Source organism: Balaenoptera physalus (assembly GCF_965194825.1).
Source record: "Balaenoptera physalus genome assembly, chromosome: 15".
In the NCBI taxonomy this organism is placed as follows: Eukaryota; Metazoa; Chordata; class Mammalia; order Artiodactyla; family Balaenopteridae; genus Balaenoptera; species Balaenoptera physalus.
This window is the reverse complement of record NC_138894.1, coordinates 83,421,833-83,491,456: the sequence shown is the minus strand read 5'-3', so window position 1 is coordinate 83,491,456 and position 69,624 is coordinate 83,421,833. Positions and strand designations below refer to the sequence as shown.

Genomic DNA, 69,624 nt, shown 5'->3' with positions numbered 1-69,624 from the left:
AAAAATCAGAAATTAACATAGATATACTATCAATATTATCTAATCTACAGGTTGTATTCACATTTGGCTAATTATCTCAGTAGTATCCTTTACAGCAACAGTTTTTCGGTGGTTTGTTTTGTTTTTTTCCCCCGGATGCCATCCAGGATCACATGTGCCATGACCTTAACACTTCCGAAGACAAACTGAGTTTGGCCTTTTCTGACATTTTCACCTCATGAGATTCAGGTTACGCACTTTTGGACAGCACACCACAGAAGTGATGATGTGTCCTTCTCAGTCCATCGTATCAGGAAGCGTATGATATCTATTTATGCTGGTGATGTAAATAAAAACACACATATATTTAAACCATGCTGCTTGTTGACCATGTAACACGCCTCCCCAGCTGCCTGGGGGCAGCTCCCGAAGGGTGGGGCGGGGCCCAATTGGTGCCTACAGCCTCCACCATGGCTGGCAAGGGCTGGGCACTCAGTCTGTGCTCTCTGGCCGTTCTTTGCTCTGTTTTCTCCTTCTTGACCCCGTCTCTCCTGGTAATCCTTCCACGGTCACTCCCTATAATGACAGCATCAAGGACAAACCCTCCTGTTTCCTCCTTCATTCATTCTATAGGAAGAAAACCTACTCGGTTTTTGGAGCACCTTTTCCACATCAGCCCCTGAACCGGACGCTGGGGAACGTGGAGGTAAACAAAATACAGCCCGACTGTCCTCAGGGAGGCGGCACTGCCCAGGTCAACCCACACAGCAGACAGGCAACGAAACATTCACCCCTCCTCTACTGTCAACCCATTTCCTCTCTCCCACCTTGTTTCTCAGCAACCAGGATCCTGTTCTCTGTGTCACAAACCACCCAGTGTCGTGTCAGAGGCTTCTAGTAAGTTCATGTGTTTCCTTCTTGATTGCACGATTTTGTTATTATTAGCAGTTTCCTAGAAGCAGGACCTCCGCCAAAGGAGTGAGTGTCGTGGGAGGAAGTCCAGGAAGGAGGAAGGTTTCTGGGCAGCAGTGTCATTCAGGAGCCCCCACACCACACCCCACTGGGGGTGTCCCCTGCCCTACCGTATTGTGAAGGGGACCGCTACAAAGAGCTCGGCTCACCACTCACCCCACAGGAGGCAGAAGTCCCAAAGCAGACATCATCCCTGCACTCTCCAAAGAGCAGTTTAACAAGGCAGAGAAAGAGGAAGTGTGACTGACACCATCTTGAGGCCACCAAAAAAGTCTTTGGTTTGTCCCTTTGACCTAATTAGAAAATGCAAAATCAAATCACATTTTCAATTACGGAAAGCCTGGCTCTGTGAGGTGCCCAGCTCAAGGAGATCCAGAAAAAACACAAGGAAAACGTGCCCTTGCCCTCCTGGAGTTTATGTTCCCTACCCCACCCTCCCCAGACAGCAAAGGCCATGGGCATTCGGCGAACTTGTCAGCATGTCATCACCGGCTGATAGGTCCTAATAGCCTTTGACAAGTGCACGTGTTACCGTCCACTCAGCGCCGATGATTAAAGAGAAGCAGCAACACAAACTGCTGCTTTCAAAGAAAGTGGTCTCACTCTTTGGGGACGGGGCCTATGCTGGGCCCCCGGTGGCAGCGCAAACAGACAGGAGGCCGGCCGAGCAGGATGAGGAACATGGGACCTGGAGGTCAAGGGCCTGGACTGCAGTGGCAGCTCTCACACATGCAAGCTGGGGGCCTCAGATTAAATTACTTAACTGAGCTAGCCAACCCGCCTTACCTGTGAAACTGGATTATTAAGAGAACCTACCTCATGATGCTATGAGGACTAAAGGAGATAATTCCCTGAATGTTGTCTAGCTCCGCTGCCAGGCAAATAATAAGTCCTCAAGAACTTGTTAAGATTGCCTAGTCTTTTGGGGGCTGGGGGCTAAGTACAACATGTCTACCCCTACCTCCAGGGTCGGGGGGCAGTTTCTATACAGAAGGGCTTCATGGGGCAATCTTCTGTGAAACTCATACTACTGCCGTGTTCTTACTAAAGCCTAAGAAAATTTGAAATTTTTGTAGCAAAATTGGGGTCAAACCTCTCTGATTCCAAAGATCCCAAAGGAATCATATATATAAACCCCCTTTACAAGGTGCTACAAATTTCCATCAGATAACTACCCAGGACTCTGCTGGAATTTGTGGGCCCGTCGCCATTAAAAATGAATCCTTTTGTTTGCCTCTGTATTTGAATTTAAGAAATTTAGGTGAGTTTGTCATTTTTTTTCCCATTTGAAGCATTTAGCACTTTTTTAAGTTAATATTTTGCCTCCTTTTCACTTGTTTCTAGGTAACTTTACTTTCAATCATTAGAGTACTGTCTGGTTTTTGAGTGTTCTTTATGTTTTAACTTCTATCTATCTAAACTTTTACTTTGATTTTCCATATTCTTTTTTTTTTTTTTTTTGCCCCTCAGCTCTTTAGTTTTACATTGTTGTTTCTCTAAATCTCTTAATATTTGTTTACTTCTCTTTTTGTTTTGTTTTGCCAAAATTTCTTTTTAACTTCTAAATTATTATCTTTAACTTTTTAAACCTCTTTTATCTCTTGTCTTTGTATAATAATGCTATTTCAAAGTATTCCAACATTTCGTTTCTTATCGTTCTATATTTAAAGCCTTTCCTCCCTCTATTCACTCAATTCTTTAAGCCTTTCATTTCTAAGATTCCTGTTTTTTATCATTTGTCTTGTGGTTTTATCTGCTTGAAACATTTTTATGTGAGCACTGGCCTAGAATGTCAGGCAGAAATCTTCACCTTGTTGGAGGGGTCACGGTCATGGAATGACATATTCAGGGAGCCATTCAATACCTTTGCTCTGCCTGCCCCTCCACAGCTGTCCCTCCGGAGCCCCTTAATTGGACTCCCATTAATTTCTAAGTCAGTCCCCAAAAGTCATAACCTAAGTAATGTGTGAAACCCTCAAGTTTAAATTCCTTTCTCAAGACAATAGTGATTCTACCCATGCATGCATCACATACAATTCATTCCTCTTAAGTTAGAGAAGGTCATGGCCTAGCCTGGGGTCACCCCTAGCCAACCCTGGGAAATCGCGCAAGCCAGGTGTGCAGTGAGCTACCCGCCGGGCAGGAGGGGTGAGAGGCAAGTAGTTTCAAAATCGTTTTGCCCCTGTCACCAGACCAAGCGCCCCAGTCAGAGGACTCTGGCAGCTCTGCAGAGTCTCTGGCACAGCCTTAATCCCAGAGGAGAATTCACTGGCCTGGAGCAAGGCCATGCTGGCTGAGTTTATAAGTTTGTCTCTGTCTCAAAATAAAAGCACCAATTCCAGTATGGAGTGAAACTAGTCAGGACAGGATAAGCCTTGTTCTAAGTCACTGCTTGGAGCATCCAAATGATTGATCTTAGTAGCCAACGCAACTGAAATAATTATTTTAATCTAAACAATACTTTAACCCTTTCAATGCCCTTTCACAGTCCCTATTTCATGTGATACCCATCTGTAAGCAATGAGGAATGGACTCAAACGATCTATTAATAGACCCAGGGACTCACAGTAAGTGGCAGACCCAGAACTGGAGCCCGGGTCCCCTGCCCTTTCCCAGCATCCTTCCTTCCTGTATCAGGGGACCTCTTCACGTTAATCCACAGCAAGAACCCCACGCCAACAGGAAGAATGTGCCTGCGGGCACAGTGTTACCTCAGGGGCCACAGCCCACCTGCTGACTGGGTCCTGAAATTGTTTTCTATCTTACGGAGAGATTGGGGCGGGGGGGTGTGGACACAGTCACTTAAATCCATTCTCAAGGGCAAATGACTAATGGAAGATTCCTTCTGGAGAGCAAAACTGACAAGGGCAAGGGAGAATAAGGGGACTGGACACCAGGGTGATGCGGAGCTATCTTGAGAAGAAGCAGCGAGCTGGGAATATGGAAGCCAAACAATGGCCCTCCCCTCTCCCCAAAACCCCGCCAAGTTCTGCCCCATCAGATTCTGCCTCCAGTTAATCATGCTGAGCCACAGCTTTTATATGTTGGTGTTAAAAAGTTGCCACGGAGGTCCTAATTTTCCAAACTGGGCCTTTAAACAATATATCTGTGTCCAGTATCTGGGACAAAAATTAGCCTCAGGGCTCCAGGTCACTGAACATGTATAACACTGATTGAAACATTTTGTGGAACAAACAAATTAACTTCCTGAATGAAAAATAGGACCTTGCCTATTATAGAAGAGTAAATCCCAAATGTGAAATTTATCTCTAATAGCCTATCAGGAAAAATATCTGAACCCAATACCCCTTTGCCTATTGAATAACACTAATCCCAGGCAATCACTCTTCAGGAACCCTGCCTGTCTCTAGTTTGACTCAAGCTTGTTAAAATGAACCCATTTTTCTTCTACAAGAGATGTAATCAGTAGTAAGGAAACTAGAACTTTGGTGATCCTGCTAATCAATCTATGTTCCACAAATGAAAACACTCCCCAATTGGTAATTAGTTTTCGATGATGAAGTAATTAAATATTTCACTCTGAATTCCCTCTGCCCTGCATCTGGGGCTTTGTAAATGTTGCATTTTCCAAGTCCCTGTGTGTGCAATCTTGTTTTATTTATGGCTGGGCCTTTACAAGCTTTCTGAAACTGTCTAAACCACACAAAGGTGAGAGGAAACCTGACAGTTAAGTGTTGAACTTGATTATTACAGTCAGCCAGGCCAGGTAAAGCAGGGACACCTGGACCACACTTCGCCCAGACTTATCAAGAAAACATGATTACATAGTTCAGGAGAGTTTTAGGAGTTCAAGATAGAAAAGTGGAAACTGGGACTTCCTGGTGGCACAGTGGTTAAGAATCCGCCTGCCAATTCAGGGGACACGGGTTCGATCCCTGGTCTAGGAAGATCCCACATGCCGAGGAACAACTAAGCCCGTGTGCCACAACGACTGAGCCTGCGCTCTAGAGCCCGTGAAACACAACTACTGAGCCCATGTGCCACAGCTACTGAAGCCCACATGCCTAGAGCCCGTGCTCCGCAACAAGAGAAGCCACCACAATGAGAAGCCCACGCACGACATCCAAGAGTAGCCCCCGCTCGCCTCAACTAGAGAAAGCCTGCACGCAGCAACGAAGACCCAACGCAGCCAAAAATAAGTAAATAAATAAATAAAATTTAAAAGAATAAAGTGGAAGCCAAATGTTTTCTTGTCTAATCTTGGTGAGGCGCTCTGGGGAAATGAGAGATGACCTGACTCTTCTAAACAGATGTCTGTCTTGGTTTGATCCCATCATAATGGCTCTTCTCCTGGTGTTCTATCACTGAAATGCAGCATCCATATCTAATGGAGGAATGGAAAACGCCAATGCTGTATTGATTCAAAAATGCACTTTTAGTTGCCTGACCAAGGTGGAGTAAGACTTGTTACCAAAATCCATTTCTTAAAATTGAACACTGTAAATATACATGTCAGAAGTTTTTGTTAAGAAATCTTTCATCCTTCTCTTCACATGCATGGTCAACCAGTTATTATAAGGAGGTGTGAAAGACTCCAGAATGAGCAGCGCTCCCCTCACCATCCTCAAGGCCAGAGGCACTGGTTATGTGAAATTCCTGGTCCTGTCTCAAATTCACTCCCCTCCCATTTACCTCTGGAAAATTGCTGTTAGCAAAAGGTAATCATGTGCATTTTTAAGATCCCCCTCATGGTTCAAACTCTTCAAGTTTTATCATTTTAAAATAGCGGCCACAATTTCCTGCCGCTAAAGAATTCTTAGCTCAGCAGGGTGGGAAGAAGGATGGACAGCCCAAATGGATGTGCTCTTTCAGAAGTTCAGGGAGACTTTAAGTCATGTGCTTTGTCCCAGGGGAAATTCTAACTAATCAGGCATAGAATAGAACAAAATGAGAATGAGCAATGAGCAGCACATCTCCATAAAGAACAAGTCAGTAGCAAGATTTAGTGGACAGAATCCTAGACTAGATATCAGAAGGCCTGGATTTTAATCCTGGATCTAGCACCCAATTGCCATATACCCTGACATCTCCAAGGGGACTGGGCTGATGTTTCCCAGGTCCTTCCCACACTGAGAAGCTGTATTTTCAGGAAAGCTTAGCTATTCCTGCTCTTACAAGGAATCACTAGCAGTATTCACCACCCAAGTCCCCTGTCAGCCTACAGTTTAACAAGTCCATTGAAATTCTTCCCCTCAATAAAAGGGTGACCTAGTATGGGTCCCTTGACCCATCAGAACCAGTTTCTTCATCTGCAAGTAAGATGGGAGAGCTTCATGACATTTTCTTAGGATCAGTGAGATAAAGGATGTGCAACCACTCTACACACAGTAAAGGCCAATATAAATACTTGTCTATTTTTTTTCTATCTTATCAAATGTAATTGTCAGGAAACCCACTGTCTACCAGGCTAATCACCTCTCCAGCCAGTGAGCCTGTGTCAATGCGAGGAGACTGGATGAACCCCAAGACCTGATTTGGGGTGACCTTGTGTGCCATGTGAAGTTAAGTATGGTTTCTAAATGATGTGAGAAAACACAGACCATGATGTCTCTCATTTGTGGGTATTCATTTAACTTCTGAAAATGAGACCAGCACCTCTGGAATGCAGGTTCAGAAAACTGCACTTAACCCATGCTTCCATCTGCAAAGGAAAGTGGAGATCTGCAGGATTTAAAAATTTTTTAAACAATTCACGATGAAGTTCTACTGCATGATTTTCAAATTCTCTGAAAATTTTCTTCAAAGTCTTGGATTACATCAAACATCCTTGAAATCTTTGCTTTGTTTTGCATACATTTACAAAAGCAGCGGTAGAAATCCTGCTGCTGTCACCAGATGTAATCACTATCCCTAACAGATTTTAGGCACATAAAATGCTCGCATACTCCCAAAAAGAAAAGAGAGAGCAGCACTATCCACAAAGCAGAAAGGCATCTTAAGCTCACAGGTGAAAAGTGCACGAGTGACAGTAGCAGTATTAGTAGCGGCAGCAGGAGAAATAACAGCTGCCATTTATTGAATGAACGCCTACTTGTTACCAGGTGCTGGACCAAGCATAAACATATATAAATTATCTTATTCAATCCTCACAGCTCTATGAAGTTGGCACTATTATTCACCTTTCACAGATGAGGCACCAAAACCTAAGCAGTCAAGTAGTTTGCCTAAAGTGACAGGGCTAACGAGTGGCAACACCTGGATTTGAACTCGCACCAGTCTGACTCCAAAGCCAATCCTCTGAATTGTGATACTCATCTACCTTCATACAAACCCATAAAAGCCTGTGCTCCAAAATCTGCAGCTTGGTTATTAGCAGGCTTTGTAATCATGCCTTTGCACCATAAAAATCATCCACCTTCAGGGGAACGTTTCTTCTTGTTCGCCTTGGTTACACAGAAGCAAAGAGGATGTCCAAGCTCCAAGAACACAGTTGGCTTCACACACATTCTGTTATGTTTGTCACCTCCCCAATCCTGCTGATGCTTGGAGCTGAGGTCTGCTACTTGGTAAGAGTCCTGGCAATTGGGCTTCCCCTCCTGGGTGGTGTCTTAGTTCAGGCTGCTATAACAAAATTACCATAGCCTGGGCGGCTTAAACACTAGATATTTATTTCTCACAGTTCTGCAAGACTGGGAAGTCCAAGATCAGTGTGCTGGCAGATCCACTATCTGGTGAAGTTCCACCTCCTAGTTCGCAGATGGCCATCTCCTCCTTGTATCCCCACACGGTGGAGAGCAGAGAGACAGAAAGCAAGTTCTCTGTGTCTTTTTATATGGGCACTAATCCCATTCATGAGGGCTCCATCCTCATTACCTAATTACCTCCCAAAGGCCCCACCTCCTAATACCACCACAGTAGAGGTTAGGATATCAAACTATGAAGGGGATAGGGCACAAACATTCAGTCCATAGCAGGTGGCACTGGTGCACTTCACCTGGAGTGGTGTATTTTTGATGGGAATAAAAATCATGGCCAGTGGATGGGTGGGCATGGGTTTCCCACACCTGCAGGAGGTGCTAGTAACCACCTCTGCTACATAGAGAGGATCTCCATCATCAGCACAGCCACTCTCTCCTATTCATCACCCACTGAATACGCAGTCAGCTCCCAGTCTCTTAGCTTCCGACAACATAGGGATAAGTTGGGTATTACATAATGACAAACATTATGTAATAGCCATTCCAAATGTAAAGTACATACTGTGTTCCCTACTGTGGTGGCTGCTATACTGGGAGGACTGTAGTAGCACCTGCCTCTGATCTTCCTACTGAATCATCTCAATTAACCTAAACAGTGCCTCTCAGTTACAATCTATCAGCAGTGAAATTCTTTGTTTTATGTACACGTGTAAAAAAATTAGTTTCCTGTCAATTTAGTTTTCTCTAACATATCACAACTTTGTCTACTAACCTAAGACACTGATGAATGATGATAATGATCTGATACTAAGAATCCCTAAATAGAAAATGATAGATAGATAGATAAATAAATAGATAGATAGATAGATGGATAGACAGATAAATAGATGGATAGATAGAAATTACCACAGTCTGATTCCTGGTGGAATTTCATAATAAACTATTGTGTGCTTTTGGATTTAAAAAAATAATATTTATTTCTAAAATCAAATAATATTGAATATAATATCATTAAACCAATTCATTAATATTATTCAATTTATTAATTTGTTATATATATTTATACCTTCTGGATATGAGTTTTTCAAGACTTTTCTCATATATGAGTACTATGTATATTTTGAAATCATTTTGGAATTTTAGTTGTTAAATCAAATAAAATTAATATTAAAACATTTCTACTTAGCTATCATATGCTTAATTTTCAGTGTTTTTGTTCAACTTAATTTAATAAGGCAGATGGTTTTCTGAAACTATAAAATCCTACAGTTGGGCTTCCCTGGTGGCACAGTGGTTGGGAGTCCGCCTGCCAATGCAGGGGACACGGGTTCAAGCCCTACTCCAGGAGGATCCCACATGCCGCGGAGCAACAGGCCCTGTGCACCACAACTGTTGAGCCTGTGCTCTGGAGCCCATGAGCCACAACTACTGAGACTGTGTGCCGCAACTGCTGAGGCCCGCATGCCTAGAGCCCGTGCTCCACAATGGGAGAGGCCACTGCAATGAGAAGCCTGCGCTCGCCACAACTGGAGAAAAGCCTGCGCAGAGCAACAGAGACCCAATGCAGCCAAAAAAAAAATCCTACAGTCCCCTTAAATACTTCATCTATAAATAGATATTCATATGCTTACCATAAAGGGCCACTCTTTGATTTAAGCTAGGAAATTAGAAGATTTATACATGATAAGCAGAGTAGTCTAAATATGTCACCAATTTGGCAATATACTGAAGAATATCTTAAATTAGATTTGTCTATCCCCCAAATTCTTCTTTTCCTCAGCCTAAATGTCTTTGCTCGGAAACTATACTAAATGGAGCAATGATGTCAACAAAAGAAGATGACCGACATTACTCCAAAACACCTCTCTTATGAAGAAAAAGATTTGAACATGCTCATGCAACCATAAGTTCAAAATAAAGAATCAAAATTCTTGCATAAACCTGGTCATAGCAGCATCAGTTCAGCTTAAGAATTTAGTTACAAGGTCAGTAGGTCGGGGCAAAATGCCTCACTCAATTGTAGAATTGGCCATCCTGCCAGTCGAAGAGAAGATTATCAGCGCTGTGTTCGGGGCAATAAAGCCAAGAAACAGGACAGGTTCTGCTTTACAACAATACTATTAATAGATATTCAACAGCATGTCAAGTAACCCAGACACTATCTAGATCATTAAATTTTTAAATGTTTTCACTTTAGGTTCATGAATCTACAGATGTTAGTAACTACACTCAGTTAATGACACTAGTTAGTATCACTGAGGAAGAAATAGTTGGGAAAATTACCATTTGTTCTGCAAAAAAGTACCAAAATAAATTATCCGAGGTAAAATAACATAATTCAAGTGATAAAGTCTATACTTTGTAAGTTTGTAACAAGTATGAAGTTAAAGAAATACACTGTTAGTTTGTGATCTGCAGTGGTGTTGCCACAAGGATAGGACAATAGAACAACAGGCTTTACAACTTCCTCAACATCATGGGATTCAGATAACGGTTTACTCCCACAGAGGTTTCCTTTACAAACATCTGAATTTCACATTAAATCATGTTATCAGGATGGTGATACTAATAAAACCCACACACTGCAGTTTCTATGAAGAAACTAGATGAGAATACAACTCTATGTTATTTTAAAGAAAATTATCTTGGCTCTCTAAAGGAAGAATTTTAAAGAGGTTATGATCTAATCAAAAAAGACCTGAAAAATTTGGGGTAAGGGGGAGAGGAATAAGTTCCATTTTGCAGATCTGCATTAAGATAATTATTAGCTTCAGAAAGTTACTCAATTAACTTGAATTAACAATCTAAAATTGCAAGGTCCCCATGAAAATACACTAATGTGCACTTGAAATGTTTATGGATTCAAAGCAAAAATTCAACTTTGGAAAACTGAAGTTAAAAATGGTTCAGTGATAATATTTAATTAATATTTTAGTTTGAATATGAAAGACTAAAAATAACTATGACTAGGGTAACATTTGTGAAAATCATCATTTTGATATAATGTATATGAAATGTTCAACTGGATTTGAAATCCAACTACATTACCATAAGAAATTTCAACATTTCATCTATCAGTGAAAAAAGCAAAGGGAAATCTGTTAGATTTAAAAATTGGATCATACCCTTGATGTGTAATTTAACTTTTTCTTTTTTTGAATTTTTGAATTTTCTTTTATTTATTTTTATACAGCAGGTTCTTATTAGGATGAATTGGCAGATTGGGATTGACATACATACACTAATATGTATAAAATAGATAACTAATAATTTAACTTTTAAAGAGACTGAATCATCTGTATTACAGTTAAGGGAAAGAAAGGGTTTCTATCCACTGGAGGACAGTAAATTGAGATGTAAGGTCTTTTGCCATTTGCTATAACACCACGCAAGTGTTATTTCTTTAAGAATTTGTGTGAACATCATTTATATTAAAGAGTGACTATTAAGAATTTGAAGGGATCACAATAAAAAGCATTGTTGACGCCATTTCAAGCATAAAAACTTGTGTGCAGCCATTTCAAGCATAAAATATTTTTTAAAAATTATATTCAAAGAAGTGAACTAAAAAATAATAAAAATATATTTGTTATCTTTTCCTAATGACTCTGTCGACTGAAAAAATGCACAACATGAGAGTTGTGAGTTAAGTTTTATTTGGGGCAAAATGACGACTACAGCCTGGGAGACAGCATTTCAGATAGCTATGAGAAATTATTCCAAAGAGGCAAGAGTATACATGTGATTTTGGTGAAGGGGGACTACATACAATCAGGCACATATTTTTTGCAGAAGGTTGCTGCTAGTCACGAGGGGCAGACGTCACCATGAAGGTGCTTTTTCTAGATACGAGGAGATGCAAAAATTGGGCTCATAAAATCTTCTGAAAATACCTAACTATCTGAAGACCTGTTCTGCCAGTTTTTCCCAGAGCGCCTCATTCCTGATCTCCACCCTGAACTCCTTTTAGCGAGTGTTGAAGGTCAGCAGCGGCAGCAGCTTGTGATTTAATCCTTGTAGAGGTAAACTGTAAGTACCAATGGCAAGTGCCAATTTGTAGGTGACAATTTACATATTAATTTTTTTGCCATAGTTATATAATGCAATAAATGTTTTCGCCAAGCCCTTTATAGATGCTTCCAAATTCTGAGTTATTCTGTACACACATTTTCATTTCCTAAGTGTTCCATACTGTGATGGTCAATTTTATGTGTCAGCTTGACTATGCCTGGGATGCCATCCATTATTTCTGGCAGTGTCTGTAAAAATGTTTCTGGATGAGATTAGCATTTGAATCAGTGGGTGCAGTAAAGTAGACTGTTCTCCTCGGTGTTGGTGGTCACCACTCAATCCATTAAGGACCTGAATAGAACAAGAACCAAAAGAAGAGGAAGGGAGGATCTGTTTCCTTACTGCCTGAGTGCTGAGCTAGGACATCAGTTTCTCCTGCCCTTAAACTGGTTAAAGCTCCTCTGGTTTTCAAGCCATCGATCTGGGACTGGAATTACAGCACCGGCTTTCCTGGGTCTCCAGCTTGCAGATGACAGATCATGGGACTTCTCAGCCTCCATTATCACACGAGCCAATTCCTCATAATAAATCTTTTGTAAATATTATTGGTTATGTGTATTAGAACCCTGATACACACGCCTTAAAAATATATGCGAAGCACTGATTTCATCCAAAATTCTTGTTTTATAGGTGGGAAAAAAGAACATCCAAAGAGGTTTTGTTTCACCAACTAATTACTGTTAAAACTAAAATCCGAATACAGAACTCTCTACTCTCCATCCAGCCAGCATTGCTCTGATGGGTGCATCAGGCAGTAAAGCAGCGTTTGTGTTCAACAAACATGAATGCTTTTCTTCATCCTCCCAAGTCAGTCGTACATCCTCTTCCTCCAAGTCTCTGGTCGTGCTACACACCCAAACACCCTCCGGTTCCCGTGTCCATTTACTGGAGTCTTTCTCATCCTTCAAAGAACCACTTAGAACACCACTTCCCAAACCATGCTGAGCCCCACGGGTCTCTCCATATGAGTTTTTTGGGTGCCTACTGTCTCAGTCACTCACACCCATATCGTGTTCTTTTCCTCATAACACAATGATTAAATCAGTCCACCCATCTACTCCAATCCTATAACTAGGCTGAGTCAAGGACCGCTTCTAAACTTTCTGCGAATCCTTAGTGTCTCTAAAAAATGCCTTATAAGTGCTCAGCAAATGATGAGCTAGTTAATTGACTACAGACTTCGAATACTTTCCATGAAGACCTAGTGTGCTAGATCAGCAGCCAGAGGGAGCTGCAACACCCAAGCAGGATCATCTATCCAACATCTCATTCTAGAGCTGAGAACCTGGGGGGTCATGTGACCAGAGGTGGGTCACATGACCAGAGGTGGGCCATGTGAACAGAAAGTGGTAGCCCTGAGACCAAGCTAGGTGTGACTGACCGCACACAAAGCCCATACTGCTCTGTCTTAATTTTTTAAAGTTCATTGCAAACATGCTTACTTCACAACCAAAAGAAAAGTAATATTATGAAGGCTCCACAATTCCAACCTTTTTCTTTAATGATCTCAGTAACAACTCTAAAATAATTCTTAAAAATTGCATCACCCAGCTTTGAATGGAGATGGCCTCATATTTAATAAGCTGTTATACATGTGTCTAAAAAGGATCTTAAATTTGACATCTCTTTTCAGGCTTCATTCAATTCAGCAAGTCTTTTCTAAATCCCTACTGTGTGACACTGTGTGAGGTGCTGGTATCTGTGCTAAACGCTAATAAAGCCCAAACTTGAATGAATGTTCACTATATTTAGAAAGATAGAAGGTGTGGGTTCAAACACTGACTTCACCACATATTAGCTATGTGATCTTGAATAAGGTGCTGTGCCTATCTGTGCCTCAGTTTCCACATTTGTAAAACACAGATAAAAATGATCCCTACCTTGTGTGGTTGTTAGCAGAGTTAAATAAGACAATGCTTGTTATACAGAAGTACTTGTAAATGCTCAAAAAATATTGTTACTCCCTCTTTCTCCTGGGCTAACAGTTTAACTTTTGGTTATTGGGTCATGAATGAACAAAAGGCAAAGATCCCAAGCACCTGCTGCAGGAACTGATCTCCTAAAAACCATATCCCGAGGCTTCTTTGTCTTCTTTGTAAAACTGCAAGCCTGGAAGGACTGAGGACTTTAGCCAGAAAAGCCATAAGGCTAGAGGCACTGAGAAACACCAGAGTCTCACAGCTGGTTATGACTGTATGGCACCCTGTGATTTAAAATCTTAGGAAAGGGGTGATCTGGGATCCAGTGGTGCCCCCCAGAGCACTCCACAGGATGGACACAGCAGAGAAGAAAGCAATGCCACACAGGATCCAGCCTGGAGTGGAACACTCCCTTTACTCTCCAGCACAATGACTTTCTAATATGACAGACAGATTAATATTATTAACTTTGGCAAATCCACAGCCCTCCAACCTCTCAAGGGTAGAGAAGGGACGTGTTGATTTGGAGCATCTCCAAAAATAATTTCACACGAGAAATATTTCTCTTGGATGGTCCCTGCAGAGGAAGTATGTTAAATTAGACACCGTGGCGTGGAGGGATCGTGTAATGGCACTGATGCTTTTGTTGGTTGAAAGGTTAGCAGGCCATGTCCTGAGACGTGGACTTGTTCAGGATACCAGAGTGAGAGGTCATGAAATTTCATCGTGGAGAGACTATGCCTTGAGTAGGAAGATCAAAAGCAGTGACAGACCACACCAACCTGGATGGGAAGCAAGACTTCAGTGGCAAAAAACTTCACCCACACGCCTTATGGAGGGGGGGTACAGAGACAGCTTCTGTGTGTCTTTAAAAAGAGAAGCTTCAAGGGGGGCGGAGTCAAGATGGCGTACTAAGAGGATGTGGAATTCGTATCTCCTCACAACTAGGGCACCTGCCAGGCACTGGTGGGGGACCACGGACATCTAAGGGGATGGGAGGAACCCAGAGCGACCAGTGATCTCTCCCTTTGGCTTGTTCCCCACCTTCTTTTTTTTTTTTTTCTTTTTTCTGTTGGGGTTTTATTTTACCTTGTTGCAGTTGTTTCAATTATAGTCTTATTTTTCCTAATATATTTTTTATCTTTCTAATTTTATTTTGTCTTTGATATTGTACTGCTCCTTTTTTTCTTTCTTCCTTTTCTTTTTTTTTTTTTTTTTTTTTTTTACCACACCGCAAAGCTTGCAGGATCTTGGCTCCCAGGCCGGAAGTTGGGCCCGAGCTCCTATCGTGGGAGCTCCAAGTCCAAACCGCTGGATTGACAGAGAACCTCAGACTCCAGGGAATATCAATCCGAGTGAGGCCTCCAGGAGGTCCTCATCTCAGCACCAAGACCCAGCTCTATCCAACTGCCTGCAAACTCCAGTGCTGGACATCTCAGGCCAAACAAGCAGTAACACAAGAATACAGCACCACCCATCAAAATAAAACAAATGAAACGACAAAAAATTATGTTACAGACGAAGGAGCAAGGTAAAAACCTACAAGACCAAATAAATGAAGACGAAATAGGCAACCTACCTGAAAAAGAATTCAGAGTAATGATAGTAAACATGATCCAAAATCTTGGAAACAGAATGGAGAAAATACAAGAAACATTTAACAAGGATCTAGAAGAACTAAAGAGCAAACAAACAGTGATGAACAACACAATTACTGAAATTAAAAATATTCTAGAAGGAATCAGTAACAGAATAACTGAGGCAGAAGAACGGATAAGTGAGCTGGAAGATAAAATGGTAGAAATAACTACCAGGGAGCAGAATAAAGAAAAAAGAATGAAAAGAGTAGAGGACAGTCTCGGAGACCTCTGGGATAACATTAAACACACCAACATTCGAATTACAGGGGTCCCAGAAGAAGAAGAGAAAAAGAAAGGGTCTGAGAAAATAGTTGAAGAGATTATAGTTGAAAACTTCCCTAACATGGGAAAGAAAACAGTCAATCAAGTCCAGGAAACACAGAGAGTACCATACAGGATAAACCCAAAGAGAAACAAACTGAGACACATATTAATCAAACTATCAAAAATTAAATACAAAGAAAAAATATTAAAAGCAGCAAGGGAAAAGCAACAAATAACATACAAGGGAATCCCCATAAGGTTAACAGCTGATTTTTCAGCAGAAACTCTGCAAGCCAGAAGGGAGTGGCAGGACATATTTAAAGGGATGAAAGGGAAAAACCTACAACCAAGATTACTCTACCCAGCAAGGATCTCATTCAGATTCAATGGAAATTAAAACCTTTACAGATAAGCAAAAGTTAAGAGAATTCAGCACCACCAAACCAGCTTTACAACAAATGCTAAAGGAACTTCTTTAGGCAGGAAACACAAGAGAAGAAAAGGACCTACAAAAACAAACCCAAAACAATTAAGAAAATGGTCATAGGAACATACATATCGATAATTACATTGAATGTAAATGGATTAAATGCTCCAACCAAAAGACATAGACTGGCTGAATGGATACAAAAACAAGACCCGTACATATGCTGTCTACAAGAGACCAACTTCAGACCTAGGGACACATACAGACTGAAAGTGAGGGGATGGAAAAAGATATTCCATGCAAATGGAAATCAAAAGAAAGCTGGAGTAGCAATTTTCATATCAGACAAAATAGACTAAAGACTATTACAAGAGACAAAGAAGGACACTACATAATGATCAAGAGATCAATCCAAGAAGAAGATATAACAATTGTAAACATTTATGCACCCAACACAGGAGCACCTCAATACATAAGACAAATGCTAACAGCCATAAAACGGGAAATTGACAGTAACACAATAATAGTAGGGGAGTTTAACACCCCACTTTCACCAATGGACGAATCATCCCAAATGAAAATAAATAAGGAAACACAAGCTTTAAATGACACATTAAACAAGATGAACTTCATTGATATTTCTAGGACATTCCATCCAAAAGCAACAGAATACACTATCTTCTCAAGTGCTCATGGAACATTCTCCAGGATAGACCATATCTTGGGTCACAAATCAAGCCTTGGTAAATTTAAGAAAATTGAAATCATATCAAGTATCTTTTCTGACCACAAGACTTTGAGACTAGATATCAATTACAGGAAAAAAACTATAAAAAATACTATAAAAAATTGATACAGCCACTATGGAAAACAGTATGGAGGTTCCTTAAAAAACTAAAAATAGAACTACCATACGACCCAGCAATCCCACTACTGGGCATATCCCTGAGAAAACCATAATTCAAAAAGAGTCATGTACCAAAATGTTCATTGCAGCTCTATTTACAGTAGCCAGGACATGGAAGCAACCTAAGTGTCCACTGACAGATGAATGGATAAAGAAGATGTGGCACATATATACAATGGAATATTACTCAGCCATAAAAAGAAAGGAAACTGACTTATTTGTAGTGAGATGGATGGACCCAGAGTCTGTTATACAGAGTGAAGTAAGTCTGAAAGAGAAAAACAAATACCATATGCTAACAGGTATATATGGAATCTAAAAAAAAAAAAGGTTCTCATGAACCTAGGGGCAGGACAGGAATAAAGACACAGATGTAGAGAATGGACTTGAGGACACGGGGAGGGGGAAGGGTGAGCTGGGACGAAGTGAGAGAGTAGCATTGACGTATATACACTACCAAATGTCAAATAGATAGCTAGTGGGAAGCAGCTGCATGGCACAGGGAGATCAGCTCGGTGCTTTGCGACCACCCAGAGGGGTGGGATAGGGAGGGTGGGAGGGAGACGCAAGAGGGAGAGGATATGGGGATATACGTATGCATATAGCTGATTCACTTTGTTATACAGCAGAAACTAACGCAACATTGTAAAGCAATTATACTCCAATAAAGATGTTTTTTAAAAAAAAAAAAAAGGAGAAGCTTCGAGAGAAGTGCGGAGGAGTTCTGAAGTCTGTGGGTAAGATGTCAGAGTTTTCTCGTAAACCGCACATGGAGACCAGAGGACAGACCCCAGCCCGCCGCCTAAGAAAATGCAGGCCTTCAGCACAGCCAACCGAGGTTGGAATAAGCTCTCTATCCTCCTCGGAAGCAGCTGCTCATGTTTGACAAACTCTGAAAGGCCAGAGAGGTCAAGGAATCTTCGACATCAGAGATGGAAAGCATCCAAGAGATCACCTGAGTTATCCTCCTGACAGTTGGATTGTTCTGTCCAATCCTCCTCGTTGTGTTTGATCTACCTGCCGGCTAGGAGTCCTCGGGAAGAGCCACGCTCCCCCTGAAGACTCATGCCGTCAGGAGGCATTTCATGATTTCTGGCCTATTTTCTTCTCCCCTGACTTTCAACGCTACAGGCCTAGTCTGGTGAGGCCAGATGTTTGGTCGAAGACTTGGGGTTGAACCGAGGAAGAGAAGGTCAGGAAGAGCCACGGAGCTGTGCACATTTCAGCAGCTGCCAACAACCAAGAGGGCTGGAGAGAGGCAAAATCCAGGCAGGGAAGGGCATGGGGAAGGCCCTGAGAAGCAGGGCTTGTGTCACCTGCTGGAGGAGCTGGCTCCCAGGAGCTCCGTGAAATTTTAGGTCTTTGGAAGATGCTTTCTGCCTGTCAGCTCCCTCATCCTCTCTCTTAGTCCCTCTCTTCCTGTTACAATCCTACCACCAGGAACTAAAGTCCTTTATCTCATAGTGAAAGCTAAACCTTAAAAAGGGAGCTGCGGAGGCCGATACTGTCACCCAGGGAGAAACAGCTGATACCAGCTTCCTTCCAAACCCAATTCTTGACAGAAGTACATGCTGTAAACTCTGAGATGAAGAGATTATGCCTGTCTTGTTTATCATTGATATAGTACACAGCAGAGCACCGAGCACCTAGTAGATCTCCAGTAAATACGTATCTGGTCGGATGGAAGTGAAGCAGGGGCACAGGACATCAAAGAGCGAAGGAGACACTTCATAAATCAGGTTGTAGAAAGCCAATAGCCAAAATGTGTGGCTGAGGTCTTTGAAGAGCCTCTTCATCAGCTTCACCTTTTACTTGCAACAAATGGTCCGACTGAAAAGCGTCTTTATCATTTTAAGGACGACACCAACATGTAATTGCCTACTGGACACTTGGTTGATGCACAGACCAAAATGAACCCATCACCTCTAAGGAGGGAGAGTATCAGCCCAGGAGACAAACTACTCTGCCACTTACTATGTAACCTTGGTAAAGTTACTTAACTTCTCTGAGCCTCAGTTTCTCCATCTGTAAAATGGGGATAACTGTACTTACTTTATGGAGTCATAAGATTCAGTGTTAGGCCTGTGGTTCCGTAAGTGCTAAAGAAATGTTAGCTCTGTTATTTCCCCCGTTCTCCTATCCCCAAATCTGCATCTCTTCTGGTGCTCCCTATTCCTGTTCTGGGAAATACCATCACCATCCACGCAGGCACCGAGCCAGAAAATCCAGTGTCATCCGTCTCCTCCTGTTCACTCTCTATCACCCACCTCCAGCCCCTAGTCTTCAATCTTCCAAAGTCTACCTTATTCCTATCTCTTGACATTTTTCATCACTGGCTCTTAGTTCAGACCCCGCACTTCTCTTGCTAGATTATATGACATCCTCTAGGCTCCTGGCCTGTCCCCCTTCAACCCATCTTCCACGGTGGTTCGAGCAGAACCTTTCATGAAGATCTGATCATGTGATTCTCCTCTTAAATCCATCAGCAGTTTCCAATCACTGTAACTTTCCTATTTGCCTGCAAAACTCAGTTAAATCTCTTCTCACTGCCCCCAGGCTAATTTACACACTTCTCTGCCTGCTAATACAGTGCTTTACAGCACTTAGGACACTGTTCTCTGCCTCCCCGCTAGGCTGTCGGCTCAAGGGCAGCACCATGTCTTTCACTTCGATTCTCTAAAACTGAGAACAGGACCTGGCACATCATAGGTGCTCAAAGATGTTTGTCAGATGGTCGGAATGATGAATGGAGGGCAGAGCGGGAGAAGAGACGCCTCCAAAACACTCATCAGACAACAGGGAGAGAGGCAAAGCCAAGATTTCTGCAGCCAAAAGAAGAAAGACCATGGATCCGACAGGAAAAAATGACTTTGTCAGCATCATCTCATTGGGCAGGTGAATACTGAGGAAAAGCTTTCAGACTTGGTTTCAAATTGGAGACGCTGGCCAAAAAAATCCCAACAACTAATACAAACAGAAGTGAAACCAGCAAAGAGACCCAAATGATCATTATTAATTACCCTGTCACTTTAATTCATTGTATCCTAGCATAAGCCAAACTAATGAGGTCTTATTTTGCAAACAAAATTTTCATGGCCTGCTACATGAAATTCTTCTTTAATAGGTAGCATCTGCTGTATGTATTTCATCCATTAATTCTGTAACCTCCAAAACAAACATTAGGCTCATGTGATGTAGAGATGAGCTTGCAGCCTGGGGTGCATGTGCAGCTTTAGTCCCCAAGTCAGCCACTCTTCCCAGACGTGCCTTCCCACAGAGTCTAGACGAATGACGGCCAGTGAGTGCAGTCCCTGGTAAGCTGTGCTTACACAGAAGAGAAGCCCAATCACCCGCTCAGCAACTGTGCATTTAGAACTCACCCACCTACTGTTAGGTATGAGGATCTGGCTTTAAACACAGTAAGAGCCGAGAGAAAGGAGTGGTACCTATGGTACCTGTTCTAGTCAGAGGCAACTTCCTAGATAAGAGGGACTGGAACAGGGCCTTGAAAAATGGTAGTACAAGAACAGCAAGGAGCCTTTTTTGAGGGAAGACCTATAATAAAATCAAAGGGCAACATGGAGAGTGGGAGCCATGACTCTTTCTACATTCCCAGTTCTGGTCTCTCCAAGACAGAAGGCCTTAGCCCCTACGCCATGAGCAAATCTGAGGAGCAACAACGGTCACCACTGCCACCAAGTGCCCTGTGCCCCTCACCCTCACCATATGACAAGGGAGCAGGCAACAAGGCTGCCAGAGCGCTACTGTGGCAGATCTCCCTGAGGGCACTTGGCATGCCCAGCCCTGTGCTGATCAAGCCGCAGGGATACAGACAGGCAGACGGCCTGGTCCTTGGCCTTGGCAAACAGACGAGTCTCAGATACAAAGTAAAAGGTCAAAAGGAATGGACTCCACCGGCTGTAATGTGGGTCTCACCAGCGTTGTGTGTCCTTCTGGGTTACCAGGAGACGCTGCCGTAGAGCACAGAAGCTTTGCCTTTGCTCCAGGTGCCTCCAGCCTTGGTCTTTCTCCTGAATGTGGGAAGGTGATGCCCTCTGGGGGACCTGCCAGCCCTCGTTTCTTCTCCCAGTTGGCAGCGTTTTCCTTGGTGAAAGATGTGAGAAGGCTCCCTCCCAGTGCCTTCACTCGGCACAGCAGGAGTCCTGCTTCCTAGGAGGTGGTGCCCTTTGCCCTTGGGGCTCCTGGCTCACATCTTTTGGGCTATTGCAGACTGCTCCGTGCCTGCTCACTCACCTCATGCTGACCGCTGCTGCCTCCAGCTCCTACCACAGTTCGTTTACTTTCTGCCCTGGCACTTCTTTGCCGTGCATCCCTCAGGAGCCCAGGAGACAAGCACGTCTGTGCAGGCAAAATTCGGCAAGTTCCTGACCAGGGGGACCTCAAGCAATGAACAAGAGGGGCCCATGATCCTCTCCAGGCCAGTCCTTGGGCCAGTCAGGAGAGCACTCCTTATCACCAGGTTCCAGCTGCCCTCAGTGGTGCCCTCGATAATGGAGCCTTGTGTTGGTTTTCCCTCTGCCCTCACTCCGCCCGGTCCTCACTCCTATTTCCTAGAATGACCATCCAAATCAACTACCCAGCAAATCCTCGTTGCAGGCTCTGATTTCAGAGCAGAACCAACCCACACTGAGACCATGCCTCTGCTGCTGTTTGAAATAACTTCACAGATGCAACACTGCCCACCCCTACAAGGAAAGATCAGTCCCTGAGTGACAGACCCAAACTAGCCCAATCCTGCCTGGGAGAAAGCGCCAGTGATCCTTCCCAGATGGTCAACCTCTAGGGCTCGCCAGTTCTTTTGTTCTTCTCAAATAATAGCTTATATTTTTAAAAAGATTAAAAGAAGAGAAAAGAAACCTTCCTGTGATTTTTGCTTTGTTTTGATGTCAAAAGCAGTAGGAGCTGTATTAAAAGAAATCTTTTGTAAATATACGGCTAACAAATGGATGGTATTATTGGGCAAACTACTATAATAATGATAGTTGTGTCTGTGATAAAAACCGAAAAAGTTGACCTCAAGTTTTATTTCAGAATCATAAGGCAGTTCTGCGTGTCAGGAGGTCTGGGTTCTACGTCCAGATGGATTTTCACTCTCTGTGGGACCCTGGGCTGGTTCCATTACGATTTCTGGTCGCTTGGTTTCCTATTGGTAATCTGAGAATAAAAGTGCATGAAGTGATATATGTGAGGACATGTAAGTGATTCTGAAGCAGCACAATTCATTTTCATTGTCTTTGTTAGAACTCCACGACTTGGGAGTTCAAGTACAGCAACAGATGCACTAACGATGCAAATTTATCCACTCGTTCATTCTGTCAGCAAGTATGAGGTAAGAGCCAGCTCTGTGTTGGGCCCTCTTCTCCGGGCTGGGGGTCAGGGGTGAAAAGGACGGACATGGGTACGGCTGCACGCTCACAGCCGGGGGTTCGCTCACTAGCTGGAAATTGAGTCACGCGGCAGACGTCCAGAAGGAGTGCTTTCTGAATGACATTTCTGCAAGAGCCCCCCTACAGGCTGCTGCATTTGCTGGGGATGATTTCCTGCCACACACACCCACACTTTCACATATTCTTCACCTGGAAACTCCTCCTTGTCCTCTGATCAGTCAGTCTGTCTTACCTACTTAAATGGAAACCCTGTGAAAGCGGGAGCTACATCTATGTATCAAATACATATCAAGAAGTATCTGCTGAATGAATGAATGAAGAGTAAACAGCATATCTCGCAGCCCGAGGGTAGGAGTGTGTGTGAAATGTGAAGTAATTGTAAGAAGACCCACCTGAATAAAGTAGAGGAAGAAGCCTCAAGAAAAGCAGGGCATCTTTCATACTGACAACGCTGTGCTCCAGTTCACAGTTTGAGCAAGTATGGTTAGTCTGTCCTTTTTAAAAATCAGAAACATTTGTAAGCGCTGGAAAACAGAGAGAGAGAGAGAGAGAGAGAGAGAGAGAGAGAGATGAAGGCAGACAGAGACAGAGAGAGAGATTGGGACGGTGTGGGGGGCAGGTGATAAAGTTGTTTCTACTAGAACCTAACTCCATTTATATCATCCATCAAAGTCTTCTCATTCAGAAAAGAAAACACTATATCCATTTGAGTATTTAGTATAAATAAATACACTTGACCCTTGAACAACATGGGTACGAACTGCACAGGTCCACCTATATGTGGATTTTTTTCAATAGATATATTAGGAAATTTTTTTGAGATTGTGACAATTTGAAAAAATTTGCAGATCAACTGTTTAGCCTAGAAATATTGAAAAAATTAAAAAGTTAGGTATGCCATGAATGCATAAAATATATGTAGACATACATATAACATACAAAATATGTGTTAATCAACTGTTTATGTTATCAGTAAGTTTTAGGAAAGTCAAAAGTTCTATGAGATTTCTAACTGTACGGGGGTCAGCGCACCTAATCCCCACATTGTTCACGGGTCAACTGTACTCAATATGTATTTAAGGGATTTTGATTGCAGGGTAACCAGAGGGAGATTAGGTGAAGATTCTAGAATCCATGTCATATGAAGAGTGGGTTGAGGGAAAGGTGGTTTACCTGAGGAAAAGAAAATTCAAAGTACACACGACACCTGCTATGACATTTCTGGCAGGCTATCATATACAGCAGGAAGTAAATTTATTTGTTGTACTTCAAAAGCAAAGAATTAGAACCAATGGCTAAGAATACAGATTTTCTAGCAACTGGAACAATCTAACAATGGGAGTGGCTGCCCCGCAGGTAGGACAGGTAGGGCAACCCCATGCTGCTCAAGGTAAACCCTCGACTGGTTGTTGAACTGTTGTTACTGCCCTGTGACGAGGTACTTACAGACACAGTGAGAGCATTTAGAAACATTTACGGTAATCGCCGTTGCTGTGACATCCAAGCATGGACGCATCCAGTTGAACAGGGTAGAGACTAGTTCTTGTCAAACTCCCCTGGTGAGTCAAATGTGGCCTGAGCTGGGTACTAGTCATGCACAGCTAGGACCATGTTACAATGTGAATATCTTAGCATTAGTTTGTCAACCTGAAAGTACTATACAATCTAGAATCTACTGTTTTCATCAGTTAAAGATTACTTAATTTATCTATCACTTTCAGCATAAAATTGTTGCAAATGGCTATTGATGAGAAGTTGAAAATGAATTTTTCAAACACAGTATTACTGGTTTCATTTTGAGTAAAAGTTAAAAAATTAAATATCATTAATCTGCTGAAACTGCTTTAAAAACCACTTCTGTTCCCACTAACCTAGCTCTGGTTTGTCTACTATGACCAATATTTAAACAAAACATAGAAGCAATTTAAAGATACATTCCTAAGTGTATCAATCCAACCTTACTTAGATGAATTAGCAAGCAAGAAACTAACTCATTTGTCACACTAAAATGTTTATACCTGGTGTCCATTCAGACTACATGTATAGGTATTTAATATGTGAACTCCCTATTGTACTCACAACCTGCTATACTACTACAGAATGGCAAATATTTACTAGCATAAAAGTGATTCTTTCTATTAATCACCTAAATGCACACCTGTAAGAAACATATAGTTTTTATAATTGACTTTTCTCCTATGCTATATTTGTTTTGATGACATTTATTGAAATATAATTTTATGTCTGTGAATTTAATAGTAAAAAATTATGGCTTCTATTTTATGTGTTTTTTATTTATTTTTCCAGTAATTCATCCTTACTGTATTTTACAAGTGTCGGTTTGCATTGGGTTACAGATTTTAAAAACTCTTCATGTGGTCCTTAGCCAGATAAAGAGAAGCACTGGTGGCAATGTCCAACCAGAGCTGGAGGACCCACCACCACAAAGCAAACTGGGAAGAGCAGCTTCAGGAGGTAAGTGACAGTAATTAACACAACCCCTCCAGTACAGTGTGTCGTGCTGATACAACAGGCCCTCAGCGTTAAATAGTAACCCTGAACCCCTGAATCCATGAACACTTTGTAAAGTGTACACAGTTGCAAATACCAAACCTATGACTGGTATAAGTTACAAATTAAAAAAAAAAAAAAAATCCCTGTGTAGTCCAGGGAAGGCAAGAGAGATTGTTGGAGGCTCAAAATATGTCAGATGAATAAGGCTGAACAGAAACAGAGCTTTTTACTTGGGTTGGAAGAATTAATATTGTTAAAATGGCCATACTACCTGAAGCAATCTACAGATTTAATGCGATGCCTATGAAATTATCCATGACAGTTTTCAAGGAACTAGAACAACAATCCTAAAATTTATATGGATCCATAAAAGACCCAGAATTGCCAAAGTAATCCTGAGGAAAAAGAACAAAGCTGGACTTTGTTCAGCTTTAACCCTCCCAGACGTCAGACAACACTACAAAGCTATGGTAATCACAACAGCATGGTACTGGCACAAAAGCAGACATAAGGATCAATGCAACAGAATAGAGAGCCCAGAAATAAACCCACACATGTACGGTCAATTAATCTTCAAAAAAGAAGGCAAGAATATACAATGGAGAAAAGACAGCCTCTTCAGCAAGTGGTGTTGGGAAAGCTGGACAGCTGCATGTAAATGAATGAAGTTAGAACACACCCTCACACCATATACAAAAATAAACTCAAAATGGCTTAAAGATTTAAGTATAAGACATGAACCATAAAACTCCTAGAAGAGAACATAGGCAAAACATTCTCTGACATAAATCAAAGCAATGTTTTCTTCAGTCAGTCTCCCAAGGCAATAGAAATAAAAACAAAAATAAACAAATGGGACCTAATCAAGCTTGTAAGCTTTTGTACAGCAAAGAAAACCATAAACAAAATGAAAAGACTACCTAGGGACTGGGAGAAAATATTTGCAAACGATGTGACCGACAAGGGCTTAATTTCCAAAACATACAAACAGCTCGTACAACTCAATAACAAAAAAACAACCCAATCAAAAAACGAGCAGAAGACCTAAATAGACATTTCTCCAAAGAAGACACACAGATGGCCAATAGGCACATGAAAAGATGCTCAACTTTGCTAATTATTACAGAAATGCAAATCAAAACTGCAATGAGGTATCACCTTACACTGGTCAGAATGGCTATCATTAAAAATTCTGCAAGTAATAAATGCTGTAGAGGGTGTGGAGAAAAGGGAACCCTCCTACTCTGTTGGTAGGAATCTAAATTGGTGCAGCCACTATGGAGAACAGTATGGAGGTTCCTTAAAAAACTAAAAATAGAGTTACCATATGACCCAGCAATCTCACTCCTGGGCATATATATGGAGGTACCTCCAATTCGAAAAGATACATGCACCCCTATGTTCAAGCAGCGCTATTTACAATAGCCAAGACATGGAAGCAGCCTAAATGTCCATGGACAGATGAATGTATAAAGAAAATGTGGTATATATTTATATATATTACATATATATATAATACACACACACACACACACACACACACACACACACACACACTGGAATATTACTCAGCCATAAAAAAGAATGAAATCATGCTATCTGCAACAACATGGATGGACCTAGAGATTATCATACTAAATGAAGTAACTCAGACAGAGAAAGACAAATAGCATATGCTATCACTTATATGTGGAATCTAAAATATGATACACCCGAGCCACAACTCGAGAGAAGCCCGTGCGCCACAACGAAGAGCCCGCTCACCGCAACAAAAGATCCCACATGCCACAGCTAAGACCCAAATAAATTATTTGGAGCCAAATAAATAAATTTTTAAAATAAATAAAAATTTTTAAAAATAAAATATGATACAAATGAACTTATTTACAAAACAGAAACAGACTCACAGAAAAAAAACTTATGGTTACCAAAGGGGGAAAGGGGGGGCATAAATTAGGAGTTTCGGGGGCTTCCCTAGTGGCGCAGTGGTTGAGAATCTGCCTGCCAATGCAGGGGACACGGGTTCGAGCCCTGGTCTGGGAGGATCCCACGTGCCGCGGAGCAACTACGCCTGTGAGCCACAATCACTGAGCCTGTGCGTCTGGAGCCTGTGCTCCGCAACAAGAGAGGCCGCGATAGTGAGAGGCCCGCGCACCGCGATGAAGAGTGGCCCCTGCTTGACGCAACTAGAGAAAGCCCTCGCACAGAAACGAAGACCCAACACAGTCAAAAATAAAAATAAATAAATAAATAAAAATAAAAATTATTAAAAATAAAAATAAAAATCAATTAGGAGTTTGGGATTAGAAAATGCAAACTACTATATATAAAATAGATAAACAACAAGGTCCTACTGTATAGCACAAGGAACTACATTCAATATCTTGTAAAAAACTATAACGGAAAAGAATATGAAAAAGAATATATATACATATATATATATAACTGAAACACTTTGCTATACACCAGAAACAACACTGAAAATCAACTATACGTCAATGAAAAACTTTTTTAAAAAAATAGAGCTTTTTAGCCTTGAAAAGTTAAAAACTCAAGAATACATCATCACTGTCTTCAAAAAAAAAAATCTTACAATTATCACGGCAGAAATAAGGGAATTCTAAGAGGTATACTGAAAGTTTTACCAAGCGGTAAAACTACAATTTACAGGTAGAAGGTACAGAAAGGAAGATATTGATTCAAAAAAGAACTTCCCAACACTCATAACTGCCCAGAAAAGAAGAGAGCTGCCTCCGGCAGGAATGAGTTCCCTGTCACTGTCACTCTAGTTCTCTAACAGACCAAGGGAGTCGGGAGCCGAAGAGGGGATTCCTGCACAATAGGGAAGAGCTTGTATTTTGTTGGGTTCTAGGTAAATTTTCCAGGGACTGTGCTAAACCTTTTACTATGTAGTATTTTTATTCTAACTTCACGGAAAATCTGGGAAATTGGTATCACCATCCCCACTTTATAAAGAAATCAGAAGCTCAGAGTGGTTAAATAATATGATCATAGACAAACAGAAATGGTAAGCAAGAGCTTCCATCTCTAGCTGCTGACTCCATGCTTAATCCAGAACATGATACTGTCACCAACTCTGAAAGTCCATGACCCAAAAATGCTGACATGCAATAAGAAACCTAAAAAGAGAAGAAATATCACCAAGAAAAAAGTGACCACAATTTTTTTTATTCCACATGTCATAAAGTACCATTTGGAGTTACTTTTGAAGTTTGGGGCTTTTAATTCTCCGAAGACTTCTAGAAGGCAGCATCCAAGTACCACCCTCTTCCTTGCCATATGCTTCTTCCACTTCCATAACCTTCCTCCTCTCACCTCCAAGTATCCAGAACTCTCACGCTGCCCAGGACAGAACAGATCTCATTTGTATCCTGCAGCCATTCTGATGTCATCTCTTTTCCAGGTGACAGTGGGGTGGCTAGAGACAGTAGCGCTTAGCCCATAGGAATGAACTGCAATAGTGGGATTTCTGGCACAATGAGAAAGATTCTTGTATAGAGACCCTTCGAGCACCCCCAAGCATACCACAGAGAGTACCACTGAGCTCCCTGGGGCAAAGCTGGCCCTGCTCTTAAGTCATATATTCCCTTCCAGCAGTAATTTTCCTGGAAAATACACAGATTCGTTTACTCATGCTTTGGAGAAAGATTTACAAGTCCTCTTTTGTAAAGAGAAGTCTGTTAAGTGGCTTAGTAAGACAGATGATCACTTCTTTGATCCTTGCAGAAACAGGAAGAGAGGTCCCAAGATTCTGACTCACTATCCAATGCCCTGACCCTGAGCAACCCAGCGCAGTCCTGGTCCGAGAGCGAGTTGGCGCTCTTCTGTCTGCTCTCTCTCCATTGCTTTTGATTTTACACGCTCTGAGTCATCTCTGCAGATTCCATGCGACCAGCTGGGTGACCAGCATCCAGCTCTGGGTCACCTGCCTTGATGGATGTGAGTCCTTTTAAGCATCTGCTCTGGGCACCTGTCTCTCCACCCTGACGAGTGACTCATCTTCCCTTACCTGTCTTCAGCCCTTGGCCCATTGGGATGTTACTAGCAAAGCTTTCCTTTTCTCAGAATGGATCTAATTGTGTAACTGTATCCATTTACTTCTGACAGCACTCTCAGCTTTGTGTAATCTCCAAGCAGATGAATAATTTTCATTTGTGCATTTCAATGAGCTTGGGAAACGTTCAGGGTTCAGAGGTACAGCTAGAAATATTTCCAGAAAGATGAGTCAAATAATGTCAGAGGTGACTGGGAAAGAGAAGAAAGGGTCCTGCCACACCTCTCTTGTGAGCCAACAGTCCTGATGCGCACTTTGGGGTCACTGTTTCCAGTTTGCAAATCCTTGGCTGTTGAAATGAAACGTCCATCTCTTTGTTCTGCCTCCCACTTTCTCCTCCTTCTCTTCCTCCTACTTCTGTCTCTTCCAGTTTCCCACCTCCATTGCCTAATCCTCACTGATAACCTGCTAAGCCTGGCTTAGTCTATTAGTAGATTCCCCTTCTGTAAGCATTCAGAATCCCATACATTTGCCAGCAGTGTGATTGCTTTCTAAGTAAGGATGAATGTCCCCTTCCCAAGAATGCAACAGCGAAAATGTCCAGAGGGAACCCTTCACCCTTCTTCTCAGGGCTGGAAGGGTATCTTAAAAGAAGGCAAAATTTCCAAAATATTCAAAAATATTTGCAATACACCTCTCATAACAATACCATTCCAGACTGTAGTCCAAAAAAAAAATGAGGATTTGCCTGTACAACATCTTGAGGACATCCTGAAGGTGTCAAAAATGGCAGAAGGAATTGACACTCCTCAAGGCATTCTGTTAACCAAACCCAAGGCCTCAGGCTTTACAAACTACAAGAATAGAGGCAAACAGTTCGGTTGACTTTGACTGCAAAGGCGCTGACGATGAGCAGGAGCAGAAGCCCCTCCCGGACACGATCAAGTACGTGCAGCTCTAAAGAACAGCATTAGCCTTGGATTGGTGCTTCGCACGGTGTTGATGATCTGCATCACCCAGGTGCTTTGCAGAGACTTAGCAAAAGGATTTTGACAGTGAACAAACAGTAGGAACTACACTTGGCACAAGCTGGACAGAGTTCACCTGTCTGTGGGGAGCAGGGAAGGTTGGCTCTGGGATCCGGTCTGCTCTCTGCTCCTGGTAGGACTCTTTTGTGCAGCCTTTGCTCCTTGGCATTCGAAGCAGCTTCTGCCGTAAGGGCCAGTTCAGCCAACTGAACCGGAGGCTCAAGCTCTGAAAGCCAAGATGCCCGAGCTCTTCCCATCTCTATGGCCCGCACACATTCCACCCCCTCTCCTTCCTCTCTCTCTTCCCACCAGTCTGGCCGCTCTTTCCCAGGCCCGCCCCCTCCCTGGACTCCTCCCCTTCTGCCCAGCCCTTACCTTTTCATACTTTTCAAACTTCTCTTTGACCCACTGCTCTTATCATTCTTTACACTCCGCCTCCATTCTCCTGGCTTCAACCCACACACTGAGGTCTCCCAAATCCACAGCCCCAGCTAAGAGCTGTCTCACCACTTCTTCAGTATTTCAGGATCCCTCCTACCCCACACATCCTGATTTCCTGTTGTTTTAGCCCCTGCTGTCGGAATACTCCACTGCCCCTTCAACCTGGGACCCGGAAATTTTGCCTAATCAAGAAGGGAGCACAGGGAGGTGAGAAATGCATGAACCTTGAAGGCAGGCAGGGTTTAGGTCCTCCCTCTACCATTTAAGAGCTGTGTGTCTCTTGTTCACTGTCTCCACTCTCAATTTCCTCATCTGGACAATGAGACCAAAGCTGCAGGACTGGTGTGAAGATTAAGTCAGATAATGCATATGAAGGATTCTGCATAAGGCTTTACTTATAATCAGCCATAAGTAAGTGGTACTAATTTAATAATACTATGATAATAATAATAATACAATAGCTGTAGGAGCAGCAACCACAAAAACAGATAAGAACTGGAGATGGCCATGCCCCTCTGACAGCGCCCTGCTGCTTCCGGCCCGAACTGGACACACACTGCCAGCCATCCCCAAAGCCTCTGCAGCTTCCTGCTCTTGCCCCATGCAGGCCTCTCTCCAGCCCACGTGTGCTCTCGTAATTAAAGTAAATCTCTTTACCTACCCTCAAGGAACTCAAATATGAGGCAGGAAGTTCCAATAATAATCAAAAGTATCAGAAGTTCAATAGGCAACAAACCTACTTCTCCACTGGCTTCTCAAAAAGCTCATTTCCGAACGCTCCTCTGCTCTCAGCTTCTTGGGTAGATCGGCACAGCTGCACTGGCTCCAGGGCCCTGGGGATGGCTAGTGAAGCAAGGGGTTTCAGTGGGGCTCAAAAGGAAAAACAGGACACACAACAGAACTGAAGATAGCAGAGATGGCCCCAAAGGCCACATGACGTATCCCTGACGACAGAGGCAAGGACTCTTAAACGGACCTTGTTGTCCACCTGATATCAACCTCAAAGGGTAAGGATGTCCTCCAAGCATCCTAATGTCCCTAAGAGACACAAAAGTCGATTGTGACCTTACAGAAAATCTTTGGTTCTTTATCTTTCAGTTTGAAGGTATTTTCATTTCTTAATTTTTAATACCATTGAATGAATTGGATTTCGTAACTTTTCACGAGCTTCTCTTTCTCAGCTTCAGGGAATGCCCCCCTTCACTCCAGAATTCCATGACTTGGTGAACAAAGACACGTTAATGTCATCCACGCCCCTCATGCCTTCTCAGAGACTCGTCCCACTCTCCACCACTCCTCATCTTCTTGGTCAGAAGGGCTGTACCCCAAGAAAGCCCTCTGGTCCTAATTTAACTGGAGCTTACCATAGTGTCACGCAACTGGCGCTAATCAACTTCCCAATATGGTACCTGACTCTGTAGACATCACCTAAAACAGTGCTCCCCAACCTTTTTCTCTTCTTGGTACACATAGAAAATACCTTTTGCATGGCTCCCTAGGGGTAAATAGATGAGGCTGCTCACAGCTGGAGGTAACTAAGCCACAGCTCTGGAGGGCCCCAGCACCTGCGTGGCTACTACCCCCAAGAATTAAGGGGTTCCACACCTCAGACACACCTGTAATCCATTTGCAGCAACTCAGCATGCCCTGGCACCCCCGTGGAGAAGCACTACCTAAAAAATTGTCTTACTGCCTCAGAGACCAATAGAATGTCCGTGCCTTTAAGTAAGATCTCCCCTTCAGAAAGTCCCAAATCTATTTTTCACCTCAGTGTTAGCCTCTCTGAAATATGTTTCCCATTCAGTAGTCAGTGTTTTGTCATGCTCAGCAAGGAAGATGGCCTGGTGGCCGTCATAAAGAATCAGGAGCCGTGTGGACTCTGAATTTATGATTCAGCAGCCGCAGCTTCTGACTCACTTGCACTAGATGACCTGTGGAAAACCACTGGACTTTGACAGGCGCTAATCAGACGAGCCAGAAAATGATATCAGAATAGGTTTCTACTGGAAACCAAACACTGTGTGAAAATTGAGACTTCCTGAGCAGGTAAATTAAAAGCAAGCTCTACAGGAGCAGCATGACAAAAGCCATATGTTGAACTTCAGCAAATGCAAGACAGAAAATAACCATAGCCTAATAATATCACACAGCGTCGCAGGCTTCCACTCTATAAACGGCTGAACTGTGTCAACAAAGGCACCTGGCAACTGTCCTTTCTGTGTCACAAGCATTAAGTTGTAAAGTCTGTGGCCTCTGAAGCCAGGCAGACCTGGGGTAGAATCCTGGCTCTAATACATCCTGGCTATGTGATGTAGGGCATGTTATTCTACTTCTTTGAGTCTAGGCTCTCTTACCTGTCAAATGGGAATGAATGCATCCTCCTAATTATCTCCACAGATACCAAAACAAGAAAAGTTTTGACAAAAATTCAGTGGTGATTCTTGACTTTAAAAAAAAGTACCAATAAAAAAGGAAAAGATGCCACTTCTTCATAAAAGCTCAATTGGTAAATACTAGAGACAATCCCTCTGAAGCCAAAAGTAGTACACATTACAACACAGTGTCATGCTATAACAAAAGTATTCACAGAAAAAAATATATACATACAAAAAATGGAAGGGAGAAGTTCTATTTTCAGACCAACATGGAGTAGAAGCACTTTTCCTATTCCTCTTTTTAAAAATATATCTTTTATAGATTTTTTTAAAATTTATTTATTTTATTTATTTATTTTTGGCTGTGTTGGGTCTTCATTGTTGTGCACGGGCTTTCCCTAGTTGTGATGAGCGGGAGCTACTCTTCGTTGCGGTGCACAGGCTTCTCATTGTGGTGGCTTCTCTTGTTGTGAAGCACGGGCTCTAGGCGTGCGGGCTCAGTAGCTGTGGCTCGCGGGCTCTAGAGCGCAGGCTCAGTCGTTGTGGTGCACGGGCTTAGTTACTCCTTGGCATGTGGGATCTTCCCAGACCAGGGCTCGAACCCGTGTCCCCTGCATTGGCAGGCAGATTCTTAACCACTGCACCACCAGGGAAGCCCCCTGTTCCTCTTATTAAAAAACTTTTCACTCCTGTTAAAATGTCTCTCCTATGCCTCCTGCTAAAAACCCTGAGCATTATATATAAAATAAACAAAAGAACTCTGAAAGATAGAAAGAAGAACTCAGACTGGCTAGGGACCTTGAAACCCAAGGAACATCACGGTAGTGAGTTCCCTGTTCTTTTTGCCTCATGAATCCCAGACTGGATGCTGAAGAAGCCAACGATCCATAAACATCAATGGGAACAGACAAAAAATAAAGCCCCCGAAGTCAACTCTCTCTGGAGAAAGGAAGAGGAAAACAACCAGCAAGACACAAGTGTTCAGACAATAACCTCCCCACCCTAGAGAAACACCATGGGAAAAAAACACACATGACCCTCACCCCAGTCAGCAAGGGCTGAGTGGGGAGCCTAGACCTTCACCTTCATCTGGCTGTAATGTGGAGCCCCGACCCACACACCAAACACATCGCCACTGCAAGTGTGCTGTCAGAGAAGACCAAGTGGGAGGCAGGATTTTCATCCATGGCTGGCTATAACAAGGTCCTTCCCCACTGAGTCAGTTAAGGTCATGTGAGAATCTTGAACTTCTACTCCCAACAAAAGGTAACGAGGTGCCCCTTCCCATCCAGCCTAGTGGAGAGTCAGGACTTTCATCACCATCCTGTGGGAACAAGGACTCCTCACCAGTGTGGGGGTCAACAGAGGCCACATGGGGAGCAGAAACAAGGACCCCTTTCTTCCCAACCAGGGTGGTATCAACAGAGGCCTAGTGGGCGACCTGAATTTCTACTCCTACCCAAGGAGGAACAAGCTGCCCTTTCCTCATCTTCCAACCCCCGCTCCACAGTGTCCACACATTGTAGACAACTAGGACTTCCACATCGCCTGGGACCCTCACTCCCCTTGCAGTGTGATGTCAAACAAGGCTTTCTAAAACAGACTTAAATAAAATCTAGAGCCTCATAACATAAAACCAAAAATGTCCAAGATACGATCAAAAGTCATTCAGCATACTTAAAACCACAAGGATCTCAACTTGAGTAAGTAAAGACAATCAACAGATGCCACAACCAAGTTGACACAGATGTTGGAATTATCTGAAAAATATTTCAAAGTAGCCATCATGAAAATACTTCAACGAGTAATTATGAGCACACTTGTAACAAATGAAAAAATAGTAAGTCTCACCAAGAAATAAAACATATAAAGTAGAACCAAATGGATATTTTAGAACTGAAGAATATGAGAGCCAAAATAAAAACTCAATGGGATGGGCTCAACAGCAGAATGGCAAAAAAACAGAGGGAAGAATCGGTGAACTTAGAACAGTAGAAATTACCCAATCTGAACAACACAGAGAAGTTAGACTAAAAAAATTAACAGAGCCTCAGGGGCATGTGGACAACAACAAAAGGTCTAATATTTGTATTTTCAGAATCCCAGAAGGAAATGAAAAAAGGATTTGTTAAAAAATACTCAAAGAAATAAAGCTGAAAATTTCCCAAATTTGGCAAAAGATGTAAACTTCCAAATTCCAGATTTTGAGAGACTCCAGACAGGATAAACCCAAAGCAATCCACACCAAGATGCATTATAATGAAACTTCTCAAATTAAAGACAAAGAATATATTTCAAAAGCAATGAGAAAAAAGCACACCTTATCTATATGGTAAAATAATTTAAATGACAGTGGATTTCTCATCAGATACCATGAAGGCCAGAAGGAAGCAAAAAACATTTTTCAATTGCTGAAAGAAAAGAACTGTCAACCCTAAATTCTACAGCCAGCAAATTTCTCTTTCAGAAACAAAAGGTAAATAAAGACATTCTCAGGTGAGGGAAAACTAAGAAAGTCTGTTACCAGCAGATCTATCCTAAAAGAATGATTAAGAGAATTTCTCTAAACAGAAGGAAAATGATTTTTAAAAAGTAATCTTAGAACATCAGGAAGGAAGGCAATAAGAACAATGGAAAGAGCAAAAATATGGGTAAATACCACAGACTTTCCTTCTCTTAAGTTATCTAAACATTGTTTGATGTGGCTCTCAAAGTATATAGAAGAAACATTTAAGGCAGTTTTAAGTGTGCGTGGGTAAAGAGACTTAAAAAGAGATAAGGTGTCTATACTTCACTCAAACTAGTAAATTGTGATAAGTTATTTACGTATATTTTAATGCCATAAGCAACCACTAAAAATTTTATTCGAAAAGATATACCCACACACACCATAGGTAAATCAAAATAAAATTCTAAAAATAAGTTTAACCCACAAGAAGGTGAAAAAAAAAGAAAACAAAGAAATGAAATATAGAGGAACAAACAGAAATCAAAAATATAAAATGTCAGACTTAAGCCTTAACATATAGTCACATTAAGTGTAAATGGTCTAAATATACCAACTAACAAAGATCAGCAGAGTGGCTGAAAAAAATATAATCTAACTAGGTGCTATCTAAAATAAACTCAATTCACATATAATGATAGAGGTAAGTTGAAAGTAAAACAATGGAAAAAGATACACCATGCAAATCCTAGTCAAAAGAAAGCAGGAGTGGCTATATTATCATCAGGTAAAAGCAGATGTCAGAGCAAAGATAATTGCCAGGGACAGAAAAGGACAGTGTATAATAATAAAGGGGTCAATCCACCAAGAAGACATAGCAATCCTATTTATGAATAACTGACATCTTTGTAATTCTGTATATCTTTCCATTTGCTCAAGCCTCCTTTCATGTCCTTTTGTAATTTCATAAACTTTTTCATCTAGGCTATGCTCATTTCTTGATTTGTGAGCACCACAGTAGTTAATAAATATTTTGAGACAGATAATTTGAGGCTATGAAATAACCTGTTTCTCCTTAAAGTTTCATCCACTAATGTTAGCACTGATCTGTATCTTGCCTGCAGCAACTATTACTGTGATGTTCTAATGGATATGTTCTCTTTCCCTTATTCCTTCTACATTTATTAATTGGAATTCTCCTGATGATTCTTTTTTATAGCTACATAGTAGCCAGTTGTAAAGCTGAAATCTAGTTTCTACGAACAGCCCCCTATTAATGGGCACTTAAGTTGTTTTTGCTATAATAGGCACTATAATAAACCAATTGTATCTTTGCATAACAAAGAATTTGTTATGGAAATTGGAAAAGTATATCAGCGTTTACCTTATATCTGCAACTGAAAATACTGAAATAATGAGAAAATGCATTTGTAATTTTGTTACATAATGCCAAATTGCCCTCCATAAGGACATACCACGAGAAATTTGATCTGACAGATGAATACAGAACATTAAATCCAAGTACTAGGGAATACACATTATTTCTAACTACATGTACAAGGAACACTTATGAAAATTGACACATATTTGGCCATAAAATAAACCACAATATACTTCTCAGTATTGGTATCATACAGATCACATTCTCTGATCTGCTCAGATCACAATGCAATAAAATTTAAAATTCAATAAAAAGATAACTAGAAACACCCATAGGTTTGGGAATTAAGAAATGTGTATCTAATTAACTCAGGGGTCAAAAACAAAATCAGAATATATATAGAACTGCATGATTAAAAAGCAACTAACATCTCATGTGGGACATACAGCATGTAAGATGAAGATAATTCTATTTTAATAGGAAAATTTCTAGGCCAAAATGCCTTTAAAAGAAAAGAAAAAAGGCTGAATATTAATGAGCTAACCACTCAGTTTAAAAACTAAGAGAAAATGCCAGAATAAATCTAAAGAAAGTAGGAGGAAGAAAATAATAAAGATTATAAACAGAAATTAATAAAATATAAAACAAAGCCAGTAGTTAGCTCTTTAAGAAGCTCAATGAAATCAACAAACTTCTGGTAAGAATGCTTCCAAAAAATGAAGGGATCTGGCATGAGTAAACATGTAGGAAAGAAAAAAATGCGGCATATATTCATATGAATACCTTCATGTCAATAAATCTGATAACAGAGAAAACAGACAAATTCCTAAAAAAACACAGCTTGCCAAAATTGACTTAAGAAAAAACTAAACTCTAATGGTCCAAAAACTGAGAAATAAATGGAATCTGAATTTTAAATACCTCACACTACATATACACTCACAAAACATAACCCATCAAACCAGGCCCAGATGATTTACAAACAAGATCTACCAAATATTTATGGAACAAATAATTGCAGTCTTAGATAAAACATTCCAGGGAACAGTAGAAAAGAGAACACCCCCCCCAATCATTTCATAAGGTCTGGCTGACTTTAATTATAAAATTTAATAAGGCTATTACTGAAAAATTAATATACTAACAAACTGAATCCAGCAATGTATAAAATATAATATATAATGATCAATATTTCAACAAATATATAAAAAGCATTTAATAGACTTTAATACCCACCCATAATAATACAATTAAGTTGGCAAGCTAATAATAGAAGATAATTTCTTTGACTTTCTATTTAAAAAAATCTACCGGAGACATCTTTCCCTTTAAAATCCAGGCAAGACAAGAATGTCCATTCTCACATCTTCAATTGACTAATGTCCTATAAATCATAGCCAGTGCTGTAAGGCAAGAAAAAGAAATAGTAGATATAAAGTTGAGAGTCAGAAACAAAAATGTCATCATCCAAATGTGGTATGATTCCCAAGGAGAGAGCCCAAAAGAAGTTAAAGACAACCATTAGAATTAATAAGTTAACTTAACAAGGCTGTTGTATACAAAATCAATATTTAAAGGTCAATTATATTTCCAAACAATCCAGGAAGAGTTTTAAAATAAAATTTTAAAATAGATATCATTTACTACACCATCAAAAATATAAAATATTTAGGAATCAATCTAACATAAGATATGAAAACCCTTTTATGGAGGAAATAATAAAAACTTCACTGAAGATAGTAAACAATGCCTTAATAAACGCTTAGGGTTAGAGGGCTCAGTTTTGTAAAAATATCAATTTTCTTGCAAATTTATATATAGATTTAATGCCATTCCAACCAAAATTCCAACTTTTTGTGTGAAATTTAACAAACTGAGTCTAAAAGTTATATCAAAGAGTAATGGGCCAAAACAGTGAAGACTGTACTGAAAAAGAACAAATAGGGAACATGCCCTACCAGATGTCAAGACAGCAGGCTACAATGTAGAGAGACAAACTGATTTAAATAGTTTTTTAAATGGAGATTCCCAGGAGCAAGCACATGCAACCATTGATCTCCTCCCTTTGTCATGCCACCGATCACAAAGAAAAAATAAATAAACACAAAAGTAACATCTTTAAAAATAGAGGAAGGGACAAAGTATTGAAAAGCAGGCACACAATGATGATGATGATGATAACAATAGCTAACATCTACTCAACACCAAATCTGTGCCAGATATTCTGCTAAATAAATATGTGGAGGGCTTCCCTGGTGGCGCAGTGGTTGAGAATCTGCCTACCAACGCAGGGGACACGGGTTCGTGCCCCGGTCCGGGAAGATCCCACATGCCACGGAGCAACTGGGCCCGTGAGCCACAATTACTGAGCCTGCGCGTCTGGAGCCTGTGCTTCGCAACAAGAGAGGCCGCGATAGTGAGAGGCCCGCGCACCGCGATGAAGAGTGACCCCCGCTCGCCGCAACTAGAGAAAGCCCTCACACAGAAACGAAGACCCAACACAGCCATAAATAAATAAGTAAATAAATAAAATTTAAAAAACTCTCGTGGCTGAAGTTTAAAAAAAAAAAATGTGGAATTATCATATATAATCCTCACAATAACAAAATAGGGAAATTCTATATTATTAGCCCCTTTTATAGATGAGTAACTAGTCCAATTCACCAAGTTAGCAGGAGCCCAAGCAGTCTGCAACGGGGACCTAACTCTGAGTAATGACGGGCAGGGTCAGCCTGGTGACAGGTTTCCTCCCTGCCCCAAAGCATTTCCACCTTAGATCTGACATCTTGCATGTGTATTTATTAAGCAGTTTGAAAAACCACTATTTAAAAAGTCATGGGTTAACTAACCCTTACTTTAAAATGCAAATAACTTCCAGGATTATCATGGGCCTGTCAGTCATTCAAGCATTAATGAAAATTCACTCAATAGAATGCTTTCTTTCTAGCAAAGTCATTTCCATTGAAGGACTGAGAAATGCGGGGAGAGGCCAGAAGCAAGGAGAGCTTCCTGAAGTGTCTGATAAAATGAACAGATATTAGGGATATTACAGAGGTTAAACGAACAGGATTTAGCAACTGCTTTTGTAATATTCAGTAAACTCAGGCAGAAAAAATGTCAGGCAGAGCATACCCATCTTAGATAACTGTATATATCGTCATATATGAAAGAGGGGACATGTCAAAAAGACTCACTGACAATACCTCACCTGCCATTCCTGGAAGGAGCTAAACTTTTAACCTTATGCAGAAACATGTACGCAAAAATAGAGATATCATCCTATTTCTGTACCCTACAGTAGATTCTACAGCACGGTATATGCAAACTCCTGTCCAGTGTAGCTAAGGAGCGAGCCCCCCTGTCGGTCTCCCCTGGATTCTGCTTGTTTTTTTTCCAAGTTCCTCCTCCTGTCCCATGGGGTATCTGGTCATCACAGGTCCACCATCATGTCGGGCACTGTACACTCAGCGTCGCTCTAAATGAAACCTGCCTGTTCCAGAGCCCCCATCAGAGCTGTCCTTGCTTTCTCTGCTCTGCTGCTCCCTCAACACACAAGGTGGCTTCTGTGCCAGCCAGGAGTAGAGGTGGACTCCTCCTTCACTCCTCCTCCCACTCTTGCACCCTGCAGGGGGAGTCTAGTCTGGCACTGGGGTAACTCCTCCCCTCACTTCCCTGGCCTGGCTTGGGGGAGGGAGCAGGACAGTTAACTGCCCATGGTTACAGGCTCATGACTAGGGGTTCTGGCTTCATCTGTTGCTAACCCAGACTAGTTGTTGATGCCCTCTGTGTTGCTAGGAGAGACCAGCCAGGATCCCACCGCAGTTCCCACAAAGACAATGTCCCTGCTTATGAAGTCTGGGGGTAGGGCAGGTGGTGGGTGTTGGTGATGGAAGTGGAGATAGTTTTGCCAGCTGTTAGTAAGCTCTGGTCAGGGAGGGGACAGCGGGTGGGCAGCAGTGTGACTGCTTTCTGATAGCTGTCTTTGGAACACAGACTCGACAGTGCCTGAGGGTTTCTGCTGGGGGCCCTAGTGCCAACTGCAGGCTCAGAGATAAAGCCCTGTAACATGTGTACCCAGGAGTCAGAGGGTAGAGTCATCTCTCTCCAAGGAGTTAAATCTAAAGAGTCATATTTTCTGCCACGTGGGCCATGCTGGGCACGCAGGGTGAATGCTCTGTGCAGCCCCCAGGGCCCTGAGATCCCAAGGGGAGCCCACGCCTGGGGGTTAATGCTGGGCAGTTGCCATTTTGAAATTCTTTAATTGTTGTATCTTTGAGTTTCGGTTTTCTAAGTGGTCTGGGTTGAGCTCTGTCCCCCCCAAAATTTCTATGTTGAAGTCCTAACTCCCAGCGTCTCAGAATGTGCCCTTATTTGGAAATAAGGCTGTTGCAGATGTAATTAGTTAAATTAACATGAGGTCATACTGGAATGAGGTGGGACTTAATCCAACATGTCTGGCGTCCTTATAAAAAGGAAATTTGAACACAGAGACAGACACACACAAAAAGAGGATGATGTGAAGGCACACGGAGATCACCTTCTACAAATCAAAGACCGTCTAAGACCACCAGGAGCTGAGGGAGGGGCGTGGAACAGCTTCTTCCCCACAGCCCTCAAAAGGAACTAACCCTGCAGATATCCAGCTTCCAGACTGTGAGACAATAAATTCTGTTGTCTAAGCCACACATGTGGTACTTGTTACAGCACCTCTAGGAAACTTATACAGTAATGGAGTCTGATGGGACAATGGACCGTGCAACAGAGGCTCAGAGCCTCCTGCCACCTCCCCGCCTTCCTTGAATGGATTCTGGGCTGTCCCCTCTCCTGTCCCTAGTCAGTGACCCCCTGTTACCCTCCTCCCCACGCAGAGAGGGTGGGAGGGGTACATACATCTCGCACACTGAGTCACAGTGCCCACACTAAACGAGGGTCGCGTCGCACTTGCCCTGCAAGTATCCCCGTGCCCTGGAGACAGCAGAATTAAATGGCAAATAAAAAACCCATAATAGGTTTAAAGAAAGGCTATGGACATCCCTGGGCACTTTTACTCCCAGTTCTTTGCAAGCAGTATTCTTACTTTTTCTGTGGTAGGTAAAAAGCAGGTATTTCCTGCAAAGGAATGCATAGATTGACCAGTAAGCTTTTTTGGAAAAGTTAAGATCCTTGAGAGGAGAAATGAATTCAACCTATTAACAACGTCCTCATATTAAGGTTGACCTGGAAGGTTTAAAGCAAAGTAGGATGGGCAACTCCCAATGCTGAAGACAGCAGGGCTTACGAATGCCTTCATCGCTCCGGCCTGCAACTTGAAATTGGATGACACCTCCTTCTAGACCCTCACTGGACTGGGAGCTACATGAGACAGAAGACATGGCCCACGTCTCCTCCCCGTGGTAACCACCCACCCACCCACCGCCCTGCTACCTAGCACGGAATCTGGCACAGAGTTTATTATTAAATGTTTGTGGAATTTATTTTTTTAAAAAAGGCTATGTAAATAAGGAAAATCTTTCTTCTGCTTTTTGAACAAGGGGACACACACTTCACTTTGCACAGGACCCCACAAATGGTGTAGCCAGCTTTGCAGAAACGAAAGAAAAAATTGAGGGAAGAAGCACTGACAGCTTTGAAGGCCCCGGTTCCAACTCTTCCTGAGGCCCAGGTACAGGGCCCCGAGGCTTCTCTGAGATACACTGGTATCCTTACAATACAATCCCTCATTTATTTAAGAGATTTTGAGTTAGCTGTTCCATAATCTACAACCGAAAGAATCCTAGCTAATACTAGCATGAATGCTCTGTGAATCTGAATGCTCCAAATATGAAATAGCACAAAATTTTAAAGATTAACTTTGTATACAAAGTTTGAAACAATGTGAGTCCTCAAACCGTTTTTGAAAATTCCTCTGGGATCACATCATTTCCAAGCTATCTGGCTGAAGGGATTATAAACTATGTTTCACATTAAGATCACATGTTAGAACCATTTTAGCTATTAAGCAGAACAGCCCACCATCTTTTAACAATATCCCGTAAATCATGCTGTTGTATTTGCGCTCACAACTTGTGTGGGTTCGTCAACGTTTACTATTATTATAACTGAAAATCTTTTCTATATCTTAGAACAATATCATCCAAGCATTCATTAAGTGATAAGCAGCAATAATACCTTGGAACAGAAATGAGATGTGATAACATCCTATGAAGAAAACCAGACAAGCACCACTGTTAATTTAGCAGGCAGCACTAAGACAACGACCACAGAGAATGCTAGAAAAGTAAAAGCAGCACTAAAGCAGTTGCACCTTTAAGTTTGCAAAAATTAGTCATATATATTCAAGGATAATGGAAATTTTTCTGCTGACATGGCCGCCCAAGAATGTCATATAATATGCCCCAGACTCCAAAAGTAGAAATTTACACACTTCAAGAATGCATTCTCTCCACTTTATACACTCTAATAATTTTATTTATCAAAGAGTTATTTATAAGAAAATTAGTCTTGAATTATGTAAGATTTGAATTAGGCAAGGCCTTCAGGAATGTGCCCCTCACATACAATGTGGCCACTCTGAATCGCCTCCTTCTTGGCTTGGGGGCCAAGCATAAGGACACGCCAGGAGAGTATGTCTGGGACACGCTCTCCTAGCTTCTTGGCTTGTCATCAAACCCTGTCAAAGGGCAGCCTCCTGTCACCAGACTCGAAAAGGCAAAGCTGAGAAAACATCCTCCCAGGAGCTGAGTGGTAGCCAGCACGCCTACCCCCATCTCACACCAGAACAGTTTCCAAGCAGTGAGAGGCCGGCCCTGGACAGGAGGACCGGCTCTCAGCATCCTCACTCACTCACTCACTCTCACACACACACACACACACACACACACACACACACACACACACTGAGGATGCCTGGACTCCAGGTCCAATATGGGGTGGGCCCATCAAGCTCCTCCTGTTTTCCTTCCTCATCATAAGAAAGCAGCAATGCCATCACATGAAAAGCCTCGTGGAAGAAACCCATTTTCCTCCTACGATGAGCAGATGCCCCACAGACTTGGTGCATCATTTGTAAACGATTTCAAAGTTTATTTGTCTACTCCAAGGAGATTACTGGAATTTCCAACTGCATTTTAATGTAATTGTTTCCATGCTGCATAGGAAGTTTTTGCAGCCATAGTAATCACCTCTGATGTACAATTAGAGGCTGAGACTCTGCATCCCTGTGGAACACAGCCTCTGTGTTAGGGCTGCTACCCTTCAAGGCTTCAGACTTCTGCTGCAACTCCATTCAACAAAAGTTTACTGAGAGTCTGCTGGGTGCAAAGCAGGGGCTCTGCCTTCAACAAGCTGATGCTCTGTCACTGCAGCTCTCATGCTTCTGCGGCTGCAGAATTCTACCTTCAAATGACTCAACATAATCCCCCACAGACTGCCGTATAAGACAGCAAAATGTATAACTGTGTTGTTGAAATGAGGGTGCAGAGTTCCAGTAATCTCCTCCCTGACCCCTCAAACTCCATCGAAGCAGGACCTGCAAAGGACCCCTCCGTGAGAACAGTATGCAAATCCAGAGCTCCTAAATTTTGAAAAACTCCTAAAAGATGCAAAACCATGGCAAGCTTAACAAAAATAAAATACCCCAGAAGAGTTGGGGCAAAGGTCAATTAACCAATAAAATTAATGCCTGAGAAACTTAAGCAAGATCGTTCAAAGCTGAACGGTTCAGCTTCAGGAACATTCAGGTAGCCCAGTGAAGGTGAGCCGCCAGGAGGACCACAGGAATTCTTTCCCTTCTCTTTTTAACCGAGACTCCCTTAAAGAATTTTGCACCAAAGATGCCTTACCTTTCTCAGAAAAGGGGGTGAACAGTATTCTTTAATTCTGCCTGCATTCCCTCCCTCCTCCTTCCCAGCTCTGCCCTGGCTCCATCTCCTCTCCATCTTCACGTGCTCCCACGATGATCTCATCCTGCCCAGTTTTAATATCATCTACCTGCTGATGACTCCATTCCCAGCCCTGCCCTCTCCCCCGAAATTCCCGAGGCACGCTTCTAAGTGCCGACTCGCTCTCTCCACCTGGTTATCGCCTAGAATCCGTAAACTCAGCAAATCTAACACAGAACTCTAGATTTTCTTTCCCTTTCCCCCCTCCAATCTTCACCTTCTTTTTAAAGGACACCGCCGTCCACCAGCTCAGAACGGAAGCCCAGACGTCATCCTAGAATCCCTCCTCCACGTCCAATCCACCTGCCAGTCCTGCTTACCCTGCTGCCAATCGTATCTGGACCCATCCCCACTCGCTGGCTGCCACGCTGCCCCTCCCTCACCTGGACACGGCGGCAGCCTCCCGACTCCTCCCCTGCTTTCACGCCTACCTCCCTTCTCGGCAGCCAGAAAGCTCTTTGGACAACGTCAGTTCCTTAAGAGCAGCAGTGAATTCTCCCTGGCTGTGTCTCTCCATTCCACCCGGCTGCATAACCCTCTCCCTCGCCTTAGCGAGCTCCAGCCACTCTTTCTGCCTCTGTCATTCTCAAACACCCAGAGCTCGTCCCTGCCTTGGGGACACTGAACTAGCTTGCTCCATGTGCCTGGAACGCATGCAGATCTACACACGGTGGCTCCTTCCCGGTACGCAGGTCTCAGCTTCAAGGTGGCCCAGTCAGAGACGCCTTCCCTGACCAGCCCTGAGTCACCCTCCCAGACATCTCCTTATTTTATATTAAACACGGCGCTTATCACATTCAATATTTCCTTTCATTCATTGGTATGCCACGTGACCCCTCGTTCTATCAGCAGAACGTTAAGTTCCATGAAGGCAGAGAACTCTTCTCTCTTGCCACTGCTGTAACCCCAAGGCTAGAACGGAACCTGGCCCCTAACAGACAAGTAATCAACATTCAATGCGTAAGTGGATGAGTGAATAGTATAATGCCTCCCGCCTCTTTGGGGAGCTCTTGGTCCCCAAGTCCCTGTAATTATGGTAGACCTGTCAATCACAGTAACCCTCAACCCTCCCATGGCAATGGGTCCAAGGTCTGGGCATGTGAACCAAGAAAAGCAAATGAGATTCCCCAGAGACCTGTGTACGTGGATGCTGACAAAAGAAAACTTCTTTCCTCTGGGCTGCGATGATGTAAGTCCACAACCATCTAAGGCCATGTCCTTTCCTCCAGTCTGTAGAGAGAAAACAACAACAACATCAAGGGCAAGTCACACACAGTGCTTACGGTGGGCCAGGCACTGCCCTGAAGGTTAACACACACTGGCCAGTGTAAGCTTCTCAACAACTCATGAGTGGATTCCCATTATTATCACGATATTTCTCTAGACGATGAAACTGAGGCCCAGAGAGGTCAGTTAACTTGCTCAAGGTCACACAGCACTCAGCCTCCAGAGCTTGCTCTTAACCATTGTGCTCTACTGTCTCCAACAGCAGAAAGGAATGAAGCCAGCCTAGCAGGAAAGCAGAGTCAGGAAACGGAGGAGAGGCCGCTGGTGGCTGGCTTGGTCCCACATCCAGGTGCGCCTGCGGCCTGGTTCACCTCTGGGTCCTCTAGTCGCTGAAGTCAATCAATTCTCCTGGGTGTCTGTCACTTGCAACTGGAAGGATCCCGACAAAAACACAGGACACCACAGAAGGGGCTGGCACTTCAGAGAAGCACCACAGAACTGGCCACACATTGTGTGTCTGCATCGAGTTATTGCAAAGAGAAGTTAAGCCTTTTGTTTTCAAATAGGAAAATCATCTGGATTTTCAATCAGTCAAACAAGATCTAAGTAGCTATTGTCCTCTGCCCTGTTCTAGGTCCTGTAAGGCATGCAGAGACATTTAAAACATAATATCAAGAGTACTTCCAAGATGCCATGCAGTTGAATTCCTCCTTCACCCAACTGCCTTCTGAAATGTCGAAACCAGCATTATGAGGAAGGTCTACACTAGAGATGGGCGCCACACATTGACCTGAATCCTTCAGGCATTTGTGCAGATTGCTGTGCAGGCAAGAGCAGAGTCAGGGCATCAGGGAAGTGCCTTCCTATCTGCCACCATCCACCACCTGGGTGCAAAGTCCTGCAATGCAGCAGGCGGGCCGTCACACTGCCTCTGCCCCCTCCCTGCCTCCAGACCCCCAAAAGTCCCCTTGACCAGAGCAAGGACTAGAGATGCAAAAAAGCAACCAAACAGCCGGGGAGCAGGAGGCCTCCTCAGGCTCTGGCCGCTCCGGCTGCCCCTACAGCCTGCTACGTACAGCAGGAGCTGGACCCAGGACACGCTGACCAGCTGGAGAGGGATTTGCTGAAGCAGCCAGCTCTAGACTTCCAAGACAGCAGGCTCTCAATCTGCTCCTGAGCAGAAGTGAAATTCCCACACGGGTGGCCACACCTCTGAGTCTTCAGTCCTCTCTTACACTAATTATTGGAACTCTCAGCAGACAGGGAGAAACTTCAATAATGTCTTTCTGTCAGACTTGAGTGGAACATGACCTCTACCTGAGAATAATTTCCAGACCTATGAAAACATTCAGTAACTCAAAGGGGAAGACCCACTCAGTCAAAGCGGCAGTTACTTCAAAGCCTGCATACCCTCTCTGTTCACAATACAGAGAGAATGCAAAACGGGGAACAAACAGGCAGAGTCACTATGGAAACCAAGACATATTCGTGATGGACCAGAAGGGGAACAGAAACATCCAGGGACAAGCTGGCTGAACTTGAGGCTTGTGGAAGCACAGATGTCAGGACAGGGGTTACAGGCAGGGTCTCTGCTTAAAGGCAGGACTGGGGTAAGATTCCACACCAGTCCCACACAGAGTTAAACTTGTTTCTCCCCAACTGCCTGGGACTACCGTTTCATAGGACCAAGATCCAGGATTGCTACAGAAGGAGAACAATGCCTCAATCACTAGGAACAGAACCAAACTGCCCACTGGCCTGGTGACTGGGTGTGGAACGCCCCCACGCCACCCTGGAGCAGAAACCCTGAACTCCCATTAGAGCTGATTCTGGACTGGGGACAACTGAGGGAAACCTCCTGGGTGAGCACAGAATGGGAGAGAGAGAGAGAGAGAGAAAATAATGAACAAAAACATCACACTCAAAGTGAGACTGCAAATCCCAATTCCAAAACACAGGAAGAAACGTAACGCTCCAGAGACAGCCAATAATATCAGAGCAGGAATTCATACCAGATGAAATTAATCCCATGGAATAGTCTTTTAGAAGACTTCAAAATAATTGTTTAGAATATTCAAAGAGGTAAGCAAACAAATAACTTCCATCTTTAAAAATGCAAGAGATTTTGAAACACAAGCAGCAGTCAAGCGAGAATAAGGGAAGGGAGCTTGAGTGGAGTTATCAACGATGAAACTGTTTGCCAGAAGAACGCAAAGCAGCACGTTATATGGAAAAGTTGTAACACGTTCCAGGCACAAAGACTTAAGAACACATATATATTCAGTAGCTCAGACTGGCTTGGAGTTGAGCGCAGGGAAAAGGGACCAGAGAGCAACCTGAACGGTTTGATGTGGCCCTTCACGGAAGACCCCAAATCTGCTTGGTGCCTCCCAGCTGTGCCCCACCTCCTCCCCCCGTGCAGGCTGCTTTGATCTTTCTTGAGCTCCCCTGGATGTCCCTTCTCCTAGAACATTTTGTAACCTTTTATATCGAAAATTGACAAAACAAAGAGAAGCTAAGACTTCGATGGCCAGTGTACTTGGGGTCGATTGACTCCACCACCACTGGCCAGGCCAGCTGCTCCGTGTCACCAGACGGCCCCTCCCTTCGCACCGGGAACTCCCAGCATCAGATCATGAGGGGCTTGCCCAGCGGTTGTTCTCAAGCTCCAAGGAAACTACTTTCTGGAGAGCGTGTTTTTGTCTTCTTGCCTGTGTCCAAACTCAGGACTGCTGGCTCACGTGAATCTGAATGTTTTCTCTCTTATGCTGCACTTTTAATATTTACACCAACAGACAAGGAAGAAAATTAATTATACATATATCTATGAATACATAAATATATGTGTAAGGGGGTATATCTACACAACATGTATATGAATACTGCTCTTTGGGGGATACATTTAATATTTGCTGAATTCTTAATTCTAATGTTAAAAAAGATTCCTATTATCTTATTTACTAAAAAAGAAAACATAAATAAATGGGGACTAGGGCAAAATTTTCATAAGACCCCAGCACGTTAGAGATGTTTAAAGATAAGTTATTGGTTTTGGCCACTACCATTTTGGAACGCTGAACAAATGACGCTGGTGAGGCACCTAAATACCTGCCTGAAATCATCAAGTGTGTCTGGTTTTTTTCCGTCAGCTTAAGAACTAAAGTTTCATTTCCTCGCTGAAGGCTTCCTCACCACTCAACCTTCAGTGATTCGAGAAAGTCTGACCCCCAGTAGCCTAGCTAGAGCTATTCACCCAGCCCTTCCCCGAGTGCCTTACAGAAATTTGTTCCTCTCCTACTAGACTGCCAAAACCCTGAGGAAAGTGCATTGTTTTTTAAAAAAAAAGGAAATGCCTTTCATTTTGCTCTTGTATTTTAATTTCTGATTACAAAAACAATAATGCTCAAAGAAAATAATTACACATCAGTTGCCATTTTATTACCCAGAGATAACTCCATACATTTTGTGAATATCCTTTTCAGCCTCTTTTCCGTGCACATGGACTTTCCTTTTCCAAAAATGTAATCATACTAGACAGAACACTGTAGAGCTTCCTTTTTACTTAAAGGTATATCAGGGTATTTTTGCCAACAAATGGAGATCTACCTCCTCCGAGATACTATTATCATCCTCATTGCACAAATCAGAAACTAAGGGTCAGGAAGGTAAATCTCTCGGCCCAAGGTCACGTGGTTACTACTGAAGAGCAAAGCTGAGATCTGAACCCAGATCTCCCAAGGTCAAGTCCAGTACTCCTTTTAATTCTACAAAATCACTAGGCTAATTCTCAGTCAGAAGGCCAAGAATGCCATGGACAGGAGATTAGTAGCTCAGAGTCTTCAGGATTGACTTGATTCTGTCAGAACACAAAAGTTTAAGAGCCAGCACAATTGTTGGGCAACTTGCTGGGACACTGGCTAAGTTCTTCAATGGTTCAAGCTGCCAAAAGACATGGGGAACCAGGACCTGGGAAAAGAAAGTGGAGACCTTTTCAAATTAAGCTGGGATTTAAGTTCATGAAAGAAGCCCCTCCTGCTGTCTTGAGGGGAAGAGAAAAGCTCGTGCGCTGTGGTGAGAGGGGAGTGTGTAATCTGCACGGCCTTTCCCAGGGAGTCAGAGCCAGCATCTTTGGTTTCCCTTAGCCCAGCACCAGAAATTGCAGAGATGAGGTCTTCTTGGAGTTTGATTCTGAGGCAGAGAAGCCATGGTCGAGAGGAGGCACGATGTGAAGCTGAAAACTAGGGCTAAGCTTAGCAAGCTGAAGTGGCTGTCTCTATACCTGACATCAGGAGCATCAAGAAAGGCCCCTGGACCCCAGACTCTATCATCAGCCTTGAAGGAACCCTCTTTTAATTCTCATCTCGATACTCAATGGTAATAATAATAAATAATAAGTATTATTGTTGATAGCATGTTAAGTGCTGTCATGTGCTAAGAACTTTACATATTCAATCCTCAAAACAACCAGAGATAAGAATTATTTTTATTCTCATTTTACAGAGGGGGAAACCAAGGCTCAGAGAAATATGCCCAAGGCCACACACTTGGTGTCTACAATTAGAATCCGCACGGAGGTTTGCTTTCTTATCACTATTCGAGAAAGGGACCACCCACCAGCGCCACCCTAGCCTTGAATTGTTCCGTTTCCCCCTGACGTGCACGGGAACACATGCGAAAGTGTTGCCCCCTGCCTCTGTAGTGACTTAATCAGCTGTGATACATCACAAGATAGATATTGTGATTATTTCATAGACTGGCTTTTGTACCAGGAAATTGATGGGCTGTTGAAGACTCAAATTCAGGGACTTCTGGCATGCTTCCTTAGGATTTTCCATTCAGGGACCTTAAAACATTTTAAAGAGATTTTTATGCATGGTATCATTCAAGATGTTTCTTAAAATTAAAATTCCAGAGCTAGAAGTACCCTTAAAAATCCTCTAGTCCAACCCTTTTAATTAAACAAATGAGAAGCAGAGCCCCTGGGTGAGAGCAATGGGAGGGTCAGGGGCTGTGCTTCTAATATACGACACCCCCATAAGGATGAGACTGAGAGAAACAGTCTAAATTGTACCCAGGTTCAGCAGACTTCTATCATCCATCATTGGGGGAGTAGATACTATATCTGGCAAAATGCCCTCTGATTTTCTGTTTTCACAAAACATTACTAAAACACTAATTAATCCCACGTTTGCTCTTTTCTGGAAGAAGGAATAAAAGCTCTGAGAACTTTAAGGGGAGGGCAACTGTGAGTATTTAGCAATTAGGAGTGACCCAGAAGTAGGCAGGATGGACAACAATTTATACCACCAGAGTTCAGAGATACAGAGAACGTTTTCCCACTTTTGCAGAGAATCAGAAGAGCTTTAACTTCCAGAGATTTAGTGAATTTAAGAGACAGACAGCGGTGTCCTCACAATGGTCAGCATGTGTGCTGGGAGCCATGAGCCACTTTCAGGTGGTTCTGAAAGCCACAGACAAAGGACAGAAGAAAAGAACTTGCAGATGTCACTGGAGATTGTTGTTGAGAAAAACTGACATGATCTGAGGGGATTTAGTCCCTGATTAACAAACTCTGGAAAGGGGGTGAGGGTTAGAACTATTCTGATTTGGGCTTAAACGCAGAATGGGACTCTATCTTAATCCATCTCTTACTGAAGATAACGTGTCACTTATCCAGCTACACCGGATAAGCTTCTCCAGAGCACAGCAGAAGGGTGTGGCTTTATATAGGAATAGGAACACATCCATTTTTTTCTATATGACACAAAGCCAGCCAGTTCATCGGCTTAAAGAGAGTGTCTTTTGGAGATTTTTAGGGGTAAGAGAAGGTATGAAATTTGAGATCTGTGGTCATTAATTTAAAGAGAATCCAACGAGCACAGTTATGATGTGATTTTTTTTTTTTTCTCCACCAGTGTCCAGATGCTCAGGTATGACTCAGTGTAAGTGGATAGCTGGGTCTAACCAGGTTGGGGGTTTCTGGGCCAGTATGATATGGAGGAAGAATGGCTAAGGGTAGGTAAGAACTTTGTGAGGGAGTGGAGACGGTGCTCATGAGGAACCAGAGGTTGGTCAGGAGGGAACTGAAGCCATGGGGAAGCTGGAAGTAGTGAGAAAGTATGAGGGTCGATGGATTGGGCATCTCAGTGAGGTCAGAGAGTCACTCAAGTCAGCAGAGGTGGAATAAATTAAGCGGAAGTCTGATCACTGAGTCCCTTATCTGGAGCCAGATTTAAGAGCAAGTAGTGGGGAGCGTCAAGCTCAGAACGATGGTCCATAGAAGGCAGAGACCCCACAAAGTGAAGCACTGAAAGAAATATCTCTGAGGATGAAACCTTTTTCATGGACTTAAAGGACGGTGCTCCTTGCAGTCTGCTCTGCACTCTGCCGGACCAGGCTGTAACTCAAGTCATTTTTCCCTCCCTGCTCTGATCAGCAGGACCAAAGGTAACACGTCCCCTAGTGCCATAACATTTCCCAGTGCCCTTCGGTCATCATCAGTGGGAATAAGCCAGTAGAATGGACAAAGGCTCATTTTCCATCATAAGCTCCAGAAGATCCTTCTGTTTCTTTATAGCCCAACTACAGAAATAACACAAGAGCAGAATTCTATAGTGCAGAAATCAAAGGATGCCTATTAAATACCTTCCATATTCCAGCAGCTATACTAGAGGTTTTCCCACCGGGAACTATTGTAATATTCATAATGACTTTGAAAGGTGGGAATAATTTGCCCTACTTTACAAATGATCAAACCGAAACCTGGAAACCAAGTAACTTACCCAGGACCTCACAGTTAGCATACAAAGGAGCCACGACTTGAACCTCAGACACGGATTTCCCCAAGCCCATACTCCTGCTATCATCATAGCATGCTGCCTTTGGTGAAATGGGTGGGGGGGGAGGGAGGAGAAGAGAAATTGTGGTTTCTTTGAACACAGAACACATAATTGGGGATGTTCTCCAGTCGGTTCTGCCTGAATCCACATCAAGCAGCTTCGAATGCTCGCAGTTTATGGATTATCCTTGGGCCCTTTCTGATTTGTCCTGCCACAGAGGAGGCGGAGCACGAGCTATATTTGGTTTAAATGAATGCCAGACCAGGCTGTAACTCAAAGAAATGCATGAAGAATATCAGTTTCGCTTTCTGTCTTATGTTTAAAACAAGGCTTTTCCCCCAACAAATATTTGCTGCTGAAGATGTCCTTAGTAAGCCCCCAGTCATGATTTTGCAACTCAAGAAAACATGTGGTCTAAGGAATTTTAACCTTCACAAACCTACAAATTGCAGAGCGTCTTGGCCTAAATCGGGTGAAAATTAAATATTCAGTTTGAAATTTGCCAACTCTTTTTGTGGACTTTCCCCCTTCTTTCAACTCTCTTCAAAATTTTAAAAATTTAAATTAAATTTCAGAAGGTTAATAACCATTAGCCAAGGTATTTTTACTCCGAGTTTTAAGCACTAGCCTTATATTATTTCCATAATACTGTTTTCCTCCAAAAAACCTTTTGTATTACGGATAAATGATTTAGCAATTCTCACGCAACGCACTCGGGGTCATCTGTTTCCAAAGTTTCTCCTTACCAGCATCGCCAGGGGTGGGAAAGCGAGGTTGGAGAAGCCTGGAGCTGGGAGGCAGGCAGTCAAACCTGAGGCCTGAGAACTGCAGAAGCCCCAGCCCTGAAGGACTTCTGTTTTGGGGTGATGGTAGTTATTGGAGGCTGGGTGACTTTCCGGTTCCGGGTTTTTCCTTCCTTTTTCTCTCGAGCAGCTTGCAGAGGCCATCTGCTCTTGTGAAGGGTGAGGGTGTCTTAGAATGGAGGAGAGATGGCGTCCGTCTCACAGACTGACGCTCTAGCCTGCATCACAGATTCAGGTAAGAGCCCTATGTAGAGAAGGGCCACAGGCTGAAGCTAGAGGTGCCGTCTGCACAAACTGGGGCTCTTAGGGAACATGAGCTCCAGCACGGGCCCGTGGGAGATGCGCAGTAGGAGACGCGCAGTGGGCGGTACAACAGGAAGATGCGCAGTGGGAGGTGCGCAGAGGGAGAAGCGCAGTGGGAGGTGCGCAGTGGGAGGTGCGCAGAGGGAGGTGCGCAGAGGGAGAAGCGCAGTGGGAGGGAGCGCTGCGAGCGTTTGTAGCTGTGGTAGAGGCGGGGGCGGCCGCCTTTGCATCGAAGTCCACGGCCTCTTAGTGACTGCAGGTATAGTTCCCGCATCCTCATCCTTCCTCGTCCCTCCCTCCGCAGCCCCTCACTCCCGCAGAAGGTTCTTCTTCGTTCATAGGCCATGAGAGCGCCGTTCATGGGTTCATGTGTGACTTCCCTGGGATCTCCCAGAAATCCCTGGGGAAGTGAAAGGGGTCCTAGGTTATAAGAGCAAAAGCCAGGGAAATTTGGACGGCGGAGGAGTTGTATCTTATTCAGATGTTAGGATCTAAAGTTGGACCCTAAGGGGACAATCAGGTATAGCCAAAATTACTCTTGAACATCCCTTAAATTGCCCATAAGTATTCTACAGTATACAAAGTCATTTGTTTAAAAAAAAATTTGAATAGCAAATGTACATATATAGAGTTTTTACAATTGCATTCACCATATAATAAATAATATGCGTGCAAAATATAATTTTGCCGAACTTTTAATTATACAAAAGGAAGCACATTATTGGATGAAAATGAGATGCATGCATGAAATAGCTGCCATGGTCCTGATGTGGTGACCCCCGTTCAACCACAATCTGGTGAGCGGTGGAAATGCAGATTTCAGGAGAGGCAGATCTAGGACTGGAAACCGAGTCCTCTTGCTGTCCTAAATTTTAAACATGAAAATCCCAACCTGAAAGTTCTTGTGTTTCAAAGATTCAGTGCACAAAGTTCACTGTCTCTTATCTTCCTTCATGACTTTAGAGCCTCTGATGAGGACCGTGGGGACAGCAGTGGGCACGTGGTTGCGACCTGAGAGAGGGGTTGAGGTTTGTCAAGCGTCAACACAATCCTGCTGGCAGTGGAGACCAGAAATAAGTGTGAGGACATCCTCCCAGAGCCCTCTCTGTTAGCCCAGGTGTCGAACCTTTTTCTGGACTCCCTCACCGCATGTGCCTTCCTCTGCTTCTGTACATCTGCCCCGATTCCCACCTTGGACTCCAGCCCAACTGAGGAGAGACAGAGGTGGCAAATGAACTGGGTCCTAAAGAAAGGGTGCGATCTGCGTGTGCAGAGGTGGAGGCCTGTGCATTGTGAGGCGTGGAACAGACAACCCCCAGGGAGTGTCATGAAACGTTAGCACCCGCACCTTGAAATGAAGCTAAAACCGCAGGAACCTTCAATTTATGCCATGTGTGAGTACAAAGCCTCTCCCAAATTCCTGCAAATTGGGGGAGTGGGTGGAGTAAGGGGGGCTATATCCTCATGGTGGGTTCTGACATGTCAAGTCTGATGGAGACTCAAGCAAGCAAAAGGCTTTATTCACTTCCAGATTCTAATTTCCCTCCAGAGCCCAATTCATTTCTCACCCTTTGGTTTCCTTAGCCTGTAAGTCCATGGGGGGTGAGGGGGATAAGTAGGAAAGAGAGGAAGAGAAATTGAAGAGAAGTGAAAGCCAGAAAAGACAGATTTCTCATTCAGTGTGGGCTCAGCAGTTTACTTCTGTGGTGCTCGTCCCAAAACCCTAATCTAATCGTGAGAAAAACATCAGACAAATCTAAGGTGAGGAACAGCCTACAAAGTGCTTAGCCAGGACTCCTCAAAACTTTCAGGGTCATGGAAAACAAAGAAAGACTGAGAAACTGTCACAGATGGGATGAGACTAAAGAGATGGTCCTGTGGGATCCAGTCTGGGATCCTATGGGATCCAGTATGGAATCCTGGAAGAGAAAAAGGATGTAAGTGGGAAAACTGGTGAAATCCAAAATAAAATCTGTCGTTTAGTCAACAGTAATGTATAACATTAATTTCTTAGTTTTGACAAATGCACCATAGTTATATAAGATGTTATCATTAGGGGAGACTGGGGAAGGGTAAACAAGAATGTTCTATACTATCTTGGTAACTTTCCTGTAAATCTAAAATTAGTCCAAAATAAAAAGTTTACAAAAAAGAATGTAGCCTTAGGAGAATCAAAGGAAAAGCAAACATGAGCTTTTCCAAAATCAAAATATAAAAACAAAATCAGAACAAAATCAAATATATCCCTTGATTTCTTAGGTAAGAAAGAGATCTGTATAAGACTTGTGTAAGAGGGACCAGCAGTATATGTTTTGCAGTCCATTGACCAAGTTACCTATAAGCTGTGATGTCCTGGCAAAGAGATCTGAATAGTGTAAATAAAAGTTACCCAAAGTATCTCACACGTGAATATTATTCTATATCCGTGGGTCATCGGTGGCCCCTTGAAGGTGGGATAACAGTAGCTCATGTTTATTGTAAGGTTATATGTTTCAGGAACTGCGCTGAGAGCTTTAAGTGCGTGACCTCTTTTAAACCTCACCACCATCCTGAGAGGTGAAGAGGCTCTTATTGTCCTCAGAAAGGGTTACTGGGTCACAGACAGTTTAAGTAACTTACTCAAGGTCTACACAGCTAGGAAGAGATGGAGCTGAGATTTGAACTAGGCCAGTTGGTACTGGAGTCATATATACCATGATGCTCTTCTGTCTCTCAAAGGGCTGTCAACTTCTCCAAGTATCTGAGCCCCTTCCTACGTCTCAGGCCCTCAGCGAGACCCTATGGATACAATGAGAAGGGAAACAGACAAGGTATGTTAGGTATTATAAGTAGACAGTCTTTGCTTCATTTAATCTTCATAACAATTCTAAGATACAAGCAAAATGCTATTTTTACTCCCATGTTGCAAGCAGAAAAGTGAGACTCAGAAGTTAAGCAACGTGCCAGAGGCTAATGATAAAGAAATGGGTGGGGCTAAAGATGGGGAAATGGGTGGGGCCAGGACAACCACTGAATTCCCTTAGCTCCCAGCCCTCTGCGTTTTCCACTCCTTTAGTCGGCTTGATTACTAATGTGTTCCACCTATGCCTACCAAGCACAAGCCCACTCTGTCTTTAATCCTTAGATATCTCCTAACGAAGAGAGTTTTAAGCAGGACTTGGACCTGCAGAAGGAACCACTCATAAAAGAGTGAGAGACTAATTGCAGAGGCAAGTCTGGGGAACAAGGAGACAGCTATTGGGAACTTCGAAGTGAGCTTCCTCGGAGAAGACTGAGGTGCTGAGATATGAGTTCCTGGTGGGACTTTTAGATCCCTCCAGTCTCCACAGATGGACATAAACCTGCTTCCTGAATTATGGTCATCAGAAGCCTTCCCCACCCAAACAAAGGAGACACTGTACCCCCAGTGCCTCCCCTCAGCATTTTTAAAGTCTTGTTTGGCAAAGAGTCAGTATTGATTTCCAGAGGTAAATGAGCTGACAGTCATGCAACAATCATTCGGCGTATCTGATTAACATCCGCGGTCAATGTCAGAAAGTCCAGGTAGGTGCAGGACACAGGTCAGGGAGTTCTAGTATAGGGGGTCTTTATTATTCCACTTGGTTATTAACTATACAATTGTAAGCTCTCCCTTTTACTCCCAGGATACAAAAATTAATTAATAGGATCATATGAAAAAATCTTTTGAATAATTCTGCTACTTCAATTACATTTGCTTATTTGTGGGTGAAGTACATTTTTTCATTCATCCTTGCAACCAATTAGGACTTAGATGAATGAATGCCATCCATTCATTCATTCAAAACATTTGCTAAACACCTCTTACGTGCTGGGTACTAAAATATAGGAAGAGTCAGCGTAATTAAGGCAGTTTCTGCCCTCAAGGAGTTTAGCTGTAGAAGAGCTCCCAGACCTGTAGAGAACAAAAGCGCAATACAGAGAAATAAGGGCAATAATTGTTATGTGCCCACGAGGTAGAGGGGACCTCAAAAGAGAGAAGAAACAGCTTAGCTTGGGGAGATCAGGTAGAGTTTCATAGAGAATAAGATGCTTGTGCCAATTTTGAAAGAAGAGTGAGTTTTCCAGATGGACTGGGGAGAAAGGGCATTCCACATAACATCTTTGTTGAAGACAAAAGGTGCTGCAGAAATACAAGTAAGAATTACCTGTGGATTAAAACACTTGTTCACTAATCTCAAACTGAAGGACAGAGGAAAGTGGGGTGTACACCTGTGTATGCTGAGCGAGGCCTATGCCCCAGAGAAGACAAGCATGGCAAATATGTATTAGGAGGCAGAGGATGGCACGGCCCAGTGTATTTCTGGAAACATTAGAGTCTTGGCTGACTGAGCACCTGTTAAGCATCATGTAACCTGCTGATGCAAGGTCTGGACTATGACCCGAGCCCTTGACCTCTTACCCCTAAAGGACACTGGGCTTCCCATCTGCCCTACTCCTTCTTTCACACCCTTCTCGCCTTCCTGTCCTCATGTTTTAATGTCTGACCGTCCTCAGATTTTTTTTTTCTAGTAATTATTTTCTCAGGAGAGAAGACAAAGCACTCACCTCTTCACTGACTTCTCTCTGTCAGTCTGAAATTCCTGGGACTGAAACTTGCATGATGCTTCTCCCTCCCTGCGAAATGCACCCACCCCTGCAGACAAAGGGAGGCCAGAAGTCCACCGACTCTTAGCCCACTCCTCTAAGCATCCCATCTCTAGAAGCACTGGAAAATCCAGATCCCCATCCTCCTCCAGTACTGCAAACCTGGAGTCATAGAATAAGCATCCTCTATTAGAGATGGAAAAAAATGCATTCCTAGTGGCAGTCAGCAGGAGGCAGGGGCTCTTCCAGCTTAATGACTTGCAAATCAAAAGCATAAAGACCAGAATGCACCTTTTGAACCTCTTTCCCATTCTGCCTAGATGTCCTCATAATTTTCTCCCATAGCGTTCCTGTTATTTTTGCTACCAGCGCAATAACCTTCCTTGTGCATTTTTAAAATGTTGGAGGAGGAGCTGCCCAGTGATCTCAAAGCATGTGTTTTTGATTCTCATAAGATTATGGATACCAAAGGAATAAAAATGGAAATCACTACTGCCAAGATATGAAAGAAAGTTTGCATAGTAAAATAATTTAAACCTAACATTTGGACCCAATAAGGCAAATGGAACGTTTTTTCCATATTTTTGGAAAATGTGCATTTTCTTCACATTAAGTGGTACCAATAAAAAATAATGATTCTCACTCAGTTTATTTCTATAAATTAGATTGGCTTATAGTTTTCCAGGACATGGTTTTGTATCAAGCTATATGGCAAACACCTGGGCATAAAATACACTAGGCTCTTTGCTTCCATGTGGGAGAAACAGGTCACCATTCCTCTCGTCTAAATCTAGATCAAAGGTCGGCTGAAGCCTGTTAATATATTGAGTCCTCTCTATCCTCCGAGAACTAGTGTTACATCAACAGCTCGTGGAAGTCTGTGAAGTTCCTCCCAGAAGCAGGGCGACTGTTTCCCGATTAGAAACCGGGTGATTCAGCAATACATGCCGGTAAAGACATCTAACTAATCCTGGAATCAGATAAAGAAAGAGAGAAGACCAAATAATAAAGAAGGGTTCAAAAAACACTCTTACGTGGAATTCATGCATGACTATGCTCATCTAGGAGGAAATCTACAAATGAGAGCATTGCCTGGACACGGTAAGTGGTGGATGGATGCAGATGAGGACACGGGGACAAGGAGAAGAGGTATGGACAAGGGGGAAAGGAGAGAGAAGAAAGAGAAGAGACAGAAAAAAATAGGGGAGAGGGAAGAGATTAAACACTGGATCTGGAACTCGTGTTGTGTGTGTGTTTTTTTTTTTTTTTAAAAAAAAAAAAAAGCATTAAGTCAGAAGATCTCCGTCCAGTTCCGAAGCAGTTGGAAGACCAACTCGCCTGGAATGGTGTCCTGAGCACCCAGTTAGGACCAGAAGTGATGGTTCAAAGCTAGTGATGCTTCAAGCCCCACCACTGCACACAAGCTGCAGCTGCTGAGGACCCTCTTCCTCAGCGAGCAGCTGTGATCCCTTCCTTCCCCATCTCCCAGGCCTGTTGGAAGGCTCAGAGAGAGATGAATGTGAATGAACTGTGATAGCTATAAAATATTCCACACGTGGAGTGTGTGAGGTGGAAAGAGGGAAGGTGGTGAATTATTTATTATTCTCTGGCTCAAGTGTCAGCTGTTTGTAAGTCTTCGTGTCCTCCAGCAGCTGAGGCACTATCCACTGAGATTTCAATAAAATTACTTGAAGCCCTATTCCACAAACGGTAGGAAACCAAGCATCCCTCCCAGTATCCCAGAGGGGGCTGGGGTTACGTTTGTCCCCCCTGTAGCTCCAATTTCCTACTCTTGCTGAATTTTCAATCCTGGCTCCCATTTTCATCTCCTGCAGGTGTTGGACTTTCTTTGTCCATCACTGGGGCCAGCCCAGGTTCCAGCACTTCTGCCACAGGATTGGGGACACGAGATTGGGCACGTAGAGACTTTCACTGAGGATTTGAAACTCTAGGGTGGTGCTATAGTGTAGCACAGCAAACAACCTAAAATTAAATGCCAGTGATTCCTTTGCTAACAGTCCCTGGCTCCTCTGGGCACCAGCAACGCCTCACTGGTCATCTCTGCACAGACAGCACCCGCCCACCACCATCCAGATCAACTCCCCTTTCCCTCTCATCTCCCACCAAACTACCAGTCCCCCAATTCTATCACTATTCTCCCTGCCCCCTTCTTGTTTGGGTCGGGCGCTGGGGAATCTCAACCCTGGCTGCACAATAGAATCTCCTGGGGAGTCTTGCGATGCCCAGACCCTACCCCAGACCAAATTACATCAGAGACTCTGGAGCTGGGTACATGCACGCATCATTTTCCAGAGCTCCATCTGTGCAGCCAAGGTTGAAAACCACCTTCAGTCTAGCTCATCTAAGGCATGTCCTGGGGCGAGCTCACCTTTCATACTCAAAAAAGCCATCAGGGTATTCAGCTGAACAAAAGACAATTCTCTCCCGGAAGAAACCGCTGGCAGTTTTTTAACTGAACATTATTTTTCCTGCCACCATTATTATCTTAAGAAATCTGCCAACAATCCACACTTCATTATCCAGAGGTCGGGATCTTTCCCCAACACCAGCATTTCTGGATGAGTCTCTTGCTCTCTCCTGCCTGGCTCAGGTTCCCAGGTCACAGAATAGCAGGGTGGGCAGAGAAGAAACCAAGGAATCCACACAACGAGGAACCTGGCTTCTTCACAGAGAGACGTTATGGCAGGTAGAAATTCAGAGCTAAAATAGGAAGCTGACATTATTTTGGAATCCCATGGAGAGAAACATTCTCAATCTTAGAAAAAAATAAGTAGCCCCATGGTGGTATTATGTTTTGTTTTGTTTTGTTTTGTTTTTGTTTTACAGAAATAGACCCCACAGGCATAGAAAACAAACTTACGGTTACCAAAGGGGAAAGGGGTGGGGAGGGATAAATCGGGAGGTGAGGACTAACAGATACACACGACTATATATAAAATAGATAACCAGCAAGGATCTATTATATAGCACAGGGAACTATACTTAATATTTTGTAATAACCTATAAGGGAAAAGAATCTGAAAAATATATATATGTATAACTGAATCACTGTGCTGTACACCTGAAACTAACACAACATTGTAAATCGACTATACTTCAGTAAAAAAAACTTAAAGTGGAAATAAAAAACAACAAAAAGAATCCATTGCCAAACCTGGAAATAAATAAATAAATAACAAACACATTTTTTTCTGAATATTTCAGAAAATACATAGTCTATGAAACAACGTTCCATGTATATCCTCTCCTTTGGTGTTCCTAACAACACTGTGAAAAAGGTAAGCAGAGCAGGAATTATTATCCATTTTTCCAGCAGAATAAATTCACATGCCGGGAAGGTAAGTGACTTACCCAAAACCACGCCGCTAGGACATGACAGAGCTGTTGCTCAAAACATAGCACTTATCTTAGTTCTGACTGCTGTAAGTAAGTACCGTAGACTGCTTATAAACAACAGATTTATTTCTCACAGTTCTGGAGACTGAAAGTCCCAGATCAGGGTGCCAGCAGGGTTGAGTCCTGGTGAGAGCCCTTTTCCATGTTGCAGACTGCTGCCCTCTCATATCCTCACGTGGCAGACAGCAGAGAGCAGCAAGCTGTCTCGTGACTCATATGAGGGCACTAATCCCATTCATGAGGGCTCTGTCCTCAGGACCTCATCTCATCCTAATCACCTCCCAAAGGCCCCACCTCCTATTCCCATCACAGCGGAGGTCTGACTCATCTCCCAGCTCTCAGACAGGTAAGACCTGTTAGGAGGCAAGCAGCAGGTAGGAGATGGAATGGTCAGTCCTGCTGGGCAGCCCACACCTGACCTGTGCACACATCAGGCCCTGTGTCCTGCTGTAGGGTCTCCTGAAACTTGTCCAGATGTGAAGACATCCAGTTCCCAACTCCCAAAGGAAGCTGAGCTCCATTCTCTTTGAAGCACAGAGTTGCCATCATGAGGATAAGTGTTCTTGGAGCTGCCAGGCTAAGGAGGTGACCTTGAGGTGTCAGTCTCCTCGTGTGGAATGTGTTTGTGGTTTTGAATTATTTCTGCAAGTTCCTTCTGCTCAAGGCTGTACAGACAACCTTGGGTGAGAGGGAGAAGGAAGAAGATGAGATGTCCTAAAAGTGCCTCTAAAAACTGTTGTTTGACAGGCCCTATATCACCACCTATTGCCGGGAACATAATAACAATCTCTCCTCCTCCACCCTCCGTCCTCCCCCTCATGCTCTCTGAAACCCAGGCCTGGGGACTGAACACATATGGGTCTAGTTGGTCGATCCTGCTTTCCTCTGAGGCCGTAAATTCAGACAGCCACAAATCAGCTTCGGAGAAACTTCAGCCCCAGACACGCACGCTCTCCCATTCAAGTCCTGGTGTCCGGGCTGAGATATGGCCGCATGTGTTCCCGCCGGCACTGCGGGCCCGCTGGAGATGCCCCTGTGTCAGAAATGGTTTATGCGTCAGCCACCACCCCCGCCGTGGCGCCCCAAGGCTTTGATCTCCTGCTGGCAGCCCCGTGTCACCAAGGTCGCTGCCTGTTCCCACACAGGCCTGAAATACAACTCTCCAAAACACCCTGGGCAGGGAAGGGGGGCTCTGGGTTCCTCCTGCACCCCGACACAGCATTGCCAGAGCTGACTGCTTTTCTTCCCCAAATAGCCCTTCGTGACATGTCATTGTCACCAGCTAAATACAGAGCACTCCTGGCCCTTTGCCTTTCCTCGTGCTGACAGCTGACATAGAGCCTGCCCACCCTTTGCATGAAAGTGCTTCTTCTCAGAGGCCCTTCTCCAAGAATCTGAGCTTGGGTCTGGGCAGGACATTAACTCAAAGCAAATGTCAAACACTGGGTTTCCAGAGTCCTAGGAGGTGTGTTGGCCTAGTGGATCAAGAACAAACGTACACCTGTCTACAAAGTGGTTTGCGCCGTCATCGTGCCTTCCTGGCCCCAAGGGAAGTCCAAAGACCGGTGTGGGTGAGGTCTCACTTGGATAAAGCTCAGAGCATGAACCTGCAGCCTGGGGCTCTCCCACTGCCTGAGCCAGGGTTCTCAACCTCCAGGGTGTGGTGAACTCACTGCAGAGCTTTAAAAGAGAGCCACTGGGAATTCCCTGGCAGTCCAGTGGTTAAGACTCAGCGCTTTCACTGCCGAGGGCCCAGGTTCAATCCCTGGTCGAGGAACTAAGATCCTGCAAGCCGTGTGACTCAGCCAAAAACAAAAATAAAAAATAAAAGAGAGACATTGATGCCTGGTCCCCTCCCTAGAAGTTCACGGTTAGTTGGTGTCAGGTACGGGAATTTTCAAAGCTCTTCATGTGCTTCTCCATGTGCGGCTGAGGTTGAGAACGACTGAGTGAAGATTGGTATCACTTTGCCCCTGAGTTTCTCTTTGAGGCATCTCCTGGCAGGCCCATGAGGAGAGTTTGGGAGGCATCCCAAGCACTCAGTTACCATTCATTCACTCCCTCATTCATCCTCAGCCTTTTGTTGAGCCCTCACATTCTGTGTTAGTCTGGGCTCTCCAGAGAAATAGAACCAATAGGATTTTATGTATATCTAAATATAGATACATATAAATATATATAAAGATATTTATTATAAGGAATTGATTCACGCAATTATGGAGACTAAGGGGCCCCAGGATCTGCAGTCAGCAAGCTGGAGACCCAGGAGAGCTGATGGTGTTAAATCCCAGCCCAAGTCCAAAGTCAGGAGAAGACTGATGTCCCATCTTGAAGACAGCGTGAATTCTCCTTTGCTCAGCCTTTTGTTCTGTTCTGGCCACCAAGGGATTGGATGAAGCCCACCCACATTCGAGAGGGCAATCTGCTTTACTCAATCTACTAATTCAGAGGTTAATCTCATCTAAAAACACCCACAGGGACTCACTCAGATTAATGGTTAACCAAATATCTGGGCACCTTGTGACCCAGTCAAGTTGACAAATAACATTAATCATCACACACTGCTCTAGGCACCACAGGGAATATGGACAAGTTCTGGACTCTTGCCCTCAAGGAGCTCCCAGTCTCATGATGACACAAGACATGCAAGGAAGGCTAAAGCCTCCACCATGTGGTGCAGCTGCACAGAGTCAAGAAAGTGGGAGCTCAGAGGAGAAACAGATCAGACCTGGGATGGTCACCAAAGGTCTGCAGGAGAAACCGGGCTTAATCTGGGCTGGGAGGCTGTTATGGGATGAATTATGTCCCCCAAAAGGTATATTTAAGGCCTAACCTCCAGTAATGTGATCAGAATGTGAAAATAAGGTAGTTGCAGATGCCATTAGCTAAGGTGGGGTCATGCTAAAGTAGGGTGAACCCTTAATCCAAAATGACTAGTGTCCTTAGAAGAAGAGGAGAGAGACACAAGGGAGCTGATGGCCATGTGAAGACAGAGACACAAGGAAGCCCCATGTGAAGATGGAGGCAGAGAATGGAGTGATGAGTCTACAAGCCAAGGATTTCCAGCTGCCACCAGAAGCTAGGCGAGAGGCATGGCCCATTTTTTTTCCCTCAGAGCCCTCAGGGGAATTAACCCTGCTGACACCCTGATATCAGACTTCTAGCCTCCAGAATATGAGAGAATAAATTTCTATTATTTCAAGCCATCTGCTTGTGGTACTTGGTTACGGCAGCCCTAAGAAACTTAAGACAGAAGCTGAGTCCCAATGGACAAGCAGAGTGGGGAGGGAACCCTAGGAGGCCCAGAGGCGGGAATGAATAATGCATGAGAGGGACAAGGAAAACCCAACTAAAACAAAGAATTTCAGAAAGGAATGATAGGGAACACGAATCAGAGCTGGCACCTCACACCTCATTTCCCCAGGGATCCCATGGTACTTCCTTGTCTTGAGGGAAACTTTCCACCCCTCACCACACCCTTCCACCCACATGGTGCAAATCAGAGCTGCCTTCCTTTTCCCTGATCCCTCCTCCCTGGGCACTTGTGAGGTGGGCGTGTGACCCAAACATCCTACCCCACCCTCTTGGCCACAGTAATTGGCCCAAAGATGGGCCAATTAGGAACTTTCCCTGGGATTTTTAAAAATTTTTATTATTATTAAAACTGGTAGAATCTTAAGAGCCCTTTTCTCTCTGGTACAGGCTGTGAAATATGAACTTGAAGTTGCCCCCAGCCATGTCCCTGTAATGTAAATAAATAAAGAGAGAAAATGATCCTTATATTAGAATGGATAAACAGCAAGGTCCTACTCTATAGCATAGGGAAGTATATTCAATATCCTGTAGTAAACCATAATGGAAAAGAATATGAGAAAGAATGTATGTATGTATAACTGAGTCACTTTGCTGTATAGCAGAAATTAACACAGCATTGTAAATCAACTATAGTTCAATAAAATAAACTTTTTTAAAGAAAGATCTTTATATAATTCAAGCCCCTGGTTCTAGACACTAAAGTATTGGGCGCTGCACATGAATTTTTACTTTGCTCCTTTCTAATTCTCCCATTTATTCTGTAAGCTATCCCAGGAACCTTCCTCTTATCAATAAAAATGAAAATAACTTTGTTTAAACTAACTCAGATGGATTTCTGTTACTTGCTCCTGAAGGAGCCCCAACTAGTACATCATGGGAGAAAGCATATTTCCTCCATGCTAGAGCTTTGATGCCAGGCTGCAGGGTTTATGTTTAACCCTAGTAGCTAGAGACTGTTAACTGGAGTCTATAGAACCTGACTTCACGGTTCCCCATGAAACTCCAGAAATTATGTGCAACATACACAGAATGCATACCCTTCTGGGAAGAGGCAGCACAGATGCCATCACATTCTCAGTGGAGTTTTTGACCCCAAATAAGATTAAGAACCACTGATGGAAGCAATGAGGAGCCATTACAAACATAAGAATCACAGAACGTATTATTTTCCACTAACAAATATTAAACACCCTCAGATATCCAGTCATTTAGTCAACAAGCATACTGTCAATCCCAGGGTCAAGAGCTGTTGGGGATGTGATGACGTATGTGATGTAATTTTAGCCTCAGAGAGTTTTAGTTGGCCTAGGGTGGTAATGGACTTATACATAATATCGATAGAAGGTGAGCAAGGGTAAATAATACAATGGCAGCTCAGAGGCCAGTGTGTAGAACTTTTCCCACAGCCTTAAATGAGCAGTAAGTAGAGCCCTGGATGGATTCCTCTCTCGTCAGTGGACCACAGATTAGTCAGTGTCTCAGAATCTCAAGGTCATCATTTTCTAAATGGATACAAGAATCCTGCCAGACCACCTTACAGGATGTTGTGCAATGCTAACAAGAGCGAAAATATCTGTTAACTTCCTGAGCGCCTGGAAACCCTTGGACAAGATATACAACACCTTCCTAGGAGAAGCCTGCCTCTGGACCTAGCTCATGCAACTCAAGATGTGGCCCCCGGACTATGCTGATCGGCAGCGTGGACATCTCCTGAGAGTTTATGAGAAATGCAGATCTCAAACCTCATCCCAGACTTTCTGAATCTGCAAGATCCCCCAGGTGATTTGTATGCAAATTAAAGTTTGAGACACACTCAACTAGGTAGTTCTTAGCATGGTGTAATTATAACCTGACAAAGAAAAAATCCACCCTAGGGCACATTACCACAGGGGACAGAGTCAGGGACCAGAGCTGCCCAGGAGAGCTGTGGGCTTGCTGCCACACAGATGGATCCGGGCCTCCTTAGAACAGGAATGTGCACGGGCTATTAGCTGCCTGGAGCACAGGATGCAGTGAGCCGCAGTGTGTGAGCCAACCCCAGAATCACCCTTTGATCCTGCCCATTGCTGCTCCTACGCCATAGACATATGGTCTCCTTGAATCTCCCGTCAGAGTGACACCAGCATGCTTCGCATACATCAGCGCACTCAGAGGGGATTAGCAAACATCTGGGGAGCACAGCCTGCTGCATACTGCTGGTTTGAGGTGCAGGGGGGCATGAGAAAGCTCTTGGAGTACCGAGCACAAGCCCAACCCACCAAGATGCCAGTGGGGTCAGGGGCTTCCTCTCTGTCAGCAGCCCCATCTCTAGGCTCCAAATGACCACAGCAGACAAATAGACAGCAGAGCTGAGGGTCTTGGGCAGTAAGAACTCAGGGTCTAGAGCACAGTAACAGTGATTAGGCCAAAAGGATTCTCCTGGTTCAGTTAGTTTTAGAAACACCACATTAAACAAAGTTGAATGTGTTCCTTTACAGGAGCACATTTAATCTGCATGTGCACTGTGAATCTTCAAGAATAGCACACAGTAGGCTTTATTTCCCAAACGCTTTTGACCACAGAACTCTTCCTATCTGTGTCAGTCAGCCCAGGCTGCCATAATAAAACACCATAGACTAGATGGCCTGAACAACAGGAATTTCTTTCTCACAGTTTTGAAGACTGGGAAGTCCAAGATCAGGGTGCCAGCTGATTTGCTTTCTGGTGAGGGCTCTCTTCCTGGTTTGCAGACAGCTGCCTCCCATGGCAGAAAGGAAGAGAGGAAGTAAGTTCTCTGGTGTCTCTTCTTGTAAGGGTACAAATTCCATCATGAGGGCCCCACCTTCATGACCTCATCTAACCCTAATTACGCCCCCTCCCAAAGGACCCATTTCCAATTACCATCACATTGGAGGTTAGGGTCTCAACTTTTGAATGGGGTGGCGGGGGGCTGGGATAGTTAATTCAGTCCCTAGCACTATCCTACCTTAGGCAGGAAGTCTTCAAAGCTGACTTTGGAAAACACTGGCAAAGATGGAGGTGAGAGAGATCCATTTGGAGAAAGAAGATAGTCCATGAATGTCTGCAGTAGGAGTTCTAACACTTCCCTTTTTCAGGGCTATTGGCAATCAAGCATGTAGGAATTTGCTTCAAACATGTTAAGTTCACATTAATAATAATTACCACCACTACTTCTGAGTACTCAGTATGAGCTATAGGCCCATGATGAGCTAGGCTTTATAGACATCATCTCAACTAATGCTCTGAACTACTGTTTGAGGAACTACTATTCTCATCTCCATTTTCAGATGATGAAACTAAGGCTTAAAAAAGCCATTGTATCGCCTTAAGTCTTACAGCTAGTTAGTGGTAAAGCTACCTTAAATTTGACTTCAGGTACCTATTAAAATGCTGTAAAAATCCCTAAATCTTTGGCACACGGGAAACATTATGCCCCAGGACTTACACTTAGACTTGTAAGGTCATCTTTCAGGTAGGGGGTCATTCCTGGTGGCTCTGGAGAGGACACAGGTTAAGAAAAAGTCCAGCTTGATGTGCAGGGTCCATCTCTCAGTAGTTTTATGTTTTCGATTTATCACCTTTGTCTTGTCATCATATTTTCATATACTCGTTTCTTCAAACTCACCATATAGTGAATTTAAAGATGAGGAAATTCTGGAAGTAGGCATGGAGCTTGTGTTGATTCCCTGACATTAATCCCCTCCCCTCTACCTCTGTAATTAGCTCTTTAGTTGGGTAAAATGAATAACTTCTGTGCCTGACAAGTCCATCTGTCAAGGCAGTATCTTCATAATTACAAATTTCAAAGAGGAAAACAACTTGTCACTCACTCTCAATCAATAAACCTGGCTTTTTGCAAAGGGACTGCTAAAAAGTTTACCTCTGCACAGAAGAGTGCCAAGGATTTGCCTCAAGCAAATGAGACAGTGTACTTTGTCATGAATTGAATCCATGGATTTCCTGCCCTGGCTCTGCTCCTAACAAGCTGGCTGACCTCCCCACCATCCACACGCCCCTTCCTCCCACCTCCTCACCTGTAAAATGAGGGGCTGCCCCACTAACACCGTAGACCCGCAGCTCCCGATCCCATGGGTGATGAATCTCCTGGTGACATTTGTACACCAGTCCCAGTTCAGATTCCTGGGAAATGAAGAACCTGCCTAATTCACTCCAGGGGAGCGCCACAGTTTCAATCAGAAGAATCTCAAAATAAGAAGCTTTAAGCTAAACCATTCCAGACAGATGGAAATTCACTCTCTCTTTCAAGTTCTTTTAAAAGGATATACAGAACACTGCACAGTAGTCAACGTCAGTGTCTAAAGAGCCTTCGTGACCCATAAGTTCCTCCTTATCTCTGACCTAGATTGTCTCTAGTGAAATAAAAAATTCAGGCCAGCTTTCCATCATACTCCAGGTTATGAAATTATTTCTATTTGGGGATAGCAATTAAATTGTTTTCCAATCTGTTCCTTTCTTATTTTATTTTTATCATTAATTTTAAAGTTATTCATTACTTAAACATGTACAAAAGTGTTTAAAAATAATTTAACAGCAACCTTTGCTTTTTGCTAAAGTTAAAAAAGCAATTGTTTTTAAAATATATGAGCCACTACAGTTACGGTCAGTCACCTCCCTACTCCCGCTCCACTGCTTTTCCTCTGCAAGCGTAACCACCATTAGAATTTTTTTTTTTTTAATTTATTTTATTTATTTATTTTTGGCTGCACTG

General features: G+C 43.2%; 1 long non-coding RNA gene across 1 annotated transcript; it reads right to left on the bottom strand.

Annotated features, from left to right (window-relative positions):
• Positions 1-25,558: 25,558 nt before the first annotated feature.
• Positions 25,559-51,003, bottom strand: LOC309643634. The gene is made up of 2 exons (XR_014253917.1): positions 43,306-51,003; positions 25,559-43,271 (listed from the first exon to the last, which is right to left on the bottom strand). It is a non-coding gene; the product is annotated as an uncharacterized lncRNA (long non-coding RNA).
• Between the last annotated feature and the right edge of the window lie 18,621 nt (positions 51,004-69,624).